The 68,083-nt window shown below is 39.3% G+C and overlaps 1 protein-coding gene across 7 annotated transcripts; it reads left to right on the top strand.

Annotated features, from left to right (window-relative positions):
- Positions 1-8,272: 8,272 nt before the first annotated feature.
- fsd (fates-shifted) lies at positions 8,273-56,954 on the top strand. Of its 7 annotated transcripts, none has more exons than XM_067109931.1 (9): positions 8,273-8,726; positions 17,504-17,587; positions 20,528-20,635; positions 21,569-21,653; positions 23,866-23,967; positions 26,784-26,982; positions 45,169-45,324; positions 50,678-50,854; positions 56,648-56,954. In XM_067109931.1, the coding sequence occupies exons 1-9, from the start codon at positions 8,648-8,650 to the stop codon at positions 56,756-56,758; spliced, it is 1,101 nt and encodes a 366-aa protein (XP_066966032.1). In that variant the 5' UTR covers positions 8,273-8,647; the 3' UTR covers positions 56,759-56,954. The 7 variants fall into 7 exon arrangements, with proteins under 7 accessions (XP_066966032.1, XP_066966035.1, XP_066966033.1 ...); XM_067109932.1 differs by having other exon boundaries at positions 8,373-8,726; positions 45,172-45,324; XM_067109930.1 differs by having other exon boundaries at positions 8,509-8,750.
- The last annotated feature ends 11,129 nt before the right edge of the window (positions 56,955-68,083 follow it).

The raw sequence follows: 68,083 nt of genomic DNA, 5'->3' as shown, positions 1-68,083 counted from the left end.
TTTAAGTGCGCCTTACATGAATCTACCTTTTTCAAAGGAGTAACTATCCTTTACTTATATCATTTATAAGATCATCATAATCAGTTAACAGGATAAGACAGGTTTTCCACCATGTAGGTAAGTATTTTTGCCTCAACTACCAGTCTTTGGCAGTTTGTCCCTGCCGCGCCCTGAAATTCTTTTCATTCCCCTTCTTTGTCATGTCTTTTCAGCCATGGGCGAGGCAAAGACACTGGGATACCCGTCTCATCCGCCTCCACATTTAGAAAATGTCATGCTCAGCCATTTACTGTATTCTGTTAATTTCTTTCTAAATAAGGCTATTTCATGTAAACAGCGTGACTAGTGGCTTGCATTTTTCTGCAAGATACATTCCCCTCATTACCGATAAACTTCTTTTTTCTAATACGCTTACAGAAGGCAATTGGCAATATACTTCATTTGAAACAGCTGCGCCTCTTTAAGCCGTGAAAAACTATACCTTACGGAAATTTTTCCTGACATGCTCCTGGGTAACCACCGGGATTACTATTTTTCACAAGACATCGGCTAAATTCCTCAAAGGACCTCCTATCGGAGATAATACTCGACTAGGCGCTTCCAAAGCGTCGCGGAAAAAGAAATAAGTAAATGAAAAATGTATGTTGAACCGGATCGTGAGACTGATATTAGAGTTATTTCTACGAGTAACACCAACAGAGTTCTTAGCAGGGGAATTGTGTGTTAACTGGTCTCAAAACATAAGGATTACAAAAATGGAATTGGCACGTAACAAATTTCAAATGAACACTATTGAAAATCCAAGTAAAAAAAAAAAAAAGAAACACAAAGTTAATAAAAATACGCGAGATTGAGTGTATTCAGCTGGCTGAACTAGAATGACTAGGAGATGATGATGTTTGTGACTGAGCTGGCTTTATCCCAGCACGGGCTCTTGCTCATAAAGCACCCTGTAAGTGTCATTCAGTGATTTGAAGTGAAAAACACTGTCATGTGTAAAACGTAAAAATAAGGGTATGGAAGTGAAAATATGATCATGAAATGAAAAGTTCAACCGGTAGGATTGCAAACCTCTTTAGATCCTCAGTTGCCCGTCGGCAGGAGAGAAAGAGCGATAGCAGCAAGTCCTTGCGAATCGCAGACGGTCAAAGAATAAAGGAAAATTATGCTTCGCATGCACAAATACGCATACATAATCTGTAAAGGACATGTTTATCAAGTACGTGTGAATTCGTAGTTTTCAAAATGTCCTCTCAGCTGTTCGATTTCGCCACACTGTTTAGATACGCCCGCCATTACGAGTCTAGCACCCAGATAAAGAAATAAATAAAAAAAATGCAACTCCTGTAGAAGGATTCGACTGACACACGCTAAAAAAATAGGGAAGGTTTTTTCAGGGAAGAATTTATTTACTTGGGTGGACTTTAAGCAAGAAATATGGATAAATGTTTTTAAAACACTGAAACTGAATGACTGCAAGCAAAAACTACAGAACGATTTTACCCAGGAAAAACCGAAAATGGGTGATTTTCAACAAGAAACAAGGAAGATTTTTTCAGGAAAACACTGAAACTGAGTGACTTTCAACAAGAAACAAGGAAAAATGTTTTCAGGAAAACTCTGAAACGGAGTGACTTTCAGGAAAAAACTGAAACTTTTTTTAAGCATGAGATAAGGCTGTGATCATTAAAAAATTCACCATCTCATTAATAGATCGCGGATCATATCTTTTGGTCAAAGAGAAAACATGACGCGTTGCTTATCTGAATCAGTCCGAACCTAATCTAATTCCTCTCATTGCCGCATTTAATAAAATTTGTAATTATATCTTTTATATCATAATCTTCTTCTTTTAACGTGCTTTTTCTCATTTGTATGGGGTAAGCACTATGCCTTCTTTTTGAGGGACTTTGATTTGGCTTCGGAGTAGACTTTGCAGTCTCGATCGGCTGCCCTGCCTGTCATCGCTTAGACCCCGGTAGCATATGTACAAGTATCGTACCAGTCACCAGCGCCCGTTCTCCCAGCAGCGAGGACTCATTGCGCGGTTAGGTCAACAGTCGAGACGTGTGAGGTGTCTGTTATGTTTTTAGAAGATGTTGGAGTGGCTATTCGTTGATTACATACATAATCCCGGGGTGTCTACACGGATAGCAAAGTGTCCGCCCCTGACCGGTCGGCTGCGGATTTGAACCCGTGCCACAGACCTCTAAGAAGTCCGAGGCTGCTGCTCTAACCGACTTGGCCATCGAGGCTCTATATCTTTTATATCATAATAGCAGACCGAAATGCAATAATACTCCTATTGAATCAAAAAGTATTACATTTTGTTACCTTCCACTGTTAACCGACTACTCTTTTTGTTCTGCTTTATTCATTCATACAATACAAAGGCGTCATGAAACTAGGTGATACCAACGTCGCCTGTTCGCTTTGGTAAAGAATTCACAGAGCTATTACTGATTTCACTGAAGAGCAAAACTGAGCTTACTTTACAAAAATTGTTTTGTTGCACCTGTTTTGAAAAACCTTCCCTCTTTTTCTTTTATTTGTAATTCTCGTCTGCTCTTAATATTTCGAGTCAGGAGGAAAATTCACCAAAGTAAATGCTACTAGTTTCATTTTCGTTGTTACACGGGTATTTCCGCAGGTAAGAATGTTTATGAATATACGTATATACACATCTGAGCGCTATTTCACAAGCATCATTCACGGCAAATGAATGTAACGAAATAAATTCGTCCTGTAAAGTTACAGTTTAAAAAAAATATATTATATAGACGCACTGTACACCTAAAGAAGAAAGAAGAGGAAAAATAGCATGCTTACTCGCGGAAACGGCGAAAATGACTGACAAATTGCCGGACGAACAAAAGCAATCCGGTGGTGTCCTTGATGACAAGTAATAGTTTCCGAACTGCCTGAAATTGTGAGAAGTGTTTGAACAGTAGCACATGCTGAGCAGGATAACATGTTCCTGGCGATAATGCGCACGCCATTATAAAGGAAGTTGAGGGCGTATTACATCTGAGAATGTATTGAGTTAAAAAAAAATTCGTTTTAGTCAGGTTTTTATTTCGTTTGTTTATAGGGCGGTCAATTGTCCTAATTAATCAGCAGTTTATTGATATGATCATTAATGTTGCTGCCTTTAGTATTATTCATACTTTCTAAACAGCAACAATAACAACAGCAACATATAATAATAATAATAATAATAATAATAATAATAATAATAATAATAATAATAAAAATAATAGTTAATAATAATAATAATAATAATAATAATAATAAAAGTAGTTGAAGCTTGGAGAAAATGGTATGTCATGTTGACTATGACTATTGATGCAGTAGATCTGCTTTTTTTATATATGGTCTGCGAAAAATGGTGCAGTCATATACAAAATCCTATTCTTGGGAATTATTCCTCATCATGGCAATGTGAGGAATCGACTGCTAAAGATAAATTTACCTCATGCTTTCTGAAGAACCACTGAGGAAATGGGCGTGCTGACGAAAAGTTATCTTCAAAAATACAAAGCATTTTGTCGCTTAGGGGAGATCCTTTGTGTCTCTCGGAAGGAAGTCAGTTTCCCATCTCAATTTTGCGAAACTGAATTGACAGTTGAACGTGTGCTTCAAATTTTCGTATGTTTTATTTTCTTAAGATTTTCAGTTTTAAGAGGAAAGGCAGCGCTATACAGCTATATCGCCTCAATTTCTTATACTTCTCAGTTTTCGAGTTATACTTTTATCAAGTGTTCACTTAGGCCTTATTTCTTATTAACCTCTTTACTTACTAGTTTTACTTTCATTTGCAGTTCTATGCTTCTCTTCTCTGCGCGCATACCAGTTCGAGAGGAGTTTCATTTGAATTTGTATCCACTACTACTACTACTGCTACTACTACTACTACTACTACTACTACTACTACTACTACTAACTAATAATAATAATAATAATAATAATAATAATAATAATACCTCAAAAAATCAAAGAAGCCCCCGAGTTTTGAGGTAACCAGGGTCGAAAATAATAATAATAATAATAATAATAATAATAATAATAATAATAATAATAATAATAATAATAATAATAATAATACCTCAAAAAATCTGAGAGGCCCGCGAGTTTTGAGGTAACCTTATTGCTAGTCCCTTCATGACTATTAGTCTCCCAGTAGGCCTACGTTTTAATTTGAAAATTGTAAAAGTAGATTATACACAGGTATATATATATATATATATATATATATATATATATATATATATATATATATATATATATATATATATATATATATATATATATATATATTTCATTTGAGTTTTGTGTTTTATTTAGCGGGAATCCATAACTGATATTATTTTATCAAGACCCTATTTGTATGCGACCATAGCTTCAAAATATACAGACAATATTTCGAAGCAAACTTTATTCCTCTGGAGATTAAACCTCGTTATTTTTCCTCTCCCATTTTCCTACTTTACTGAATTCATATTTGTTTTTATCCGGAAGGCTTTTGCAAACATGAATATCTGTGTGTGTTCATGTTTTAGGTTCTTATCGGCATGCCTTTGCCGGGCCACTTCACGAAGGAATTTCCACCACTTGATTCTTGTAAGGACCTTACTATGAGTACAGTTCTCATTACCTCTTGCCTACTGAGAGAATGAACGGAAAAAGAAAGGCATCATTTTTTAAATTCACTTGAAAACATATACTTTATAAAACGTTCTTCTAATGCTACTCTTTTAACGTTTGAAGGACTACCCTTCGCAGCTGTATTGATTAACAAGGGATGAAGCAAATTACAAATAATTAAGAAAAAATTCATGGAAACTTTTTCACTTACAACAGAAAGTTGGGGGTTATTGCCGAAAAAAAAAAAATTTAGATGGTCACCTTTCCCAGGGACAAGCATAAGCAGTTTCTAAGAGGAAAGATAAATGCGAGATTTATCGACTAGGCAGCAAAGACGCCACAGCATAGAATTTCGCATCCAAGAACTTGAATTTTGGACCACATAAATCTTTGGTGTACGTCTGTGATCATGTCATACTTCACTGTCAGTATAACGCTTGTGCTAGTTTTTTCTTGTCTCAAGAGTACAAGCAATTTCATGAGCAGCTATGTCGCTTGCGTGCATTGCCATACATTGTTATTAGAGTGTTGCATAAAATTGCATGGTTAACGTTTTGCAAAATGATCATTGCCTTACCGGTGGGTTCCTGTAACATCAGCAAACACTTCATTTAATAACGTATAATTTCACAGTGAATTTTGGCACCTACTGAAGTCGTTTATTAAATACACATATAAAGTGGGATTGCTGGTTTTATCCATAGTGAGTTGACGTGCATAGCATGACTTCGCCTGTATTTTTTGTTACAGTAACCGCTCTTTCAACGCCACGTGTGAAATTATAGTCCAGAGTGACTCCTGAGTTAGAGAATCATTTGTGAACGATTCTACGCAGAGCTCCGTGAACCATTAATTGCTTTACCAGAAAAAAAATTAATCATTTCTTTAGACCGTTCTTTTGTAAACCCTTTTGGTGTCCACGCATAAGATAAATTACAATTTGAAGAATGTTCTTAATTTTGAAAAAAAAATAAAAAAAAGCGTTCTAACGGAAATTCACGAAAACCGGCCCAGGGTTGTTCCTTTATAGCACAGCAACCCATTTATACCTAATGTAAAATTACGACCAGACACCATAAATCGACTGCAAATAAAACCTGAATCAATTCAAGGTCAAAGTGAGCATCTGCTTTTACTTGTGAATTAATTTTTTACGGTTACATCTGCTGGCTTACTGCTATTGTATGAGAACGTGTAAGATATTGGTAAACTATACCGTTGCGTTAACTTTGAAAATAATATTGCAGAATGAAAATATGAGAATGGAATAGAATATAAAATTTAGTCCCAAGGACAAAAGCTGGGACCTATGAGAGCATTTAACCTGAATGGGAATTGAGAGTAAAGAAGTTTTAAAGGAGTAACGGGAGGAAAACCTCGCAGTTGCACTATGACACAATATTGTTAGGAGAGGGTAGAAAGTAAGATGGAAGGAAGAGAATACGAACGAAGGTATAGTAAAAGGAATGACAGGGGTTCCAGCTAAGGGCCGAAGGGACGTTGCAGGAAACCTTCAGTAATGTCTACAGCGCACCGCACGAGGTGCACTGACGACGCTAATCCCCTACGGAAGTAAAAATAAGAGAAAAAACGCAAATGTCGGTAAATCCTTAATACATGTACGTATGTGTCTCCGATCGATTTTTTGTTTTTGTTTTTAAACAGATAATGAACACAAAGTGGGAGAGTGAACTGCAGGGTAGAGAATGAGGAAAGATCGAAAAAAGAAAACTGGACGTAGTTTCTGATGCTGAATTGTGATTCTCTTAAAGAAAATTGGCTCGGTTTATAGTCTGATTACTGCTTCATGGCCGGTTGAAGTACCGTACACAGTTGGATGGACAAGATGATCAAGCCGGACGAGAAGAGGTGCCTTCAACGTGGTGTGGCCGGGAAAATGTCTCAGAACGTGACAGCGATTGATGAGGCGTTCTTAGATACGGATGTGATCTGTTACATGATATTTCATCTTACTCATTGTGTGCTTACATAAAAGCGAAATGAATAGAAACAAATCAAACAAACGTCCACGTAACAGAAAAAGCTAAAAAACTATGAATTTATTTATTTTACAAGCAAAAAAAAAATCTACATGATAGAATAATTGTGACTGATGAGAGGAAACAATAAGTAAATAGAATTCTGGATAGGGTTGGTATGAAATGTGTCTGTAGTTTGATTTCCTTTAAACCATATAAATGACCAGCATAACTTCTACTCGAGGGAACAGCAGCGGCTAGGTTAGTTTGCGCACAGATAAACGAGTTTGCCCCAGGGATTTTAGATAAGGATCGTCTCTGTTGGTAGTAAAGTCCTGAGGTCCGCACCAGCCCTAGTTCTCCTTTTCATACCTTACCTCACTTACCCTAATCACCTTAGGATTAATCTAACCAGAGAGAACCATACCCAACCAAATAAAAATAAATATCAAGCGTTGGAAGACTCGGAGAAGCACAAGAATTGATCAGTGACACAACAATTATCTCATGTCGTCGAGTCCAGAGGGTCCACGCCAGGTCACTTATACCATATTATACCTTACCACACATATGAACCGCATTAAACCTTATCCTAAAACCGGCCAGTGGCTCTATATGACTGTGTATGTAGAATAAGCCTTAAATACGTTTCATAATTAAGACCTGTGTTGTATAAAATGGACTTAAATTATCGTTGACATCACCTTGTTCGTTCTGATCAAAACCAGTCACGTATTCTTCACTTGAGAGAGAGAGAGAGAGAGAGAGAGAGAGAGAGAGAGAGAGAGAGAGAGAGAGAGAGAGAGAGAGAGAGAGAGAGAGTTTAGTGAAAGAATTTACAATTTACATGCTTACGTGTACGGTAAGAAATACTACTTGATGATGGACAGCGTGAAGCAAATACAGGTAGGCTATTACACTCCTGATACTAATCATTATGAATGATGTTACGTCTATGGATAAAAGGCATCTGAAATTCCGTCGATAGTAGCGCAACTTTGACTTCTTCGTTTTAACGTGCTTTTTTCCCATTTTTATATGGGGTAAGCAGGATGCCTTCTTTTGAAGTACTTTGATTTGGCGGTGCGGTAGACCGTAGCCTTGATCGGCTGCCCTGCCTAACATCGCTTGGACCCCGGTAACGAATGTGTACATATAAACTAAAACAGACCTCAAGTTGTGTTCCCTTTTAAAGTTTTTTATGAACGTTTCTATACAGGAAAGCCAATGACTTTCGAAGGACGCAAGATCCAGCAAGGATTTAATTAAATCCTTCAAGAACTCGAACGGCAGAGCATACTATTCACTGCAACCTCTGCAAATGGCCCTCATTAGCAAAACCATCTTTTTTTTTCTTGAATTTATACAGGACCTCTTATTTACTTTACGGAGGTATTGCGGACGTTTCCAGTAGGTTTTGGTATGCTAACTTTTGAATGCTAGGCTAGGAAAAGTATAAGGATGGAAAATCAGTTAAGAATAAAACTTGTTTGCCATGTATTCTAGAAATAGTTATATACGATTATCTGTCTATCAAGCTTTCGAGACTATGGTTTTCACTGGTTGTCTTCCGTCAAGATTTTTTTAATGCGCTCATTTTTGCTAATATTAAAAAATGCATCTTTCCAAGTCGCGGGGCAAGATAAAACATTCGTGAAATGTAAAGTGGAAGAAAATAGATTTTTTTGTTATTGTCTTTATCTGTGAGCATTTACCATCTCGTATTAACACAGATATAATGATGGTCACGGGCACATTTACGAGCAAGAGCCCCTGCTATCATCATAAGACCACGTATATCCGTAATATGGTTCAATATCTATGGTGTCTCGTATTTAGTTCCGACTCGTGAAACTTCTAAGTTCGAACCACACCATATTGATGTTTCGGAACAGTTATCGAGTCTTTTGGGCAATGTTTACCAACCTGATGTAATACGAACTGTGAAAAAAAATAGACACCTGCAACAGGGTAACCTCCTAGCCTACGGTAGGCTACCTGAAGGTGGGATGACTTCGTGAGGGATGCCCAGGCGGAAGCATAAAAAGGAGCCCAGGCCTAGGGAAAAGGGGGGAAATGGTCACGTCCAACAGATACCAGCAGGTAGGCCCAGCCCGTGGATCTGTCGTAAGTTTTGTTGGGGTACGTCCCGCTTTATTGTACATATATCCTAGAACTGTCAAAGTATAATTATGTGGTTAATCCGATGTCCAAGCCTATTTTAATAGCCTGGGATGGATTTTTAGTAATTTCATTGACGTTGCCTATAACCTAATTTTAGGGTAGCTTGGGTGTTGGCTGACAGAAATGTTTGCCCGTAGTGACAGCTGATGTGAACGCTGTCTTATTTTTCTTATACAGTATACATTATATTCAACGAGCTACCATAAATGATACTAATGTAAGCTAGACTAGGCCCTCCCCCACAGATTTTTAAGGTGTGTAACAACCTAGGATAGGTTAGATTAGGTTAACTTGGCTCGTATGTTCTTTTTCACTGATGTAATTGTTAACATGCTATGCAAATTAGCCTAACACTATCAAGATGTGTGCTTATTCTGTTTTACACATTTTTGACTCCTATTGTTGACACAAACTACTTGGATTTGTGTTTTCCTCTCCTCCCTCCCTATCCAGCAATTCTTGGGAACCCCAGTGGGAAGTCAGATTTTTTGGGTGAAGGAAAACCAAAGTAGAACTGCACCTGTCAGAAAGGTAGGAATTGCATAAATCACAGCATATTCAGTAACATTCATATCCGCATATTTCAACAGTAATGGTCATCCAATAATTTATTAAGGGGAAAAATGTAGGAAGGACAGTTATGGAGATGCATCCTAAGCTAACTTTCCCAACATAACCTTACCCTCCCCAGGAGCCACTGGGCACAGTTAACCTAACTAAGAGTACAATAAGATTTGTGGAATAAAATACAGGAACGCATCATAACCTAATCTTGGTGCCTGGCCCTTACTTAATGGTGGGGCCATTGGAACCCCCCCTCCCCCAACTAACCTAACCTAGAGTGCAATAAAAGTCATACTGTAAAATACAGGGATACTTCCTAACCTAACCAAGGGTGCTAGGTCCTACTGAGTTTGTAGGGTTGGATTTGTTAAATCTCCCATTATGAGACTTCCCACCCAGCACAAACTTGAAAATGACTCAGATCATACTTCTGTCAGTAAATACTCACCCTCATAATCACTTACCCCCTGTATTCCTCAGGCAGCATCTGCCAAAATAACCTTCATTTGCCAATTTTTTTTTATGTTAAATTTGGTGTTGGGCAAAAATTAAAGTCTAACAATATTACCCCATAGAGTTGCATAACCAGATTCTCAAAGGGCTTGCATGAGGTATTCAAATTGTGGTGATCAAATAAGCTAGTGTCAAGGGTCAAATGGTTGATTTATAACCTAAATATTTTCTTGTTAGCTGACTAAGTGAATTTTGTAAAGGTAATACTAGGCCCTTTAGTGTCATTGGATGAATGATGATGGGTTTCATTTTGTTATCCTTAAATAGTGACAAGGGCATCTTGATAACAACTTACATGTTAACTAGGCTTTAAACTTATGAAACTTTTTACCTCTTCCATGCCAAATTCTGACATTACAAAGTCTTGGGGTCATACATCATACGGGACACAGAATATTGCTTATGTGATCTTTTCTTTTTCTTCTAACATTATAGCTATCTAATGTTTTTGGCAATTATAACTTATACAGTAATTCTCACAGTTAAGTTTTATAGTGTTTTTACAACTCTCAGTTTTCATCAGCCAGTATTCAGTTCCACAATGATTCCTAGAAATGGAGGAGGTAAAATGTAGTGAATGTGATTTTTCTGTGATCATGATGTCAACTTTTTTCTAAAAAGTCACAAGTGCTATGAACAGCTGCATTACTCTTTGGGGGGGAATATGCTGAACTCCACCCATGCCCAAATAGCATATTGGAAGGCTAGTAGACCCTTGTACTTATGGTAAGCAATGTGGCAACTTATGTAATGCCAACAAGATAGGATGCGGTATCTTAGGTTCAGTAAGGTTAGAATGGAGCCCTGACACTTCTTTCATCTAAGGTTGCAGAGGTCCAAAGGAAGCAAAGCACTTCCCATGACAGGTAAGACCTAGCATCCCAGGTTAAAGTGACATTGTAATTGTGTGAATGACCCACCCTCACAACTTGAATAGTTAGAGGTGTCCAGGAGGAGCAACTCTCATTCTTCTGATAATGAAGAAACTGGTGTCCAAGGTTAAATTAGGTTTGGATGCAATCCTATAAATATCATTATTATTTATTAAAACACATGGACCTTATATAGTACAAGTACCAATACTTTTGTAATGATTTTGTATTTATTTTATTATAAATTTTACCATTCCAGTGAGTGCAAATAACATTTTTTCCCCCAACTCAAAAATCCCAGTGCAATCATCTCCTAATTGGGACTTGACCCTGGTGCTTAGCAGTCTAACTCGTGCTCCATATGAACTCATACGGGATTCAGTGGACAGAAATTTAACCCTCAAAATGATTTTCTTACTGGCCTTAGCTTCATCAAAGAGAGTTGGTGCACTTCAGCAGACACTTGTTTAATATTAGACATACAAGGGTTGGGAAGGAGCTGATGCTAGACAATAGCCATGAGAGCATGGATTCGGGAACCAGTCATCATTGACATCACTAGCGATGATGAGGATGGGAATGATGACCTCTTCCTTGAGAGTGGCGATGAAGACATTTTGTAAATAAATTATGTATAGTGTTAGACGTTTTATTTGTATATCTAAAACATATTTATGAAAACACATTGATTCAAACTGACTTCAATATATTTTCCTTTCCATGCATATCAATATAAATCGTGTTACATTTGACTGATATTAAGTAGGTAAATAATAGCTTGCCCTCAAAATCTTGACTTACCATTACCGTTTATTTGCAGCAAGTAGACTATATGAGTGCTGTTTAGGGTATATAAATAAAAAAAAAAAGAAAAATAGCAATGGGTTACATTAACTGAAATAAAACAATGGCGTTGACCTTTACACCTCTAACAATTGAGGGAAATGAGGTATCATTGCTTTTCATTTGAATTCTACTTGTAGTAACCGCTCCTGACTTGCTGCAAATAGAAGGCTATAGTGTCGAAACCTGAGGTAAAAGAAAACGGAATGTCTTTTTGTATTCCCGCCCTGAACAGATGTAGAACTAACAAATGTGCTATAAACTGTTTCATTATGTGGATGAATTATTTGTAGAGCAGAAACAATACGAATATCAAGAAAATGGAAGAATTCCAAGCTAACAACTTAGTCCCAACAACTGCTGTGGAAGTTGCGATGAAACCTCAAATAATAATAATAATAATAAAATTATTGAGAATGCTTGCCATCATTGATATCACTGAAGCCTAGGATAGGTACTAATATTAATTAGTGAATATGTCATTGGCTAGTAGGCAGAGCCACAGTGAAGAGACGTTTTCCGATTATGTAAACTTCTCTTCACTGTGGTTGGAGCCTCATGACGTCATAGGTTAACGTCATTATTGTGTTCAAAACCCTTACCTGCGATTTTGATGGCTCTGGCATAGGAAACACACTTTTACTCTGATAAGTACCAGAAGTATTGAACTTAGGTACTAAATAATACTTGTAAAAATTAGGTAGGGGTATAAAATATAATTTTGCCAACTTTCACCTTTATCCAATGCTCTGATAAATAGGTATTGCCAAAAAACACATTTGCCAACTTTCACCTTTATCCAATGCTCTGATAAATAGGTATTGCTGAAAAACCATGTTTCATCAGCTCTGAATCCCTTAGGTAAGCTAAAGAAATTGAACAGCCACAGTGAAGAGACGTTTTCCGATTATGTAAACTTCTCTTCACTGTGGATGGAGCCTCATGACGTCATAGGTTAACGTCATTATTGTGTTCAAAACCCTTACCTGCGATTTTGATGGCTCTGGCATAGGAAACACACTTTTACTCTGATAAGTACCAGAAGTATTGAACTTAGGTACTAAACAATACTTGTAAAAATTAGGTAGGGGTATAAAATATAAATTTGCCAACTTTCACCTTTATCCAATGCTCTGATAAATAGGTATTGCCAAAAAACACATTTGCCAACTTTCACCTTTATCCAATGCTCTGATAAATAGGTATTGCCAAAAAACCATGTTTCATCAGCTCTGAATCCCTTAGTAGGTAAGCTAAAGAAATTGAACAGCTTGGTGGAAAGAGAACTGAGCAAATTGATGAATAGTAAAGGCAGGAACTGGGTGTACTGTACATACAATGGAAATACCTAGCAGTACTGCAACTGGTGGAGAGGTTCCGCATCTGTGTTTTTAGGTCTGTCAATGAAAGTGCCTCCCCATTTATGGAGAGTCACTTGTTAGGTTACACTAGGTTATTTTGATAGGTAATGCTAATATTCATTGATTCTCCATTGGTCACTTATCTCAGAAGCAGAAAGTAATTCAACTGGGGATACACTGCAAACAGTACCCTATATGGGGTTATTTTTACTAATCTGCATCATAGGACTAATTAGCAGGTTATAATAAGTGGCAAATGTATGACAAAAATTTCTTTTTAAGAGCATGAAACTTATATTATTCTAACTATCTATGCTATGACAATCTTATGACTTAATTTTCCTGCCGATACCATCTCTGATTATGTTGAGAAAACCACAAAGAAAACAGGTTCTGGGTGAGAAAAACATAGGTGATAGATTGCTTACCCAACAGTGATAGAAAAACAGGCTAGGTTCAGAAGTCAGAAGAACTAATTAGAGAAATGAGGAATGTGTTGTCTGATTTCTGTCTTCATGAGATGAAAAAGTTCATCTTAACAGAAATAAAATGACAAATCTATAGGATAGGCTACTTACTAGCTGTAGCAGGGTACCTGACTGGGACTTCGACTTCCTTCTCAGACTGAAAATTTTGAAGGGTATCTTGGGGAATGAACTAAAGTTTTGCCTTAACATTCTGTGAAGTTAACTTGAGCATGAAAGATGCAAAACTGTTTAAATGGGATCATCCTTCTAGTATAACAAAGAAGATAGACATTTATTCTAGTCTCACACTGAACTCATGGTTATCATCTTTGTGAATGGAAACTTCATGGATATGCAAAAATGTCAAAAAGGTCACAGAATTTTTGAATGGCACCTGCACAACCATTACTTTACTTGTGAATGTTCTGTTCAGCAGTTAATTGACAAGACTTGATTTGTCTACATCTTCAGTCTCTCCAGTGGAGGCTGAAAGAGTTTTGGTCCCCTGCAAGGGCTCTTCCTCATTTTCTAGTTCAGCTGTCACAGGAAATAAGAGGACCTGTCGTGGTGGTCAGATGACAGAAACTTGGCTGTAGGGGTTCCTCTTCATTCTCCTCCTCCAGAGCTCCTCCTGTTCTCAGACACCTCATGCGAGGGTTGGGGAGCACATTTGGAAGGTCTTAAAACATCTGGAGTGTGGACTCCACAAGAGAGGCAGCTTCACATCAATGTTCTGGAGCTCAAGGCTGCCTTCCTAGCTCTTCAGCAATGTCAGGAGAGGGTGTTGGGGCACTCCATGGTGCTAGTGTCAGACAGCACCACGGTGGTGGACTATGTAAACAAGCAGGAGGGGCTGGTGTCACGCCAACTACACTCCCTGAAGGTGCTTCTTCATTAATGGGCGATAGATTATTCAATGGATCTTTCTGCCGGGTATATCCCGGGCAGGAGGAACATAGTGGCGGACAATCTGAGTCGTCGGAGTCAGGTCATAGGGACAGAGTGGTCTCTGCACCAGGACATTGCAAACAGGCTCTTTCATCTGTGGGAAAGACCCTCAATAGTCTTGTTCGCACGAAGTTCAACAGAAAACTAGAGGTCTTCTGTTACATGGTTCCAGATACATTTGCAGTGGCGGAGGATGCCCTGCAACACTCTTGGGACAATCTGGAGGTCTATGCCTTCCCTCCATTTTGCCTAAGCTGTTAAGTTCTGAACAGGGTAATGACTTCTCAGAACCTCAGTATGACCCTTGTTGCTCCCATGTGGCCCCACGCGTAATGGTTCCCCAATCCCCTAACCCTGCTGTCAGAAGCTCTGAGAGAGATTCCTCCGTGGCACAACCTTCTGTGCCAACCTGATTCCATAGATTCCACCACTCAGTAGATTGCCTATCTTCACAGCTGGAGACTATCCAGTATCTCCTTCGAGCGAGAGGCTTTTCTCGCAAAGCAGTGTCAGAGATGTCTGGCTATCTCAGAAGATCTTCCTCAGCTGTGTACCAAGGTAAGTGGGCCATTTACTGTGGTTGGTGTCGTCAACGGTGTTTCTCTCCAATTGGACCTTCTGTTCAGCAGGTAGCAGACTTCCTCGTTTTTCTCCACAGAGAGAAACAACTTTCCATGTCTTCCATCAAGGCTACAGAGCTGCCTTGAGTGCAGTTTTACGAGTGAAGGATGTTGATCTTTCTTCTTCTTGGGAGAACTCAATGCTTCTCAAGAGCTTTCAGCAGTCTTGTCTTCCAAAAGAGCTTAGACCACCCAGTTGGGACATGACTTTGGTACTGGGCAGCCTCACCTGTGCCCTGTTTGAGCCTGTGTGTCGTGCGTCAGATAGGAACCTGACTCTCAAGATAGTTTTCCTGCTGGCTCTGGCCTTCTCAAAGCGAGTTGGTGAACTCCATGGCCCATCTTATGATGTCAAGCATACGAGGGTTTGGACATTTATAGCCTTCGAATTTATCCCAGAATTCGTGGTAAGACCCAAAACCCCTCGTCATGATGACAGATTTGGTTCCTTCTCAATTTCGTCTCTTAATGACTTTGTTGATAACGGTCCGGACGAATTACTCCTTTGCCCTGTCCGAGCACTATGCTGCTACCTGAAAGGGGCTTGCCATCTCCGACTGGGGTGCTGATGACTTTTCCTTAGCACTAGCCAGAACAAGAAAGAAGTGCCCAAGAATACGATCTCCTTTTGGCTGTGTGAGACTATAAGACAAGCCTATGGTTCGACTTAATGCTCCAATCCTAGCACAGTGCATGCAAGGGCACATGATGTTAGGGGGCTAGGCTCTTCTTTGGCATTTAGAAAGAACATGTCTGTTCAAAGGATTTTGAAGGCTGTATATGGCTTCGTCAGACCACCTTCACTTCTATCTGCGGGACGTTGCCCACAGGTCCTGGACACTTTATAACTCATCCAGTGCCCCTAGCGGGACAGTTTGTATCTTGCCTAAGATGATGGTATGAAAGTGAGAATGAATGGGATGGCTGGTCTCTTTCAGTTTCCTTTTCTTCTCTACCCAGTGGGCAAAGAAATTATTCCATCATTTGCTGGATCGGGTCTGATACAGGTGAGACTGCAGCCTTTTTGTTTAAGTTTTGCTTATTCCTACACGAATATAAAACTTTGCCAAAAGCAAGTCCCTCCTCTGTCTAGCAAGGTGAGAGAGGATTGATGACAAACTATTGGTGGCTACAAAGGTTTATCTGCAGATATAGTTCTTTAACTTCCTCCTATGTTGTCTCATTACATTGTGCAAAATTCCATAAGTTTGACTGTTAAATAATCACTTACTTATTATGTCAGAGGCTTTGGTTCCCTTCCATAGGCTTCTATAAGCCAGGAAGAGTTACCAGGTGTGCTGAACCTCCAGTCTGTTCAAGACTTTCTTTCCTCCCTCCAAAAGTGAGTCTTTCCATAAGTTAAGACCCAGGCTTGTTCTGCATATGAACAAATGATAGATTTATTAATCAATTTGTATTTTTCATAGCTAACAAACCTGCGGTCTTACCTTATATGGCCCACCTCTAGCCACCCCTCATTCAAGTTTCCTGAGATGGAAGAAACTGAGGCGTCATTCCTTCGATACGTGCGTAAAGGAACTTGAAGGTTGCCACCTAGGCCTATCGGCCTACCTCGTTGCCACCAGTTCCTTGTTTGTTACTTTTACCGGTTTCCAGCTGGCACTAGAAGAATTATCGATAAGTTAAGACCACAGGTTTTTTAGTTATGAAAAATACAAATTCATTAATAAATTTGTCATACTGCAAATTGCTGGCATTGTTCTATGATGAGAGGTTATCAAGATAGTTCAGTGTACCCCCTAGATCTATTGGTAAAAAGCAAAGTGTATTTTCAGGGCTTTGCATTGACATGAAAAATGTCTTAGCCTTACAGCCTTACTCCCTCTAATACTGTATTACTACATACTTCTTATGCAAGTGTTTTGTTAACACATATAAGCATATTGACATAAATGTTTGTAGCTCCATCCTGTACTGCTTGCTTCAGGTTGTCTTTAATTGCATTTTTGTAAATAGGTGGAATGTTATCATGGTGATTTACTGCAATAGCTATTGTTTCATTAAATTTATTCAGAACTAGTGGTAGCTCCATTGTTAATCTGCATCTGGAACTGGCAACTATATTGTTTATTTCTTGTTGTTTAACTAAACAAATCAAACACTTTATATTGTGTTAGATTTTCATTGAAATTTTATGCTTTGTTAGTTCAGAGTACTGGTGCAGTACTGTATATTTTTTGTTTGTGGCATTTTTATTATTTTAGTTCCCTATTTTTTTTCATATTTTATAATAATATGTTGAAAAATCCTATAAACCGGTGTATTGCAGCTGCTATGACCTATGCATATAGTGCAAAACTCATTGAATTGCGTGCTTCATCTTTTAGACTACCCGGAATGCAGTACAGTGTACTGTATTTAAGGAAAACTGCTGCCCCCACATAAGTACAGCAAAAAGTGCATTACCAGCTTTATAACAGTGAAGTCTTGCTTAGAACTAACATAGCCAAGTAATGCATTATCTCTACTCCTTTTTGCATGTTCCAGAAATAACTGTCAATGATTATGCCAACAGTCAGAAGCCAAAGATGGGACTTTCGAAGAGAACAAACATACGAACATTTGTAAAAGGTTTGTTGATGTGCCATTTTGATATTAAATTAATATGTAGTCTTGTGTATGTGCAGTAATATACTGTATTTGGTAGCTAATTTACGCAATTATAAGTAAGAAAATAAAAATTTTTCCAATATATAGTGTACTATTTTTTTTTTTAGATTTTCTGGTACTGTAGATCTTGTATTATGATCAAATAACCCTACTAGGTAATGAGTATTCACAAATATGTGGTGTAATATGTTTGCAGGACACTTTTACCTTAGTTACCTCATTATAAAGACATTTCCAGTATTTTAGATGTCCAAGTAATCTTATTCCTCTATAACTTCCACATTGTGGTATATCATTTTCTGTAAGGCTCTTTCTACATTCCTGTGGTCCTACTTCCTTTGCCAGGAATTTGTATGCTATATTTTGGGAAGCTCTGCAGTGATCTACTCTTTTGCTGCTTTCATTGAATTTCTTGTTATTCTGGATTGCCATATACTGTAGTTTGTTCTGTTTTTCATCTTCCAGTGGGTTCTTATAACCTCTATAAATTTTATATTCTTTATGGGTCCCTTTATCATACCAACATCCTCCAGTTCATGTATATTTTCTTCATTTAGACAATTTGAGTGCTGTATCTCTTCATTTTCAATATTCTTTTTCAGTTTTCATCTTTAGATACTTTTCCCCTTTCAAATTTTCTCCATCATTCTTCATCTTGCTTTAAATTTTTGCCGATTGACATTGAGATAAGTTCTAGTGCACCTGGAACAGGTGTAGTTTAGTGCTTGTTTTTTTACTGTGGTGTGAACACTGCTCAGAATTTTCTCAAATCAGAATGGGTGGATTAATTCTTGATGGAACAAATTTATGCAAAGATTAAGATCAAAGAAGTACAGGAAAGCATAAGCCTGCTATTTGCATCTCACTTTGATTGGTTTTGAGACTGTATAAGAATTGGGTGAATGTCAAGAAACTAGGAAATAATGCCCTTCAGAAATTACCCACAGATTTGCCTTTTCATAATATTCTGGTACAGCTTAAGATAATTAGGTAATTTCTTTCTTGAAGCAGCATCTCTTACATCACCATAAATCTCTTTGAATCCTGAGCAACTGCTGTAAAGATTTCCAGGGCTAGAGAATACATAGAGAATCTCGGCATATTGCACCTCCTATTAGTGGATATTACTGTATTACGTAATGGAGGCTTAGGTTTTGTATATTTCTGAATTATTGGGATGTTATGTGTCCTTGCTGATAAGTCTTTGTTGTGATCAGTCTGTGATTACTTATCATGTTCAACCATTGATTTTGTGCTGACAGTCAGTAGACTTGCCTTGTTTGTACAGTATAGCTTACTGTCAACCCACAGTATTTGCAGGGGATGCGTACCACACCCCCCCCCCCTCGAATAGCTTAAATCCGCAAATACTTGACACCCCTCTAAAAATGCCTATAACTGCATACTGTATTTTGATAGTTCAAAATACCAAAAAACCCTCTAAAAACTGCTTATACCTGAATATTTTAATAGTTTTATCACAAAAAGTGCATTTAGTCAGAAAAATGATATGGAAATACAGTAATTTGTGAATATTTCTCTATGAAAAATACTGCGAATAGGCGAATTTTCCATGAATAACATGTATACAGGCAGTCCCCGGTTTACAATGGGTCCGGCTTACGACGTTCCGAGGTTAAGACGCTTTTCAAATATATTCATCAAAAATTATTTCCCGGTTTATGACGCATGTTCCAGGGTTACGACACGTTGTACGCCGATCTGACGGAGGAAATATGGCTCCAAAACGGCAGAATAATCAAAATTTGGAGTTTTTTTTTATGAAAAACTCAATAAAAATGCAGTTTACATCGTTTTCAATACACCCAAAGCATTAAAAGTAAGGTTTTCTTAGGATTTTTGACAATTTTTGATGATTTTTTGGTTTACGCCGATTTTCGGTTTACGACACGGCGTAAAAACAAAACCCCGTCGTAAACCGGGTACTGCCTGTATATGTGCCACAGAGAAATCTGTGAACAGGTGAAGCTGGGAATCGAGAACCGCGAATAGGCATGGGTCCACTCTAAACAGTACAGAACCGCTTGATTTTATTCATTCTGATTGACTTCTTTGTATGCAGGCTTTTCTCTGATTGAGATTGTGCTTTGTTAGGTAGCTTGCACTAGGTTTCTTATAATCCTTTTGACTTTGCCATGTGTAATTCATGGGTTTTTCCACAAATGTATACAGTACTATCTTGGTATTTCCTGCTTCTATTTTTGAAACTGCATACCCAGACCTTTTGAAAATTTACTTGTGAAAACTGGTCCCAGCAAAATCCTATCCTGAAGCGGATCTAAAAACGCTTTCTGTAATTAACATTTTCTAGTAATGGACACCCTAAACCCCCAAAAGAATCTGATATTGACATATTCTTGCTTGTATCCTTGCAACTAACCATTTTATTGTAACCACTAACTTGGATGAAAAACATCTTTGTGAACATAACATTCAGTTGGCAAAATATCTGAGGAAGTTAGGGCCCTTGGTAACCAAGGATTGATGGTGTCCCTGTGTAAATAGCCTATACTTGTAGTGCCTGTTACTTAAATTTTTAAAAGCCTTGGATCAACCAAAATAAAGGAACTTGTAATTGAAGTGCTGGAATGTACATTCCATAATTTGGGTGAATAATGTAATAATAATGTCGTTTTTATTTTCAGTTTTTCATGTAACTGCTTTACAGGCAGTCCCCGGTTAATGGCGGGCTCGGTTAACGGCGATTGGTTAGCGCCAAAAATCGCTGAAAAAGCTCCGATAATCGCCGATTTTCAGTTAGCGGCGATTTTCGGTTATCATCACTCCCTCAGAAACGGAACCCCACCAATAACTGGGGACTGCCTGTACTGTAGTTTACTGAGGATGAGGCAAATATAAATGTTTTCCTGTTATTTTCAGAACATGCAGAAACATTAAAAGAGGATACCAGAGCCTGGGATGAAATAGATGATGACAGTGATGAAGAAAATTTTGTAATTTCTTATTCAGATGGAGTCAGTGCAAAAGGTAAGCATTGCAGGTAAATTAAGGTCTTTGTTATGGAATAAAAGATGGTAAGAAAAGGCTGCGATTATGAAGATTAATAAATGATAAGGGGAAATAATAGAGATGAGGATTGTATATTTAAGCTTCAGTGTAAGTTTAGGGAATCTGAATCAGTAAGTGAAATATGTCGTTAAGTTTGTTATGAAGCAACAAAATACAGTACGTACTACATATCAGTTTTCTGGAACTGTAGTTTGAGGCATTCTAAGTTTATTGTGAAATAATGGAAAAACCCAATATTCACATGGAAGTATTTAAATTTGTACTTTTAAAGGTGGAAATTATGTGTTGGTATTGCAAAGATGTAACTGGATATTAAATATGAAATTTTAAAATGATTATGAATACCTAAGATTGAATGTCATAACATGGAAAGTGACAATGAATAGTAGTCACTATTTTTATATAAGTTATTATTATCATTAATATAATTACTGAATGGTTTAACCAGAGCACAGGGTTAACATACTCAACTTTCATAGGGCTAACATGTAAGAAAATTTCATTAGTACCCATAGTATGGGAAGGACCCCACCACTGAAGGCAGTTTATTTTAGAATCTCAGTGTAGAGAAGATTAAGTGATAAACATTATTGTTCTCTGTATATTAGATGGTTAAGGGGTTCTTTTGGCAGGATTTTAGTGCTTTGTTAGTGCCCTCTGTCATGGTATACATATTTTGTATTCTGAAAATTCTTTTTATGTACAAAATGTGACGTACTCTTCTAAAATAATTTATAGTGTATAGAATTTTAAGTAACTAAATGAAATTAGTGAAGCATTAAAGAATACTACAGGTATATTATTCAAGTGGTGGTTAATTCATAATTCATTTATCAGTGCTGTGTGCTGTGTACAGTGATTGAAGTTAACTACCGTTTACTTTTTATTTAGTACAAAAGGAGAAGAAAGAGCAAAAGGACGAAGTGGACATCCCCCAGTTTACTGAATACCCAATAGACTTCTGGTTTCTTATCAGGTAATGCAATTTGAAGTTAAGAATTTTAGAAAATACTGTTAAGTACTTTGTGACCATATAACAAACAAATACCTTCTTGGCTAATGCCTTAATGTACAGCTAGAAAACTGTTTTGATTTTGCATTGACTAACAGGCAAAGAAGTAATTATACTGGATTTGATATATCTCTGGGTGAATCTCCCTATTCTCACCTGCTGTACTTTCACATACTATTTGATTGGGACAAGAAAGTGCAGTGGTTATTCTTCAATCTTTCTTATTTCACCACTTATGATCGTAAGATTCTTAGGTAAGCTTATTAAGAATTTAAAACTTATCCTCAATCTAAGCATTTTTATCACTTTTGGTTGGTGTACAGTAGTTGCCAACAAAATGCATACACATAAAAAAAGGCAGGTAATAATTATGGCGTTGACACAAAAGCTGTCTTCCATCCTGGTACAGATCACTGTAAACTTGGTAATTGGAAAAATAATCAGGTTCAAAGTTGTTACCTTGTATTGACCATGTGAGACTATTGCAGTGAGAGGGAGACTATGGCTTAGTGTACCATATCCTGTGGTTATATTTAAAAGTTTTTCTGCAGGGCTTATTGCTGGCAAATCAAGATGGGTGAAGCACTCCTTTGAGAAGTTTTCTATTTTAAGGGACCAGCTAAGCTAGCATCAGTGCCCTTCTTGATTAATTAGATCATCAACTGTTCCTGCAATATTCATATAAAAAATAGTATGAGAGCTTCATTAGTAATTGTAGCTCATTCATACACTGGGATATAGGTAGAAACCCTTACAGACTTGTGGAAAACATCTAGTATTGATGCCAGTGAGGTAATGAGGTAGAAACCTCCTCTACTAATGCCTTCAGCATTTGGGACTGAGCGACAGGTAATGCGAATTATGTACAAGCACTTTACTGTGCCCTGGAAGCTGAAACTGGATTTGTCAGCTAAGCATGAAACTTACATGGCTGGGGTCCCCAGTGTAAGGAAAGTGATACACAGGACTCTAGGCTTTATATTCTAGGGACTTGACTCATTCTGATACAACATGAGGATGCAAACATAGTTGCTGGTGGTTAACTGGGCATGAACTGAGTGTTAGGTAAAAGAGACAACGTAAAGCAAGTGGCTATGAGGGCGCTGTGTGATTGGCTGCCAAACCTGGCAGCTTAACTGGGTTCGGCAGCAAGTTATCTGTGAAACGTCATCATACCCTTTGCTCCTTGCAGTGTTGGTCTATAATTCTGCGGAGTATACCTCTGTTTCCTCACAGTCTGCATTTCTTAGCTTCACATTACAACAAAGCATATTGTAACTGACTACTGTATATGTTAAAAAAAATGAACACACCAAGCATGGCCTTCAACTACAGTAGTCATATCTATTGATACTAAACTTAGATTTCATGATTTTTGTTGCAAGTTATAGGTTTTTTACAATATAACATAAGCCTACTTCTTGGAACCATCTAATTTATTTGCACCCTTAAATTTCTTATGCTTTCTCTGTATGAATCGATTCATTCACACAATAAATCCTAGAAATATTGCAGATCCAATCCTTATCTGTTGGCCTCAATATTTCTGTCACCTTTTAAAAACTAAGTTGTGCTTGTTTTCCTGTCTCCACTGAAGTCTCAGTTTTCTTCATCATAGCAAGAATGCAACAGAACAGGTTTTGGGATAAAAATTTATGTGAAAGAATAATAAGAGTGATAAATAAAGGCTAATTGCAAATGAGAATATGGGAAGAGGCTTCACCAGCAGAGAGCATCACTGCTCTTGTGTCAACTCCTCCTTCATGCTTGTCAAGTATAAGACTGAGGCTCACTCGTGTATGCAGATATGTATGCAGTACCAACTAGTGGTTTTTCACTTAAGTTTTGAGCCTTTTAAAATGTATTTAGCCTGTGCAATCTTGGAACTGCATGAAATGAACATCATCATCATCAAAATATCTGTATGAGATGAGCAGTTTAGTTGAATATGCTGTTATTTAGTGTAAAAAGATGTAATAATTTTATATGGCAAATATTCTGCAAATTGTATTTTAACTGTCTGATGTATATCTTCCCATGGTTTTTAATACTGTATTATACAATGTGAAATACCTGTTTTGTCATAAAAATAAAGGCCTGAATCTTTTACGTACAAGACCTTTTATGACTGCACATGAACATAATTCTTACAGATCCTTTTTTTTTTTTTACTCAGTGAGAAAATACAGCCTGAAGATGTGGGAAGATTTGCTCTAATATGCCATGCTACATACTATGTTGTCTCAACTGCTCGATTTTGGTTTTCTTTATACCGAAGGTAAAGTATAGTCATCATTTGTCCACTTACTTGGCTCATTATTTGTGAATGTAAATTTTATGGCAACCTACTACATTTTTACTTGCTGAATTAAAGAGGTGGGAGATTTCTTGAATAGTGCATTGTAATTTCCTTGCATAGGAACTTTCAATGTTGGACGTTAAGAGAAAATTTTTGTACTCATTCCAATAATATGACTATTATTTTGGGTAGTGGTTAAGAGAAAATTTTTGTACTCATTCCAATAATTTTACTATTATTTTGGGTAGTGTTACGGATAGTTTTTATCATTAGTATATCAAAATGTTTTTCAGGAACTTCCTCCAAGAAATTTAATTGTTGGCTTTAGTTTTATCTCACTGGAATAAAGGAAATGGCACATTCATAGTTTATTGTATCATAATTTGATGTGGTTTGATTCATCCAGATGACTAATTCAGTATGTGTTGTTTCCATTTAAATTACAAATTTTCCTATATTTTTTGGCAGCTAAATTGCTGTAAGGGTGGATGAATCATGCTGAATAGCTGCTTGAATCAATAAAAGACATGATTAACATCGAGTGATATACCTACTTAGGTGGAATCCACTTGTGTCCCTTATGAAATTCCCTCATTCTTTAATATTGTTGTGTATGAACTGAACATATATATGATGTTTTCTTCTGTCCTTCCCTTCAAAGCCACTATTCCAGTCCTGTTGACTGTTTTGCATACCTGAGGGATATCAAGAATCACCCTCTTGGCTACCAAAGGTTAACATTCTGTCTTGTCTTCCATCTTGTTTCACTACACCTCTGACTTAAGAAAGGACAGGAGCATTTCTTACTTTTTCTGTTGCTTCAGTATATCATTTCCATGTGTTTTGGCAAAACCTTCAAGTTGGGACTGACTTGCTGCTATGCTGTCTAACTTGGGTTCCTCTTAAGTGTGTTGGCTGGTTTGTCATTCGCCCCATTCTAGAGCCACAACTTAGTCTTCTTCTAGCAAGGATGGTTCTCTTTTTTGGTCCATTTTCTATTCCCACCTTGCCTTCTTTTGCTCAAGATGACAATTTTCTATGTCCCGTGAGGGCTCTTGAGTATTTTCTCCAGCGTACAGTCATTTTATCCATCTCCTTCACACAAGTTGTCAGTCTTTCTTATTGGCTATGGCAAGTCATTTCTTATGCCTATTTTGCTGCATCCAAATAGGACCTTGCTACACTGGTTTATAGCTCATCAATTTTTGTTCCCTTTTGTTTTTTTTGGGGATTTAATTTCTGGCAGCTATGTCCTCCTTCCTAAATGGGGATTCAGATGGGTATCAAACTATGTTTTTTAAATGAAGCAAGTTTTTTATTCAGATGGAGATTGGCACAGAAGAATGAAAACTGACACTTCATGGACTGAGAGTTAACTGAGCATGAACACTGACATCTTTCCTTGAAATGCTTTGTGTTGTGCACCTGGATGCATTCCATACATTTAAAGGCTACTTTCTTTTTTTAACAGTGCTTAGCATAACTTCCTTTGAGAAATACTGTTATAGTTTTTAAATGCAGATCCTTCCTTGCATACAAGGGGACATGTTTTTGTATTTGCTATTTCAAAATAATACAGGCAGTCCCCAGTGTGTATGGTGGGGGTTCCGTTCCCGATGGGGCAATGTAACCTGGAAAACATTGTAAACTGCAACATCATAATACTAATGGGAATAAATGGGGCTTACGGCACTGTAAGCACAGTAAAACTAGGTTTCGGCGCCGTAAAACAACTCAAGCGCCATAAAGTTGGAATGCTGTAAACCCAGACCGCTGTAACTTGGGGACTGCCTGTAATGTGTTTTAGATCAACTCTTCTCTTTGTGGAGTTGGATTTGAAATGAGCTCTCCACTGTATTCTGTCTTAAGCATTTGTGGCTGGCCTGAATTCCCGTCTGGTGTTGGTCTTCATCTTTGCTCCAGTATCCACATACCTATTTTACTGACAATACAGTTTCCTTCTCCTTCATTTCAAGCACCCATAAGGTTTGATATTCAGTCCTCTCCTTTCTATTCTGCTCTTTGGTCTCTTAAACATTTCTGCAACTTTCCTCTAATACTGCTTTTAATACTAGGTCTTCTGCATATGGGGGTTCCCAATTATCCTTTTATGCATTCTTTCTTAGCTTCCTCCATTTTTATGATAAACATAGGGAAGACTTGAGAAAGGACAAAAGTGCATAATTTGTACTAAAGACAAGAAGGCCAAATGCTTTATGTATTGAAAGGAGAGCTATCCCCTTACCAAGGTCAGAGTCCAAGGGCTGAAGACATTATTATCCTTGTTCATGAGTTAGTTTTCCTTACAGTTAGATAAAACTTGTCATCCCTTGTGCCCCTCGTAGCTGAGTTATCGTTTAGTATATGTCGAAACATAAACACCGTAAATTAACGGGAGTTCCCTTCTAGCACAACTGATTAGTTTCTTGCAGGTGCAGCTGCTCAGTAAGGCAACAAATGTCAATTGTGACAGCTTGAGTAAGGAGCACCCTCTGGTGAGGGGGACTCATTTTAATAAGTAGAGTCATCATCTCTAGACGGTGTCTCTACTTATTAATTCATTTAAGGACTAAATTCTCAGCAAAGAATAACATAAGTCAAATAAGAGGGTTGCATTTCGGGAATATTAAACCTGTTTTGAATTGTGGGTTTTTTATTATAAAATAATTGACGTTGAAGTACTAATACTTTGAAAGTAATCTTAAAAAGATTGTATGTACATTTTTTTCCTTTCTTTCTGTAATATAAATCTCTTTATACCAGTATATTATGTCGTCCCCTTTTATCACTTTCAGAAATTACAAGTGGACTGCAAATCTCCCTGAATGTCTTACCTACCATAACATGGACAATGTAAGGGGCCTTAAACCTGCAGTCATTCGTTCATTATTCTACACATACTCTCCATTTTCCACACGTATAATAAAGGAGGAGCCACTTTCAGGGCATCCAGCAAAGCTAATTGGGGCTTTATGTGTATCACAGTGGTGTTCTGTAAGTGTGTTTCATATTTTGTATGTTACTGGAATATTGTATTGAACCAGGACTCGAAAGCTAGGAAAGTCATGCTATCTTGACCCTTATAAACCACCATATCCCATTGATTGAAAATTATGATTTTGTGCAGCATTATTAGGTTTTATCTTCCAATTTTGCTTCTTCAAATCATGATCATAGACCAGCAGGGACAGTTGGCTGTCTTGTTTCTTTACTTCAATGACTTTACTTATATTTCAAGGATTCAGACTTTCATGTCAGAATGGAGAAGTTTCAACATTATCTACAGTAATTCCTTAAGTTATGATGTAACCTACAGACCAGAACATTCTAATTTGAGAACTAAATTATTAGAACTCTGAAATAATTTTGGATAATGAATTATTTGAAAAAAAATGCAGCAATTTATCTGTCAAAATCATTTGCTGTGTAGTTTGGAAGAAAAGGAAACATACAGAATACTTGTCAAGTGCCAAACTATCCTTTAATGTTGAATCTATGTCTATTAACTGCAGTTTTGAGTTATTTTTAAATATGCAGAATATTATGACAAAAAATGTGTGTAGGGAATCTGTATTAATTTTGTTACTGAATACATGGAAGCCTATTCAGTGATTGTGGTAAACAATCACCAGTTTTTCATTGCAGTAACAGACTCATCTTTAGTGTAACTCCTTAGGTAATAGGCTGTGTCTGCCAGTGGCTGACAAATTTGGGTATGTAAAATACTTAAATGAAGAGATCTGAATTAGATAGCCAGGTGTGGTTTTTAGTGGTACATAGCCAAGTCAAACCAGGAAGCAATGCTGTTTAGTAGTGCATGAGATGAGTAGATAATTGGGTCTACTTAGTACTGTGTGTTTCTTTAGGTTCTTTGTGAAAGCTTTGTCTTAAGCATTCTTGTAGATCACTATTTACAGGCAGTTGCCGATTATCGGCGGGGTTCTGTTCCGACAGCATGACGATAACCAAAAATCGCCGCTAACCGAAAATCGGTGATAATAGCACTGATTCCTGGTTATTGGCGCCGATAACCGGTGATCAGCGCCGATAACCGGCGATCAGCGCCGATAACTGGCGATCAGCAATGATAACTGGGAATCGGTGTCGAAAATCCGGTTATCGTCATTGCTAGACAAGCGTCGTAAAACCGGATCGCTGATAACTGATGCTGCCGATAACCAGGGACTGCCTGTATCTTATGCATCTGTGGTGATTATGCTGTGTCAGTAAATCTGTTGTGTTTATTTTATACATTACTTTCCTTACAATCCCTGACAAGTTAGTTAGTTATATCCTTTTGCGGTTAATGTGTACACAATAATTTAGTAAATATATTGTGCATTCTTTGTTAAGACAGTTTTATTCTTTCTTATTTTTTATTACGTGACTTTTGTAACTGCTGTTTTATGACAAATCCATACCAGTAATTTCATTATTTACTTAATGTTTGAAAATTTATTGATGGAGTGTGTTGCCAGCAAATTATACCCCAGGGTAGACTAAGGAACATACTCAGTAACAAAGAAGTGTACGTAATAAGCTCGTCATTGTTTGCCTTGTGCCTCACTCCACATAAACCAGATAACTATATAAGACAGTAGATGGTCCTCTGCCTTAATCATGATGACTGCCTGGCATGAGGTTGGCTTAAGGTAACCATCAGGACATCTGGTCCAGGGGTCTTGAGCAGTTGTCACATTATCATGATCATAAGATATGGTTTTTTTGATGAGGGTTTCCTGATATTTGTGAGTAGAAGGAATGGGTCTGCCATAATGTAGAGGGAGGAATTGTTTTCACTTGGAATGCTTCTAGGATGCTGTCTAGTGTGCTGTTTTGCTGATGACTGTATTAGACATTAGGTCCTTATGGATCAGTCCATTATTATGTTCATCATGGTGCTGTCTGATGGCACCTTCTTGAACATGACATGAAATCCTCTTTGGGATATGCATCACAGTCATCCCATAGTCCGGGCATCCTTTAACATGGCACTGGTACTGGTAAACCATGTTTGTCTTCCTCAGGGGATCATGCATGAGTGTATCTGGGTTGTTTTTTATTAGGAGGCTAGACTCTATTAATGAAAATTATAAGATTTCTAGTTTTACTGCGGTTAGAGGGGTTGATATGTTTTTTGATAATTTCCCATTGGGCTTGTTCATCTTCCTGATAAGTACACCTCATATAGTATATGTTTTATTTTGGGTGAATCTTACCTACTGCTAAAGTTAGCTTATATCTCTGCGCCAATAGGCTAGTCAGCACTCAAACAACAGATCAAATGGCTACACAGATGACTGACTAGTTCACCTGTTCTCCATCAGGTGTGTTTCGAATGTTTTAGCTTTTGTCAGAATTCTCCTTTCCACCATTGTGTAAAGGGGCTTGTTGGTATTTTTCCATTGTGTAAAGGGGCTTATTGGTATTTTTCATGGCTGTTTGCTGCTATCACAATACTGTACATTTATTTTTCCTAGAATGCCTCCACTGGAATCAAGGTTAAGAACATTAGGTTCTGTAGGAATGATTACTGTGCCAGCAGGATGTTGATTAATTAGGAGATGAACACTGTACGCCTGCTACAATGGTTAAAGAGTGATCTTGAGAATAGATGCGAGGAAGTAGGGATTTTCGAAGGACTTTCTGCTCAAGTTCATTAGTATAGGAAGAGAAGGGAAGCAGATAGATTGCAAAAGCAATTAGTTAGGTCAGGTTATCAACTTGTTATTTCTCCCCCTTCTCCAGGTCCTTCATCTGTAGTTATTCATACTCAATGCTTTAGTTAGTACTGAGGCCTCCTCTTTAGCTCCACCTTCAGCTCCCCTTTCGGTTCAGGAAAAGCGTATTGAGAATTTAGAACAGGATGTAAACCTTATTTTGGTCAATACAAGGTTTGTCTGAATTGGTTAGAGAACCAGTCCAGGTCCCCCTATAGTGTGCAATCATTTTTGCGTTCCCTCATAAGAGGCAAGGTGTTAGTGCCCTCGCTTGTCCATAGCCCAAGCCTAGGACTGCCCTGTGACAGTTGGATTCTGAGGAAGAAGTCCGCTGCAGGGAACCGGGTCGGTTCTCAGGGCTATGTGGTTCTGTGCCCTTGGTCACTTGCCTCTCTGTTTTTCACGCTCATTGTCTTGTATAATGCCTTAGCTGAAAGATTGTTCGGTAAATATTAGTCTTCGCTAACTAGGCGACCTCTGCCGTCATTGGCACCTAGTATGAGGTGGTTAGCACCTATAGGACTAATCATATAGATATACAGTAGACAGTTTTATTAAAAATAATGTGTCTGTAGCGAGTTTTACTTAATTCTGATGTTATGTCGACTCGGTTGATTGTTTAACCAACCTCTCTATCTTTTGCTCATTCTAAATCCTTGTCTGCTAGCGTATTCCTCTTTCTCCATCGAAATACACTTGTTCATTCTCTGCATGCATTTCTTCGGCTATCAGCAAACTCTTGCTTCTGCCTTGATTAATGTTTCCCTTTCCAAATCTACCATGGTTACAGTATCTTCTGTTGTTTCCAAGCTAGATATTATTCTAGCTACATAGCTTTTAAAGGATGTGTCTTATGGGAATGCTCTCAAGCATGTTGACTCGCTTTCAGATGAGGCGGGAGAGTCGTTGTAACTCCTCTTCTCCCTGCCACCCAACATTTCCCATTTTCTTTTGTTGCCTCGTTTTCTTTCACTTAGCTGACTCATGAGGACTCAGCAAAGTTGCTTCAGACTGTCTCCCTTTCATCGAGTCATGGATGTGATGCAGTACTCAGCTGCTGTCGCTTCCTGTTGTCAGGTGTCACTTCTTGTCACCAGCTGTCTCCTCCTGTCGCCCTCTGGCAGAAGAAGAGTTTGAATTGGAGGATCTCCTTTGGTTTGATCGGTGTTTGCTGGAGTGTTGCACTTCGCTGTATTCTCATTTAGTTGAGGAAAGAGTCCACTTAGGGAATAGGTCTTGCTTGTCTTCGAGTATTTCGGTGCCCTTTAAGTATTTGGAGAAGAGAACCCAAGCTTTCTCCTTTAATTAGTGTGTGTTTCATAACTTTTCTCATACCAGGGTGCTCAAAGCTCCCTTTAGGTCTTCTGGTTTTTTATGTCTTCTGGTTTTTTATGAAGTCGCAGAGTCCTCCTCTTGGGATACAGCCGCTTAACCAGCGTTTAAACCATCTTCAGTAGAAGGCTCGGTTTCTTTTCTCTTTCCTGTAAAGAGACGAACTCAAGACTGACAAGTGCTTTGGACGTGCTGAACGGAGTCTCAGTGTAGATTGTTGAAGTTTCTGTTGTTTATTGAACTGTTGCTTAGTATATTGCCTCTTCTCTGTGTCAGCTTAGAGAGGTTGAGGCGCCAGCCTAGAGAGTTTGCATTTTTGGCTCCAGCCTAGGGCGTTTTTGGCGCCAGCGGGAGTTTAGCAAGGAAGAGTGTTAGTTTTTAACTTGTTTCTGATGCTGCAGGCTATTGTTCTCATGCTTATACTAACTCGGTTTGGAAGATGTGAGAACTACTAACTCGGTTTGGAAGATGTGAGAACACATGCTTGTATATGTTTACGCTGCACAGGTAAGGTGAAAAGGGAGGATATATTAGTACAAAGTCTTGTTTTTTATCTTTCAGGGATAAGTTCAGCCCTCAGGTTCTGGTAGATGGGCAGTTGCAAGCCTCCTGGTGCACTTGGAGACCTAGGAGCAGAACCTTACATGGTGGAGGCAGTGAAGGAGACCTATTATTCCTTTTTAGTTACCCTCCAGTGGTTTAATCTCCTATTGCTGTTCCTTTGTCTTCTCCAGCAGAAGTCTCATTCTTTAATAGGAGGTTGTAAAATAGAGAATGAAATGGACCAGGTGGTAATTCATGGGGGTTTTACCTCTGACTTTCCTAGCTCCATAAGCAACTGGAGATTGGCAGTCATTGTTGGACACACTGAGACTAAATAACTTGAAGTATTTATCCCCATACTTTCTGGTTTTTCCAGCATGGTTTTAATGATTTTCCAAAAGAACAATCAGATGTTTTGGTGGACGTGCAGAAGACAATTTTCTTATACTAGTACATCCTCAGTCACGCAAGTCTCTTCGAGGTGTATTTACGGAGGAGGTGTTGCTGTTCAAGGCGCTTCATTTGGGTTCATGTACAGCGCCTCTATAAGTATTCACAGGGAATTTGTTGCCCATAGGTAGACGATGTCAGTTTTTAGGAGCAAGGAGTCTTTTCTACTGAATCACTGGTTCAAGTTGGCCAACTCTGTTGACAGTTATTCCAAAGACCAAGGACCTGTTGCTTTGCCTGGCTCAGTCTCTGCACATTATGATTTTCAGTCGACTTCCCTAAATCCTCCTCATTCTTCTCTAGTGATGCTGGGATGATACTTGAAATTTGCAGGCTTGTCTGTCATATGACAAATAGGCACTTGTTTCTTGAAGAATTTTATCCCTGAAGGAAGCTTCCCAAGTGGTAAGGGCTTTCTTTGTTAGGAAACATGGCCTCAATGGGAATTTTATCAGAATAAACAGGCTCAATTACAGTACAGTTTCAGCATAAGAGATTATGACTTACAGCTAATGTTCATTAAATTTGTAAGTAATCAGGGGTCATCATTGTCACCAGGTTCTATAGGAAGGACTCTGTAACCAATAGCTGACCATTTTATTCTTAAACCTATGTCCAGGTTTTGTTTTTTCCCATTGTCTTGCAACATGAAACGAAGAATGTTAACTAGTGTCGTTACACTTTCTTACAACATAGAATGGTCAACACTACACCGGGTAAAATTTACTAGATGTCAGGGCAGTGGAAGTACCATCGAAGATGCCTAGCAGGTTTATCACTAGTCAGAAACAAAGCCATGGTGGAAAGTTTGCTTCTTTGAGTGAAGTGCACATGATATTGGTTTAATAATTCATTGAGGAAGGACAGTGTTTTTGGCGATTGGGGATTCAAAAAAGAAAAAGACTACTGTACCTACAGAGTGGCCATTACATACACAAGTTCAACAGTTGCTGTGGGATTAGAGGAGTGCTCAGTTGTAGACTTACTAGCATGCAGATGAACAGGAACAACCAGTCGATTACTAGTACTCCTTTGAGGGTCCTCAGGGTTGATCAGTGGAAGTGTTTCTTTTAGTTTGGCCTGATTCAGATGCATAGGCCTCCCCCTCTATCTATTCTAAGGAAGTATTAAGCAAATTTCAAGTTCAAGAATAGTTTTGTGACTCCTGTAAAGCCCTAGTAGCCTCAGAGCTACTAGCTCTCTCGGTATGTCTCTCTTATTCCTCCATTAAGGAGAAATGGACTCAAACTGCAGAATTCCATGCACTTCCACTAACTTCTGCATCTCACACTTAGCTGCTTGGAGATCATGGGATCTATCCATAATCAAGTGGAAAACAACTGTGGCCTTTTTGTCAGAAGTAGCAGTTTGTGTATTGCTCGGTGTCATTCTGGAGGAATTTTCAGCACCTGGAACCTTGTAGACATCAAAGTTTCACTGCTTTCATAGATATAGTAAGACTTTTTCGCTGTCAACTTTCAAGGTTATTGTTCCATACTTTCCTTGGTATTGCGTCATTTGCTATTAGATCTGGTTTGAGTCTCTGGAATGAGTTCCATTGAATTAATTACTATGAAACCTTCTTTTATTCAGCACTGTCAGCAGTTAAAAAAGTAAATTTATTGCAAGCACTCTCCTTAAAGCTGTTGTAAAGGGAATGCTAGTTTACCTTTTTGCCTTAGAGCTGAGAATGATGTTAAGGCTAAGTTTTTCAGAGAACTGTAAGAATTCTGATTTAACCTCTTTGGTGGGGAAGAAGAGGAAACACTTCTCTGTCCTGTTGGGGCAATTAAAGCTTACTTAGATAGGTTAAGCCTGGAAGAGGCGGTTATCCTTTTGTTTTGTAATTTTAGAAATCTAGAACTTCTTTGTCAAAGGTTAAGACTGGGGGAGGCAAAGTTAACCTTTTGTTTTGTGGTTTTAGAAAACCTAGATGTCTTTGTCAAAGGTTAACCCTGGAAGAGGCAAAGTTAACCTTTTGTTTTGTGGTTTTAGAAAACCTAGCTGTCTTTGTTGATGGTTAAGCCTGGAGGAAGTAAAGTTAACTTTTTGTTTTGTGGTTTTAGAGAACCTAGAATGTCTTTGGCATAGGTTAAGCCTGGACGAGGCAAAGTTAACCTTTTGTCTTTGTCTAAGAACACGAGGTTCTGTGTAATGCATTTGATTGGGCTAGTGCATGAGAACTGGCTCCATACCTTTTACCTTTATTGAAGGTAAACATTCATAATGTGAGAGCAGTTGCAACTTCCATTTAGTGTTATGACATTTTGTCGCTTGAGGATGGGATTAACACAGTGGAAGTGCAATTTGGTTTTGCTCACTCATTACCTTAAGTATGCAGAATTGTGTTTGAAAACAGTAAAGCCCTTAGTCCTCTGCTAGTAGCGGATCGTCTTTTCCTGAACTGAAGAAAGAGCAATCCTTGCTCTAAGTCCTGGGTTTTAATATTTTGGGGAGCATGAAGGTACATATTTTGTATAGGAGCATACCTTTATATCATGGAAGTGTGTATATATATATATATATATATATATATATATATATATATATATATATATATATATATATATATATATATATATATATATATATATATATATATATATATATATATTTTTATAAATATTACTGCTGTTCGCCCTCGATGTATTTAGGTGTAGGAATATTAGTCAGATTGACCTCGACAGAGAACATCTCTGCCCCGCCGGTAGGCTAGACAATTCAAAAATAACAATCACCGCAGTAGACAAATGGCGCCGCATAGGCTGGACAGTTTATAAACAAAATATGCTAGGGCATTAGGGACCTAAGCCTCAGAGAGGGTTTACGCTCAATGACCCCTAGTTATGGTGGCCCTTAAGCTTTATTCTGTGCATTCGGCGATGCCTTTGTCAAGGTCGGATTGCCCGGGCGGTATGTCAAGAGGCTGCCTCATCTGGCGGGAACGAGCGGGTCGGTCAGAGAGCGTCAGCGGTCACTGAACCAGGGTGATGCTGCGTGCGTGCCGAACGATATTCTTTGTTCTTTATTACTTTTACTCCTACGTCTATCTTAATTAGTGAATTGGGAAGACTGCCAGAATACGACTCCTGAGGTCCCTCGTTTTGCGCTGCGACTCGACATTCACGGTAAGTCCGATTCTTGTTGAAGCTTCGTCGATTGACTAGTACTTTTCTGTATTTCACATTTTTCTTTGTTTTCTTCCTTCAGCCACCACTTAGGGTATATGTGTTTACGAAGTCTAGATTAAGCCAAATTATTATATTGTTAGCTTCAACCCCGTTATTCCAGTAAAATACCTAGGATTTAGGGTAAGCAAAATCAGGTTAAATCTCGATGCTTTTGTATGCCTCGCGTCCGAATGTTTGGAAGAACCGTTGCGTTTAAAATCAAATTCATCTCAAATATTCTTGTTAAGGTTAATTACCCTTAACTGGCGACCTTTGGCTAATTAACGACTATCTTTGAGGTTAACTTTTGGCTTCAAGTGGCAGGTTACGTGTAATCTTGGTTTGCAGGGCCGAAAAAATTACGTAAATTGAATAATACATGATCAGCCAAGACCCTCACACGTAACATTGGCGACCTTGCCAGGATCTAAAGTACATTTTAGAGAAAGAATCTGGAGAAAAGGAAATTAAAATTACATTAATTCCAAAGATAAAAGTCAGATATTGAATTCCATTTCATTCTTCCAAACAAGGAACCAGGCATAATAATAAGCAGTAAAGAGAATAGTTATAATAACAAGTGTAGCGAGAATTAGCGTAGGTAAGGGTGTGCCGAGAGCAGAGCAGTCATAATTTGTAACGTTTAAGACAAAGGGCATTTTACCGTGTTCGGATCGTGAGTCAAGTTGTTCAAGTAACGAATTCAAAGGCCGAATCGCGGAGCCCGTTTCATGTACACAAAGTAATTTAGCAATCGCGTCGGCAGTTTCGATCGTTATTGTTTGCATATAGCGGGAATCATTCAAAACCGTGTCAGTGAAGTAGCAAACGAACTGAAATAGTAATTTTACAATAAAGGTACCGTTCAACAACGTAAATTTACGCAGGCAGGCTAGCATTTCTATTTTCATTCTTTTGTTTAATGTCCGGGTGAGAGTACGATAACAACAGACAAAGTTGTTTGGTAATTTAGTTTTCCATCCGTAACGTAAAACGCTATGCATGATTGGTATATTTGAAGTAAATCTGGATACCTGCATTTGTTTCGTGCGTTGTTTTGAATTTGGTGCTAAAAAGAAAATACCCGCCATTTTGGATTCCTCCGCCGTGTTCGCGCGGTTGTTTTGAAATTGTTCGAACTGTTTGTGAGAGAACGGCCATTTTGGTGTTCCTTCGCCGCCAGAGGTTGTTTTTGAAATTTAGGCCTAACGGGATTTTCCGCCATCTTAAGACCTTGTTATTGTCATCCGCTGTTGTGACCAGACTCTGCCCGAGCCACTCTTGGGTCATTTTCTTTTTTTTTCCTTTCGTAGCGAACCTACCTCGCAATATCTTAGCTAGACAAAACCAAAAGACAATTTAGGCAGGGAAAGATAGGCCTTAGTTAGGAGTAATACCATAACAAGTTCCTATACAAATACCTGCTATAAAAATCATATAAAGAGAATTTAAAATTTTACGATAAACTTTTGTGACGTCGGCTCCCAGGAAAATTAAGATAATAAAGCCATCCCTAAGGAAGCCAAGACGACGCATCTATCTGATTTTATTAAGATCCATGCCATTGTGCATTTATAAGATCTTTGCTTTACATGTTCTCTCTCTCTCTCTCTCTCTCTCTCTCTCTCTCTCTCTCTCTCTCTCTCTCTCTCTCTCTCTCTCTCTCTCTCTCTCTCGTCATTCAAGTAAGCATTCCTAACCTAAGTGTACGTGACCCTCTTCAAAGAAAGAACGGCCGACACTAGGCTAATTAATTCGAATACAATAAACCAAATAAAAGAAACACCTCTGTCCCACAATAGATGAGGACAAGTTAAGAGTAATTACAATACAGTGATAAACTGTCGGTCACGAGTGAGGCCTGCTATCCAGACCGAAGCAAACAGTAGTTTTCACCCTCTGAAAGAAGAAGGGGCCAGCACTGGGTTGGGTACTGGGACCAGCCACTCACGAGGATCTTTAAAGAAAAAAAAAAAAAAAACCCAAATTCACTTTATTCCACAGTGCCAATAATTTGCAGCACTGTCAACACTTGAATAGCTTTCTTCTCTCTCTCTCTTTTTACCTTCCCTTTCTCTCTCATTCGATTGTTGCACTCTGCAGGGGTGTAGAGTGCCTTTCCTCCCATATAGCCTAGTTGGACTCCAGTAGAGGGTCCCGAGGAACACATTGGCACCATAAGTGCCACCAAGCAAGCATCCAGAAAATAAATAAAACAAAAACAAAAGGGAACACAGAAGAGAAAGTTCTTCTGGGACCTAACCTGCACCAGTGCCTAGGGATACTGAGTGCCACCAGTGTGACCTGTACACGGCACACCCAAACTACAGTGCCACCTTTTGAAAGGGTGCCACGTCATTGAAGGGACACTTCCTCGCTGCCCAAGTACGCCCGTCGACCCGGTTAGACGCCCTTCCCCACCAGAACCATGGCAGCAGAGCATTATAAAACTTTCCTGGGGCTGGGGACGGCGGCAGGTCTCACCGGCTCGGAACTTACCACCTGGGTTAAGGAGCAAGTGGACGACTTGGCCAAGCGGGAGAAGGAAGAAAGACTCGAGCAGAGGAAGTATGAAGCCGAGCAGAGGATGTATGAAGCCGAGCAGAGGAAGTATGAAGAAGAACAAAGGGCGTATGAAGCCGAGCAAAGGCAATTAGAAGAGGAAAGAGAAGAAAGAAGGAGACGGCATGAGTTAGCCTGCAAGGAAAGTGAGCTAGCCTGCAAGGAGAAAGAGCTCGAGCTGGAAAGAGCCAAAATGGAGAATGCCGAAGCTATGGCTCGACAGCAAGCCTCCAGTCCTACACCTGCTGCATCAAACGCTCCAATTTGAGCATCAATTCCCTAGTCCCCAAGTGGACTGAGGATTTGAGCCAGAAGCATGGCTGGAGGAGATCGAGGCTCTTTTCGATAACTACAGCACCACGGAGACGGAGAGAGCCTTAATACTAGCCAAGCATATGGAGGGAAAAGCCAAGGCAGCGCCGCTCACTGGAGAAGAGCCAGAGAGGTAACATGGCGGAAGTTCGTAGAGTCATTACAAAGGCCTACGAGATAACCCCAGAAAAATGGAGACAACGGTTCCGAGGTCTTGCCAAGGAAGTCGGCTGGTCTTGGACGGAATGGGCATGTCACAAAACCCAGTCTGGTACGCGCTGGTTCGACTCCTTGGCCTGCACGACGTTTGAGGATCTTTTCAATCGGACCATGCTAGAAGACCTTTTCCAATGTGTGCCTGGGCCCCTTGCGGTATATCTTAACGATAAACAGCCCTCCACACTTATGGAAGCTTGTCGCATGGCTGATTCGTGGGAAACTTTCAATCAGTCTCATAGCACCTCTCAGAAGCGAATCATCCCTCCGGCCTACCTCTCGAACTCCACTCGCCCAAGAATGGACTGCCTAGCAAGACCCTGTGCAACTATTGCAAGAAGGGGGCCACGCTGAAGCTGAGTGCCGATACAAACTCGGCACTAATAAGCAGCCTAACCCTACCAGCCAGAACTCCGCTCCCGATTCATCCGCTCAGCCCTCTCCTCCAACAGTTACTGCAGGCCACCGAGCCCATCCAAAAGGCCCGTGCAAATCCTGTGGGGCTGCTAGCCACTACAATGCTGGATCTCCGGCCTGTCCACATCATGTCCCCACCACCAAATTTGTCAACCTAATCAGCACTTCATTTTCTGCTGCTGGTCCGCACCGATCCTTTACCCCCGAGACTGGAAACCCAGTTCATCTCGGTGGCCCCTCTTCAGAGCACTAGCCTGCCCGTGACCCTTCCGGTCACAGTAGACACTGCGGCAGATATTAGCCTGATCGCCAGGGCCCAACTGCCAGCCGGTGCTGTGGTTGACGAAGAAACGCGGTGGGAAATGAAGTGGATAGAGGGCCACACCATCACCGTTCCCACGGTCCAACTCCAGGTTACGACGCCTTGGGGTATGCTACCCCACCGCCTTGGCGTGGTAGGTGGAATTCGGCCCAGAGTGGTCTTCTTGTTGGGTCGGGATCTTCTCTGCGGAAGCCCGTTACCAATGCCACTCCGCAGCCACGTTACCTCCTCCACGGAGGCCCCAGTTGTAACTCCCAACAATGACAAACCTCCACCTTCCGCCCACCAAAGTGGTCTGCGGAAGGGGCGCCACCCAACCTGTTTCAGGCCTAGCCCTCTCCAATCGCGAAGGGCTGGCCCACCAAGAGGTCCTCCCCGCCCGCGAGAGATTCAGGAGGAGCAGTACCGCTGCAGGACGTGCAAGCGGGCAGACCACTCCACAAATTGGGAGGGCTGCCCAAGCAAGCAACGCCCAGCGGACGCCCCGAACAAAACTCTAGGAGAGGCTACGATCTCCTGCTGGGGCAGGAATCTCTGCCGCAGCCAAACCCAAGTCGTCCGAGAGGTATTGCACCTCCGGACCCCTTTGTCAGGCATGCCTGACCTCAACTGCTGCCAGTGCCACTTGCGAGCACTGAGCAGTGCCAGACTCCGTCCGCCACGGACGTTGAGCTACCAGTGGAAAAGGCCCCCATGCCGGGTCTAAATCATGAGGCGAATCCTCCTCCGGGAGATTTAGGATTCCCCATGCAGCTGATCATTGCGACTGGAGAACCTCCAGCACCCGAACCTTCTTCTTTGCAAAATTTGACTCCAGGGGATGAACCCCTGGAGGATCGAAATGGTACCCCTTCCTTGGAAGACCAGGAACTGGCATCCTCGGATGCCGAAGTCGAGATCGCTCTCGCTCCGGTTGTCGCAGCAGCCGGAGTAGGGCGTCCTCCCGCAGCTTTTGCAGTTGCCCCTGACTTCGCACCCGCTAGCCCTTCTGGCCTGTCCCCGGAGTCGGTGCTCTCATCACTTGCTGGGCCAGCTACTGATAGGCCTTGGAGGAACCCGAAGAAGAAGAAGAAGGGGCGGAAGAGAGCCCAGTAGTTGCCGAGCTATAAGCTCACCCTGGCACTAGTGCCCTCTCGGCACAGTGCCCTAACATCTAAGAGTGATCCTGGCCCCTTGCCCAGAGAAGGTAGCCAGTGTGATCTCTTCCTTTTATTTGTACCTAGCCTAGACAGCCTTAAAGTACGGTACATCAATTTAGTAACCTTGTTCCTTCCACTTACCACCGAGCCGCAGCAATCACGTAAGTAGCCTAACTAATTTCAATAATCTTAACTATTGTGAACTGAGCCACGATGCTCGTGACACGCATGGCCTAAGACCTCAGTGAGGCACCCATTTATCATATGAGGCAACCCTCATGAATTAACTAGTAAATTTTAATTGTATTAAACATAAACCATGTTGTAGTTTAGTTAGAATATTAACTCTTATGTTGGTGCTACGGTCGGGTTAGGATAGGTTAGGCTAGGGAATATCATAGAATGTACCACTAGGCTAGGTCTAAAACACATCATGATTGTAGGAGGTAGCCTATAATAACCGCGAGCACCTTCCAGTACTATTTGAATTAGGTAGAGTAGTGAATATAGCTCATATCCTATCTAGGGTTAGGTAGTTCTGTAGCTAGGTAGGCTAACCAGGACTAATCTGCTCAGGGGAAAAAGAGTAACCTACGAGAGGCGAACAGCTTGCTTAGTATAGACCTTCACGCCCGAAAAAGGAGTGAAGGCCCTCTTAAGGGGGGGAGCTTTTATAAATATTACTGCTGTTCGCCCTCGATGTATTTAGGTGTAGGAATATTAGTCAGATTGACCTCGACAGAGAACATCTCTGCCCCGCCGGTAGGCTAGACAATTCAAAAATAACAATCACCGCAGTAGACAAATGGCGCCGCATAGGCTGGACAGTTTATAAACAAAATATACTTGGGCATTAGGGACCTAAGCCTTAGAGAGGGTTTACGCTCAATGACCCCTAGTTATGGTGGCCCTTAAGCTTTATTCTGTGCATTCGGCGATGCCTTTGTCAAGGTCGGATTGCCCGGGGCGGTATGTCAAGAGGCTGCCTCATCTGGCGGGAACAAAGCGAGGTCGGTCAGAGAGCCACGCGTCACTGAACCAGGGTGACGCTGCGTCGTGCCGAACGATATTCTTTGTTCTTTATTACTTTTACTCCTACGTCTATCTTAATTAGTGAATTGGGAAGACTGCCAGAATACGACTCCTGAGGTCCCTCGTTTGCGCAGCGACTTAACATTCACGGTAAGTCCGATTCTTGTTGAAGCTTCATCGATTGACTAGTACTTTTCTGTATTTCACATTTTTCTTTGTTTTCTTCCTTCAGCCACCACTTAGGGTATATGTGTTTACTGAAGTCTAGATTAAGCCAAATTATTATATTGTTAGCTTCAACCCCGTTATTCCAGTAAAATACCTAGGATTTAGGTAAGCAAAATCAGGTTAAATCTCGATGCTTTTTGTATGCCTCAAGCGTCCGAATGTTTGGAAGAACCGTTGCGTTTAAAATCAAATTCATCTCAAATATTCTTGTTAAGGTTAATTACCCTTAACTGGCGACCTTTGGCTAATTAACGACTGTCTTTGAGGTTAACTTTTGGCTTCAAGTGGCAGGTTACGTGTAATCTTGGTTTGCAGGGCCGAAAAAATTACGTAAATTGAATAATACATGATCAGCCAAGACCCTCACACGTAACAATATATATATATAATATATTTGTAGTGACTGTCAAAATATAGGGCTTTTGGACCTAGGCACAGAGGTCCCCTCACGCTGCTTCTGTTTCATTCTGGCTGAATTGAAGCGGTTTCCCCACAAGGCTGCTCTTAGCTGCACACACATGAGAGCCTTGCTCCCTGAATGGAATCCAACTTCTGGTGGTAGTAAGATCCAGAAAGGGTTCCAGATCAGGTAAGAATATTTTGGGTTTCATGCAAGAAACTTTTAGCTCAATTGGCTCAGTGGATTTTTGTCTAGCTGCACTACCCACTGTCCTCTTCTCAATGCGGGAATCAGCTGACTTTAACAGTATGTAAGACTTATCCCAAATAATATAATTTTCATTATAAAATTTATTATTTGGATACTTACCTACTGTTAACCCTTAGTGGATGGATTGAGCTTCAGTGTGAAGTAAAACAGGTTTGGGGAGGTGGACGGATTGCGCTTCAGTGTGAAGCAGAATTACGTACCACTGTTATGGTAATAATGATTTGAAACAAAGGTGCCAATACTTCTATATGCTATAAATTCACTAATGGCAACTTTTATACAGACGTGAGGGTTAGGCCAGTATCAGTAATGCTTATGACTTCAAGGGAGAAGGTACTGCATCTCTCTCTCTCACGAGTCTTTTTGTAAATTTGCTTGTAAATATACGAAGGGGTTGCTGCTGTTTTTTGTTTTTGTCTTTTACGATAGTATATCAGTTGTAAATGTAATTTTACAAAGAAAATTGCAAAGAAATATTAGAAAAAGCATGTAAAAGTAAAAAAAAAGTTACTGAATCTTCCTTCTCGTAAACTTACGTGAATATTTTACAACAAATATGCAAAAAATTTGTTGCTGCTTTTATTTCTTATCTGTTTTGATATTGTGTGAGCAGTAATAATAATTTTACAAAATCCAAAAACCTTATTTATTAGAAAAAACATATATAAGTTGGTAAAATTTACGACTGTCTTGTAAATGAGGCCCCACAAGGGGTTGTAAATAGTCATTTTCAACTTCTCGCAGAAGGTACGGAAAATTTTTTAGAATTTTTTTATTTATACATTGTGAATGTACGTGTCATTCTCTTTCCATTGATGTGATTTTTTTTTTATTTTGCCGACCTCAAAGTTTCCCCGGTCTGGGGTGCTGCACATTGATAAATTATGCCGTCCCTTAAGGGTTAAAGTAGACCCCACCCAGTCTCCCTGCAACTTAGACGGCTGTCAAGGAGAATTCTGACAAAAGTTAAAACATTCAAAACACATCTGGTGGAGAGCAGGTGAACTAGACAGTCATCCGGGCAGCCATTCGATCCTTTGTTTGAATGCCAACTCGCCTATCGGTGCAGAGATATAGGCTAACTTTAACAGTAGGTAAGTAACCAAATAATAAATTTTATTATGAAAATTTATATTATCATGGTGTAGGGTGTCAGTGTATGGTTCCTGCACTTCTGCCAACAGTGCATCTTTGAGATGGATCAGTAAGATGCATGTTCTGATTTAGAAAGTCACTTGACAGAGGTTGGTTGTCAGTGGGATTGTCCTTTGATTCAGACCTCATAGGAAAGACACAAACAGCTTATAGCCAGGACCGCTTCATGGCACCTTTTGCCATTCCTTCCTTATTATCGGTCACTAGTAATGAAGAGGACCTTTTATTTTTTACAGTAAGGGCTATCAAACCTTACCTGCTGGATAAAACACTTCTAGGCTGAAGCAGACTGTTCCTGCCCACAAACAAAAGAAACATGTCAAAAAGTACAGTCTCCTGTTGGCTAAAGGAGGTGATTTTGAGATCTTAACTTAGTGTAGTGGAAGGGAAAGCAGAATAGGTAAGAGTGGAAGACCACAAAGTCAGAGAACTCTTTGCTTCGATTCCTTCATAGCATGTCTTACAATTGTTTCTACATGTATACAAACCCTTAGTCTTTATATAGGGGGTTTATTCTCAGCGCAAGCTGGAGCCGGCCATTTAACCTAAAACAAGGTGGCGCTTGGTAGTTGGCTACCAACAGAAGGGGAGGAATCCCCACCATCCAGTTGGTAAGCATTCTCTTTACTTTTTGGCTGCACCTGAGACAGACATGTCTCTTCTGCTGCTGCCGTTCAACTTAATTCCTTATTCTTTTCATTTTTCAATATAATTTTTATTTTGAGATATTTTGCGTATTTTGAAATAATGTAACAAGTACTATTCTGTTACCTTTTGTTATTTTTGCTCTTCCTTCTTAGTATATTTTATAATTATCTTTTATTTCACATGCAGATAGCTGGTTTTGCTAGTCTACTTTTGCCACTTTTTAATTGAAAGATGTTACCAGTACAGTACTGTAAATGGATGGACTTGTATTCATTTGAACCAGTATCCATTATAGGCGATATTTATCCTGCAGTGGAGGAGTTAATAATCATCCATTTTATCATTAAACAATCTCTCATTCATGGCCATATCTAGAAACTAGAAACTACACTTCATGGGTTATTAGATGTTAAGTCTCATGTTAATGGTGGGTGTACAGTATTACCTTCCTGTTCGAAAAGAGATTTACGTGATTCACGCATCCTGCTTTACACTTTATTAGATTTTGGTACATAAATATTACTGTACAAAATTAAAAGCTACTAGGGCCCTGGTTTCTGACTCATTGTAGGCACAAGTAAACTGCGGGCATTTAGCATATCAGCCTCCCACCTAGTGTTTATGGTATATGCAATAGCCCCTCTGGTTTTCATTTGCACAGAGGGTCTGGCCTTTTGATAAGTGGCAAAACCTGGTAAGAATCAATAACCTTATATTATAGCCTATGTTTGAACATCCACGATATCTCGCATCTGATAACAGAGCCATATAGTATAGCTTAAGCTGTAATTAACAGTTATGCACCTTAGGAAATTCTTCTGCAAAATATATAATTTGTAAGAAAGCATCATAACAAAAAATCATTATCATAATGTAGTTGGTATGTAAAGGTGTCTGTTAAACTGAGGTCTTGTAAGTTGAGGGGCTGTTGTGTAAGAGTATTGGAAATGGGATAAAACAAATTGGTTTCATAACATAAAACAAGTTTTTTCTCTGTAAACACATTATTCATATGAAGTGTCTTCCCAACTCCATGAATCTTGCTGTGTCAGATCAGTCTACACAAAAAATTTGGTTATTCGTTGACACAGTTGTAGCCTGATTATAGGAAGACTACCTTCTGTCTGAGCGATAAAATTATTGTTGAACCTGGAAACATTTATAAGCATACACTGTATATGATTTATGGCTATGTATTGAAAATATTATTTTGTAAAAACAGTTTATTATTCTTATCGAACTAAATATTTTTTGTGTATTTCAGCAGGCAAGCAGTAGTGAGAAGTTTCAAAAATATTTCTTCATTTTTGCCAAGCATATAAAAAAGAAACGGAAAGTTCACTGTACGCAAAATGTTCAAGATATGCCAGCTGATTCTTTAGTACATTTTAACAAAGATGACGGCTGTTATATACTAGAGGTAAGTTGTAAATATTTTTGATGAATGTTTTGTTACTCTGATTTTGTTTATATATTCATCTTACAGGTATTTCTTTGTATACAATATTTTACAGTTTTCACTTGTCTTGGGGAATTTCTGGAACAGGCTGAAAAAATATATTTTTTATTATTTTAGTGTGTAGAATTATTAATGAAAAATATCCATGGGTGAAAAGATAAACAGGAAAATACCTGTCAAAAAGAGGGATGGGTTAATATTAACACGAGGGGAGAAAGAAAGGTACCATTAAGCAAAGGTTTGTGCGAGGTTATGAGTAATAGAAATGGGGGAGCTGATGAAGACAGGAATATGGTCATGAATGAAATCACAGTTTTTGAAGGGGAATGAGAAAAAAGAAACTTATGTTATGGTAGAATTGCTACAGAGAGGATTTTAGCTGAAACTGAAATGACACCTCATATACTAACCACAAGGTTTTACAGGATATGGAATGAGGAAGAAAAACCAAATGATTGGGAATTGGAAATCATAGACAAGGTACCAGAGAAAGGTGACCTGACTAAATGTGGTAACTATAGAGGGTTGTAATGGGAATTGACTAAATGCTTAGAGGTTAATATGTTAGTTTTAAAAAGACTGGAGATGCATAGATGAATTATTTTTTTTTTTAATATAAAAGTCCCCTTCTGATGGCATTTTTTTTATTAAAAGAATGCATTTGACAGCATCCATAGACCAAAATTATGGAAGGTCTTACATCAGTATGGCAATCCCATAAAATATATAAAGTTAAATGAAATTATCTATGAACAAAGTAAGTGCATAATTAGTGTTGACAGGGTCATTTCCAGTAAATTTGGTGTAAATAGTGGGGTACTTCAAAGGAATGATTTTGCTCCTTTGCTGTTTGATGGAAAAAATGGTCAGAGATGAAGAGGTTTAGATTGGAGTAATGATAGAAGGTTAACAAACATAGTGAATGCAGATGATGCTCTTTTAATCAGTAAAACTATAAGTAAGATTTACAGTGCCTGCTAAATAGAATACTTCATATATCTAGGGAGATGGGACTCAAAATTGCATTTAAGAAAAGCAAAATTTACACAAGTCTAGTATGGTCTGAATTACATTATGGATATAAATGTTGGTATGACAGTGAAACTATCTAAAAGATTGTGTTGCTTGAGGGTAAAGCTTTAAGAACATTAGGACTCAGGTAACAGGATCGAGTTAGAAATTATACCCTAAGGGAAGTTATAGAAGTTACAGATGTAGATGAGATAATGATGAAAGGGAGTTTGAGATGGCTTGCAAATGCCTTTTGCTGAATTCCTGGGAGAATAGTACATTATATAATATGTCAACTGGGTTCCTATGTGGCATCAGGAAAAGAGATGGAAGACCCAGACCTACTTGGATAAGAACTGTGAGAAGGGAAGCTGAAGATTAGTGGAGATTTGTGAAAGATTAAGCACAGGAAAGACATGAGTGGAAGAATTTCACAGAGGCCCTTTCTGTTACATGCTATTGGAAGTGATGATAGTACGTGTTTTTGTGAACATTTACTTTTATCATTACCACCCTCAAATATGAACTTCAACAGCCTTTTGTCATTTAATTGATGTTTCATAGAGGAGGAAAGAATATATTGTAGATGTAACTATTGTCTTTTCTTTATGCATATCCCTTTTACAGGGTTATGTCCCCTTTACCTTGTTACTACCTACAGTGTGCTGTGCACAGTAGGCTGATTACAGTAATACTAAAGGTTGTTTTGAGCATTCCTTTGACCCTCTGCAGCATTTTGTTCTGCCTAAAAATTTTTATTCATTCTGTTTGGTTTCTTTCAGCTTTGCTGTTCAACTTCTTTAGTGTTTGTTTGCCCCAGTTATTGCCAGTTATTTAAAAACACATTTTTGAACCAAACATACAAGAGTATAGAAATGTGATCGAGTAGTCTGGTTAAATCACTTTGTTGTGATTATGATAACCTACAGTCCATAGTTTACCCAGTTAGTCACATTTAGAGAAAGGTTTCACCAAGAATATGGGATGGGCAAAATCTTGTATGTGTTCATCTCTTCTTGTTAAAGTGGACACCACAACTGGAGTTTTCAATAGATACAGAAGATACAGAATGAACTTCACTCTATACCTTCTAGAACTAGTTGGTAGTCAATGAATATATCCATCAAGAGGTTAATATCCATGGGTCGCACAATGATGATCTATAGTGGTTGAGTGTGGAGGCAGATTTTTCCATTGATGTTGGACTCCCTACATTAAAGACAGTTGAAGGCTGGGAAGCTCATGCTGATGACAGGACCATTGGTAACATGGACAAAGAAAGATGCTTTCTTTTTGTCTCTGCAGAGAAGTCTGCACTGGTAGCTTGCCTCAGTGACTATTCCAGCCCAAGAAGAACCCTAAAAGGGTTCAGAGGTCTGGTTAAACAAATTTATAACTAACTAACCAACCTCAGTAACTAGGAGGGTATGGAATTAAAATTCTGTTTGAGGTTTGTTACTATCTGAAATGTAAAACTGCTTCAGAAAACCAGTAGACTTTTCAGTGGACCTCTTTTCACCTTCATTTAATAACATTGCTGCTACTCATGTTGTGCAGTCTTCTTAATCAGTCTCACTTTGCCATGTTCCATCAAAAATTTTATAAACTGTACCCTTTATATCTGGCTAATTCAGCAGTATTTCAGACAAGTTTTTCATATTGCATGAAAAATCTCCAAACCTCTCTAGTCATAGACAGTTGACTTGTAGTACTGATAAGACAACTCAGGCTAAGAAACCAGCATTATATATTGGCATTGCTGAGTATAAGAAGAAGGGAATTAACCTAACCAGTGCAGTGGAATCTCTTTATCTTTTTAGAAGGAAGAAGACACCCATATTAACAATTAAACCTCCTGGTCTACAAAATTTTACTGGAGAATCAACAAAATCCAAGATTCATTTATCATCTAAGGATCTATCTCTTAGCATTTGCCTCTTCCACAGGGTGAGTGAGGGGTACAACTTATTGGCTGAGGTTATGCTTACCAAGTTCTGTTCACTGGTTTCTTTCCATACCTACTTTAGATCAAGGAAGTCCCTGTCATATCACAGCTCCTTTATCTATCTCAGCCTTGGGGGCCTTCGTAGGAGAATGGTAGCTAAATGGAATTTTATGATTCAAGCAAGTGATGAAATAAGTCTGTGAAGAGGACTATCCAAGCAAGCAATGAAAGAGTTTGCGAAGAGGATAAAGTATTTAGACCAGATTAAAGGAGATTTTTTCTGCTTGTAGACGTGTTTTGTTAAGGTTTCTAGAAACTTCACTGGAAGTGCCATTGGAAATGCCATTCCTCCTTGCTAAGGGAAGTTGTTGTGAGCTTGTTACTTAATTGCACACATCCAGGGCCCACATGAAAGATCAGTTAAGTATATCTTAGTTTAAGTAGACCACTGAGCTGATTAACAGCTCTCCTAGGGCTGGCCCAAAGGATTAGATTTATTTTACGTGGCTAAGAACCAACTGGTTACCTAGCAACGGGACCTACAGCTTATTGTGGAATCCGAACCACATTATGACGAGAAATTAATTTCTATTACCTGAAATAAATTCCTCTTATTCTTCACTGGCTGGTCGGAGAGTCATGAAAAGTCAGTATTTGTGAGGTTAATGCTCTATCTTTATTTTTAGATGTATTATTTCTGTAGTTCTTAGAAAGTAAATGGTTATTGTGGGATATATTTTATTAAAATTTGTTTGTTTTATCTATTATATACCAATGACACTTTCTTGTGGGATATATTTTATTAAAATTTGTTTGTTTTATCTATTATATACTCATGACACTTTCTCAACGTTGATTTTGGGGAAGTTGGTGAATAGCTGGCTCCATCACACCTATGTACTTTCCATGTGTCTATGTACTCATTGCTCACTGGGTAGTGTATCTTGTCTTGTTATAAGAGCACATTTTATTTTCAATTCATGTAATAAATATTAATTGTAACATACTTTGTTTTCATGTGTTGTTAACACCAACCTTGGACATGATTTGGACCTATTTGGCAAGCTTGAAAATGCTAAGAGACCAAGGGAAAGCCTAGGTTTAAAAAAAACAAGTTACCATATATTTCCGTGTGCAGTATAAGACAATCTTTAAATAAGACATGGTAAAAAATTATGGCAAATTTTCATGAATTTATCTCATATCTGTAGTATAAGACAACTGCTAAATTAAAAAAACCATCTAGCCTTTGCTTATGTAAAGATGATGTTATTACAAATGCTGTTTTACTTATTGTATCCTTAGAAGTTCAAAATAAACGAAATAATAAAGCCGATTCTATATCATGGTTTTCCTACACACATCGCCTAAAATGGAAACCATTGTTTTGTTTACGTTTCATTGCCAATCACAAACAACCCCTAAAAACAATATGATAATTATCATACATAATTATCGTTGGTATGACAATTGTTCTAAACAGTTGTATGTAATCCAAAATTATGTTTACCACCAAAATAATTCATTTTTAATGAAAAATTATTATCATGTTATCCTAAATGTTATTACCACCGTAAGCACACTGCCTTTAAAATTTCTGAAAGGTTACTGAAAGATAAAGGTTGCTGTGAGCGCAACCATAACTCAATGTTTGCATTATCTCAGCTGGGCTCTCATAGATAAAAGTTGATTTCATTGATATGGAATTATTCCTCAAATATGCCAATAATATATAATGTAAAAATGGGTTTATTACCTTATTATCAGGTTATTTCATAATGTGAATCTTTTCATGTATATCCATGGTTATCGCACAGAGGCCAAGGCTAGCCTACGATAAACATCACTTAGAATTCAAGGTTTGATTTTTAAAATGGTAGTATAAGACGACCCCCAATTTTTAGGGGTGAATTTTAGGATTTAAAGGTTGTCTTATACACAGAAATATATGGTATATAACAACGGGGTCAACATCAGAGGTAGAGACACCAGTCTGAGTAGAACCAAGACTGCAGTATTGGGAGCACAAAGTCTTAGGAGAAGAAACACTCCAAAGCAACCAGACTTCGATTTACCAACTGGGCTTCCCTCAGTGGCTGAATATTTAATGAATCAGCATTTTTTTTTACTTATAATAATAACTTACATGTATATACACTCCTTGGTTTGTGTTTATGGAACATATTTATTTTCCTCTCATCTTATTTAGGAAGGCAACCAGTTCTTAAGGAGCTATCACTAAAAGTTTTGGAAAAACTTGTCTTTTAAATTATTTCAGCTTTCATTTCATTTATTTGTGTAAAGAAAGGTAGCTGTGTTATTTCATATCTGCTAAATTCCATATTTTTTTATGTTCAGACTGTTCTTAGTGGAGTTTGCCATATACCGATGGTGATGGGGAGTTATTTGCACAATGGACATCTAGGTTTATCTTCTGGTTTCTGTGCTCATCGTCTTCAACTCACCTTTGGCCCAGCCTACTTGCTTTCTAAGAATAACTCAGGAGTACATCATAAGTATTTACCAAGTACAGAGGTAAGTTTTGAAGTCAAGTTTTGAAGTCCAGTACATTAGTACTACAAGTAATATGGGCAACCCTAGTGTACCATAGGCTTTATGAAAGTGGAAAATTATTTTCAAAAATAAAGTACATACAGTTAAAAGTTCAAAATATTTTTGGAAAATCAGGAAAATTGTCAAATGAAAAAATCTTAAATACTTTGTTAATGCTGCTGATGTTTAACTGTCATGCACATTCAGTGTTTTCAGTAATTAGGGTCTTCAGAATTTCCTCTAACTCGTTTACTTCCTTTACTTTTTGTAAAGGAGAAATATATGGAACATTATAAAATGTGAGAGAAAGAAGCAAAAAATTATAAAAAATTACACTCTTATATGCACCGTACATATCAGTGATATATAAAACCACTGTACACCATTGAATTACACATGCTTATATGTAGAAGGATTCAGGTAGATAACATATCAATGATGCATAAAACCACTGTACACCATTGAATTACATGTGCTTTATATGTAGAAGGATTCAGGTAGATAAGTGCTTCAACTGCTATAAAAAAAAAAAATCCTGAATCATTCTTTTACCTAAGTTCTCCCCATCTACCAGAAGGAGCCCTTTGAATGGCTTTGTGCAGAAGGAATTTCTTTCATGGCTGCTACAGCAGGAGCCATGGCTTCATTGCAAGATTCATTATCAAATGAACAACCATTTGCTCATCACTCCTAATCTTTGGATTACTCTGGTGGTGCCTCGTTGACCACAAGCTGAGTGTTATATGATGTGTCAAGAGAGGTACCCCTATGGCCCACACTGCTTTAGCAGTTGCTACATATGCTGAGGATGACCAGGCAACTTGCATCTGCAAGAGAGGGACTTTCTCTCACAACTGCATGGGAGATGTCAGGTATTGTGAGGAAGTCCCCCTTAGATATCTGCTTAGTAAAGTTGGCGGTCTTCTTTGTTTGGTGTCATCAGAGGGCACTCTCTGGTCGAAGCCAGTGTACAGCAGATTGCACTTTGTATTCCCCTGTGTTTCTGGTTGGCCCTTTCCTAGGTCTTCTGGCTTAAGGCTCTCTGCCTTAGTTGAAGTCTCCATGCTCTTGAGGAGGTTGAGCTGTCTTACCCATCCCACAAACTCAGGCCTTTGGAGTAGGCTGTGACTTGTTCTCGCTGGTCTTAATTGCTAACCTTAACATCACAAGGGGTTAAGTGGGCTGTGTGGTCTCTCTTGGTTAACTGTAGTGATAAAGCTCCCTTTCATTCCTATTTAGTTTTGAGTTTGTGGTGGAGAAACAGAACCATTCAGCCCCAATAAGATATTGGATACTTTTTTACCCCTCACTTCAAGACTTTGTGATGGTCGCAAAAAGAGTTGTACAGTAATATGTGCACAAGACTTGACAAGACTTAGGTAGATGTGGTAATACTCATAGCTAGCATGTGATTGGCTGAAATCAATGTTTCCGACATTATAGTCTGTGATAAAATATGCAAACTATTTGGTAAGTAATTAATCTAAATGCTAATATATACAAAGAACCCTCACGCTTTCTAATATAGATCATAAACCTGCCAATTTATGTTGATTATATAACAATACAAGGAAAAGAAGACAAACTTGTACAGTATCAAATAGTGTGCGCAGATCAAACACAAATGAACGATGGGCATTCAGTAATTATGTTCTATCTCATTGTAGGTAAATAAAAAGACATCTGGCTTTGTGAGTGTAAATTAAAGGTATCTTAATAATTTCCTGCATGTAAATTACATGAGTAGGCAAATATTTAAAATTGCTTGAAATATTGTTTTCTATGGAGCTGTCTGGAGTTTTTTAACTTTGTCTGGAGTAGGTGAAAAGAACATCTACTATAACATTGGCTGGAAGGCAGGAAATTTCAGTTAATACATGGCAATGGTGTTGCGGTTTTCTTTTCAGAATACTTGGATGGCAATGGTATTGTGGTTTTCTTTGCAGAATACTTTGCATATTTATATAATTTTTTCTTGAGCATACAAATCATCTTAATACCAAGTGACTGGGCAATATCAGGAGTATTTTTCCAAATATTAACATATTGAGGAAGAGTTTAAAATCTCATTGAATTCCCCTAATCCTTTGTGTGTTAGTGACATATACGGCATAAAAGGTTAGCCTAGGCTATTTTTTTTAAAGGCACTGGAACAATACATAGATAGAATGAATAAAGATAGAATGAATAAATAAAGATTACAATAAGAAAGTAATTTTGACTGATATGAAATGAAAGTGTAATTAAAAGTAGACCTGTAAAATCAAATACTGTGTCTGGCATATCTATAGCATGGGTCTATTGTTTGCCTGTCAGTGCTTCATGATCTAGTGGTTAATATCATTAACCCTTAAACGCCTGTTGGACGTTTTAAACGTCGTCAAAAATTGTCTGTCGAATGCCAAGTGGACGTTGCAAACGTCGACTGAAAATGCTTTTTTTAAATATTCGCGGAAAAATAATTATAGGCCTAGTTTGCGGAAGATTTCAAATCACGCGCCTTGGCGGATGCTGGGAGTTCACGGATCCAGGTGTTGTGTTGTTTTTGAGCGTCACTCAGACGCGCATGCGCGAATTCCCTCCTACTCACACCAGATAGCATCAGCGTCGGACCTTGCGGGAGCGATATTTTGACGCAGACGTGTTTTGCAGAACTTTGGCGAGTGTTTGCGTATTCATGCTGCAACAGGACGTTTGTAGATATGTCACAAAGGCGTCAGGACCGTGAAAGGCGCATACTGCCTGTCGGAAGTGAGCGTGTGAGGCGAGTTTTAGACTGGGATGCTGGAGAAGGACCCAGCAACCAAAGTGAATTTTAACATTCGGTCAACTTTGACTCGACCGAAATGATCGAAAAATGCATCCGTAAGCCATAATTATTACATTCGAGTAACAATCAATCATTTACCTTCATTTTGCAACAAACAGAAAGTCTCTAGCACAATATTTAGAATTTTGGTGAATTTTGAAAAAAATTTTCCTCCGCTCCACGCCGCGAACTCCGCTGAAAATCCTGTCATTTCTTGCGTCAGCTTGCCGTAATTTTTTCGCCGTTTCATATTATTCGTTACATAAAGTGTTATACATCAAAATGTGCGCAATTTCATGTAGAATACAACAAAAAATATATCATTCCTTTAGCTCTTCACAGTGTTTTAATATTTACATCAAAATCACGATAACTGACAAAATTTTAACATTCGGTCAACTTTGACTCGACTGAAATGATCGAAAAACGCATCCGTAAGCCATAATTATTACATTCGAGTAACAATCAATCATTTACCTTCATTTTGCAACAAACGGAAAGTCTCTAGCACAATATTTAGAATTTTAGTGAATTTTTGAAAAAAAAAATTCCTCCGCTCATGTGCGAACTCCGCTGAAAATCCTGTCATTTCTTGCGTCAGCTTGCCGTAATTTTTTCGCCGTTTCATATTATTCATTACATAAAGTGTTATACATCAAAATGTGCGCAATTTCATGTAGAATACAACTAAAAATATATCATTCCTTTAGCTCTTCACAGTTTTTTTATATTTACATCGAAATAACGATAAATAGAAAAAAATCAACCTTCGGTCAACTTTAACTCGATCGAAATGGTTCAAAAATGCAATTGTAACCTAAAAAACTTACAGCCTAGTAATATTCAATCAATATCCTTCATTTTGGCACAATTGGAAAGTCTCTAGCACAATATTTTGATTTTTGGTGAATTTTTGAAAAAACTTTTTTACGTCCATGGCGTTACGAATTCATGCATCATTTTGTGATAATATTTTCTCTGTGTTGCTTTAATCGTTTTACAATCTGTTATATACCAAAATCATCGCAATTTAGTGTACAATACAACTAAAAAAAATTAACTCATTAGCTTCAACCGTTTTCCTTACAGCGCGATTTGTATACAATTATATACGAGTTTTTTTTTTTCGCTGTCATATATTCCAATATTTATATATGATAATGATATTTTTTTTTATTTCTGATGGTTGCATACTAAACTTCAGGCAATGAGAAAAAAAGGAGCCAAAAATGAACTCTTAATCTTTAAAACTAAGAGCGCTGTGATTTAAAAAAAAAAACTTTATTTCCTCTTTGGCGCTACCTCTCGGAGGCTGCCGGCTATACGGGAGACGTTTTTGAAAATAGGGCTTCGGCGTTAAAGGGTTAAGGGTTATTTTGCCATTTTACAGACATGGACATAACTCTAGTATCATAAAGTTATTTTTATATTCATGCATTTATATTATTCATAGAGTAAAGTTTGAATGATAAGGATATTCTGTGATCTGAACAGTGTGTAGGTTTGGGTCTATTTGTAGCCTAAGCTATACTAGTGAGGAAAAAGTATAATTATTGAAAGCCCAACGCTCGTTAATGTTTGAGGTGAACAGACTGTTTGATACAAGCTCTTCTTTCTTGTGCTTGTATAGGTGCATTATTGATACAAATTGATATATTTATGATATATATGAGAAATTGTGAGGGCTCTTGTGCCTATAAACATTCAAATATGTTTCTGAAGAAAATTTTAATATTTATCACAATAAGCCAGCGACATTGAAAACTATTTTCAGCAAATCACGAGTTACACGTGCATGTGCCACATCTTCACCCAGGGGTGGACATAGGAGATGAAACCGTTCATAGTAAAGGTAAAACAATACTAACCTTAGGGACACATTGAACTGAAATAATTGTTTAAAGGAAGGGGAAGGAAAGGAAAGGAAAGGAAGAAAAAATTTAATAACAGCAGCCTGATTGTAGAGTATCACATTAGTAAACAGAAAAAAATGTATGGTGTACATATCAAGCACGTGAAGAAAAAAATGTATGATGCACATATCAAGCATGTGAGGCAGACATGGGCACTTACACAGTAAATTGAGGAGATTTTGAAGAGATATGAATGCAAAATTCAACAGAAATGTGGTGTTCAGCTAGTGTCAGTAGACTATGTTTATAAACATTGAGGTGGATGGACATTATATGAGATGAGGTGAATCATTAGAAAAGTAGAAGTTTATACAGTATGTAGCAGGGTGAAGACCAGTAGGAAGGTCCAGAAAATCATTGGGAAGGGCCGGAAATTAAGGTCATTAGCACATAACACAGAAGACATTGGCTAGAGACATTTTTACATTTAACCCAATAGATGGAAAATTAAGATACAAACGTTAATGATTTGATACAACTTGCACAAATACATTTTAATTTTTTTTAGTTTATACTGTTTTGTTGGTACAGACCATAACCTAATGTCCAGATCACTTTTCCTTCCTTGCTTATTTGGTGTAAGGGTAAGATGCATTACTTCAAGACTGAAGTTTCCTATGTGGGACTATTTTGGAAAATTGGGGTTATGCCCAACCTGCAAGAATCTTTCACTTCCTAGAAAATCAGGATTATTTTTCAAAGCTTGTCATTCAAAGTATCCAAGAAAAGAAGTATATATATACATACAAAAGTAGATGTTCCATTACTTTTGTTCATTGGCTGTGTTTTTCTCCCTTCTCTTCTGCTTAGTTGATGAACAACAGCATCAACTTGCTAAAACATCAAATGGAACTATAAACTTAGTAAGATTCCCCTACTTCCAATGGAATGGATGACTTAAGAGCTTTCTTGTATATTAAGAGTATTTTGCTAACCACATTTTTCTGGGTATTGTTAAGCATAGATTAAACAAGAGTTATTTATGGAACATGAAAATTTTTCAATTGTTCAATACTTTAGTTTACTTTACATTACAAAATGTTTATTCTTTAGATGTCGCAGATTGTTTTAGAGCCTGTGCGAGACGTACGGATTTATCCATGGTGGCATCCGAAGTATGAAAAATGTCTCCCTCGACTTAATGGTGATAAGGGTAATTTTTGAATTGTCTTTCACATGGAATGTTGTTTTCTTGTAGTTATGGGTCTTTTTTTTTTATAAAGGAGTAAACTTGTTGTAAACATGTTGTAGTCATCTGAAAGTACAGTATAATTTTACCATTTTAAGTTGCATTTTGCATATTGGGTGAATAAATGGCACTGGAGAGTATATTTTTCTAAAATAAAATGTTTCCAAAACACTTGAAGTTTTATTGAATCTGTTGTTTGTGCAGTTTACTTTTAAAGTTTTATTGAATCTGTTGTTTGTGCAGTTTACTTTTAAATATAAATACAGTGTTGAGTAGATATATTCTTCTTAGGACATATACAGAAGAGTTTTGATACCCAACATAGTATGCACAGATGAAATGTATAGCTAGCTTAATAGTTTTCCTGTAACAAAATTATCACATTTTCAGTGTGTTAGATATTTGGCTTTCTAGAATTCTGTTTTCACCATATTTCAAGCCTTATAGATTATAGCACTAATTATTCTCCCGAAATACTACATAGAATATTATAATGCTACTTCTAGATCCCAAAATTTAATAGAGAACCTTCGAGGTTGGCTTTGGGTAGTGTTTGCAAAAGTACAGTATGTAGCATGGTGTATGCACATTTATTTTTTAAAATGAATTAGCTTATCTGAATGATAAAGCCCAAAGCATGAAAAGGTTGCAGAGGGCTTTATAACTTTAGGATTTGTAGCACATGTATACCATAAAACTAACTGCATTTTTAGGAATTCGATTATACTGTAGTTAAAAGTCAGTTGAAGAAAAGTATTCAGTGAAAAAATGCTTTACTACTCTTTGGCTTGTACGATACCTGAACCAAACTAAGTACTGTATTGTAATTTTGTTAAACATCAGAATCACCATGTGCAATTTTTCCCATTCTTAGTTTTGTATTCCCCACAAATACAAAACTAATTGTTTCAAGTAAAGTTAATTGCATCTCTTGTCTGTGAGGTGATGGGTCAAGCTCAAGTGATTGTTAATTTCCAGCAACCATGGTGAATACTGTGGCCTTTTTTGAAGGAATCACCAGCCTCTCCCTTAATTTACTTTTGTCCCTCCCTTGGTACTGCTCACTTTTGTCCTACAGAGCTTTGAGAAGTCTAGATCATTACTGTAATAGTTTGAATGATCACTTTGGATGTGTTTCTTGGCTTGATTTTCAATGAATTTTGAGTTGCCCAAATGATGAGATCTTCCATAATTAGTGAGCTTTGGTCTCACTTGGCAAAATCTCTCTCTTAATTTGATCTTAATATGGGTAGATTTCTATTTCATTATTTTCTTTATTTATCATTGATAATCATCTATTTATGTTTGTATTTGGGTATGCATTTTTCATCCATACTATTGCTATAGAAACAAAACATGCATATCTAATCACTTATAGTATTGCAATATGGGCATTGATAACTGGGAAAAATCTGATGGAACGGGCTACATGCCTGACCCCTAGCATATGCTATTCAGTTAAAACTTAACCTAACCTCACAGTTATGGAAATGTGCACCAGGACAACAAACCCACAAAACCCCAGAAACTGTTAATTATACAGTTCAGTAACCTCTATTTTTCCTCGTTGGGCGGGTGGGTTCCGTTCTCAGCTAGCACTCTGCTGGCCGCGAGTTCGAATCTCTTGACGGGCCAATGAAGAATAAGAGGAATTTATTTCTGGTGATAGAAATTAATTTCTTGCTACAATGTGGTTCGGATTCCACAATAAGCTGTAGTTCCCGTTGCTAGGTAACCAATTGGCTCTTAGCCACGTAAAATAAATCTAATCCTTTGGGCCAGCCCTAGAAAAGCGGTTAATCAGCTTAGTGGTCTGGTTAAACTAAGGTATACTTAACTTTAACTTTACTTAAAATACAGAAAGAAGTACTTTAAGATGCTTTATTGAACAAAATGCCTCGGGGTTATCATCACATCTATGCTCTGGGTTGAGTATGGTCAACTTCAGTATGCACCACCAGTTAATAAAGATGGCATTCTAAAATCAATATACAGTGTATGAGCAGAAGAAAAAGATGATATAGTGCATCAACATGATAAACTGTCACATCCTGGCCCAATCTTACCAAGGTAAGAATTATTGTTTACAGATACTGTACACACTTAAGCCCCTGAAACCCATGAACAAAGAAACAATCTTTGTATACTATGTTAAATACAGCACAAAGAATGTTTTTCCTTAAAATCCCTCTTGTAGTAATGTTGTAGAAATGCAGCAGGCAAAACAAAGTTGTAACAATCATTACGTTGAATGAAATGTGGCCATGGTATACAGATAAATAGTAGGTGGCAGATTAGGTGCACTGATAATAAACAAAAATTCAAAAGTACAATAAAATGATTATGTACTGCAAATGTGTACTGTACTTACAGATGACCCTTAGTGTAGTGTACTTGACTTCAAGTTTCTTGGCATGGATTGTGCAGGCAGCATATTCAAATACTTTGATTATGCATGCTGATCAACAACAGTAACAAAAAGAAACACAGGCAAGAATCATTTGAAATTCCACGAATATGTTTCTGTATGGTACTTATCAAAGTATTTTACAGTAAACTACAGCACGTTTTGTATTGTACAATAATGTACTAAAAGAAAAAAAAACCTTTATACATAACCACCAATGTTTTGGCTTCCATAGATTTTTTAAGTCTACTTTTTTCCTACCATCATCAGCTATATTTACTACTAAATACCTATACTGGTCACCTAGTTCCATTCTACCAGTATCCATATTGACAATCATTGCACCACCTTCCTGGTTTCCATGTACATTCATAATCTTATTCTTGTTCCTTTTTAATTTTAAACTTTTCTTCTTGCAAACACTTTCCCCAATCAGCTCTATCATTTGCATCATCATCCATTCCACATGTTATTCAAACTTTATTTCTGTATCCCACCACTTTCATCACTACTCTCTTTAATTTCTCACATTACTCCACCATAAGGAAACTGAACAGTCATTGGAGACAACACACTTTTGGCCCAGACCCAATTTTATGCCAAATCAGTCACTCTTCCATCCACATATTCTAAAATGGTTCTGTTTAATTATAAAATTTAATTCCTTACAGCAGCTTTTCTTCTATAATAAAATTCTGAACACTCCTCACATTATCCTTCAGTCACTCATATTTTTGTATAAATTTTTTCTAGTTTCATATATACCACAGATTTTTCTTCTTTCAAAATTCTCTTAATACAGTATTTTATCAACATGCCATAATTCCTCCTGTAAAACCTGTGTTTTTTCTTTACCAATGCCTCTAGCATCTTTTCTGGATCGGGGTCCCGTGTCACCTGGTGAAATAGTCCATTCAGCACTTATTTCTAGGTAATTCCGTTGCTAGATACCAGAGAAAGCTAAATGAAATGCTGGAGTTACCACCCCCAGAGCGAGCTCCACTAGATGGAGTCGTGTATGGAAAAGGGTGAACTACAAAAACACGGAACCTTATCCTATAGAGATTCCCAATGTCAAAAGTCCCAACGAGAGAGGTGCCGATACAAGCCCATGCACTACTCGCGGACTGTATACAAGGCAACATTCCATTTTAGCACGTTTTTTCGTTCACACGTAATTTCGTTGTGATCCTTATTTTGTGCTCTATTTTGGATTTTTTATGGCATCCTCGCAAGGTTCTTCTTCAATTACTTGAGTACCAGTGTTTTGTTGTTTTTTAGGCGATTGAGGCTTCTTATTTTCCTTTAGTTTAATAATTAAAGGAATTTATAACGCCCGTCTCGATCTCCTCTCACGTCGTCTCTTGACCTCTCTTGGTCTTGGATCGGCATATTTGTTTTGTGTTTTTTATTTGTATCCCTTTTTATTTGGGATGTTTTACCATTAATGATCCCTAACTTTAGTGGGTTTGATTAATTTTTGTTTGTTCTGTACCCATTTACTACGAGAAGTGCTGTTTAACGTTTAGGCTACGAGCTACCCCCTCGGGCCCATTCGCTTTTTATCATGACTTCATTACGAGAGTGATTTTTATTATGGTAGTGATGTTTAGCGTTTAGGCTACGAGCTACCCACTCGGGCCCATTCGCCTTTTATCATGGCTTCATTACGGGAGTGATGTTTAGCGTTTAGGCTACGAGCTACCCCCTCGGGCCCATTCGCTTTTTATCGTGGCTTCATTACGAGAAATGTTGTTGAGCGTTTAGGCTACGAGCTTCCCCCTCGAGCCCATTCGCTTATTATCATGGCCTCATTATGCTTTATTTTTGTCACTCACTTCTCTTAGCCTTTGGGGATCTTATTTTCATTGGTACTGTTACGGTTTTTACTTTGTTTTCATATTTTGTGAATTTTGTGTTCCCTTCCTGGTCAAGTGCTGTCTTGCTGTTTAGGCTACGTGGTTCCCCCTCGGGCCTATTCGCTTCTTATTTTGGCTTTATTTTGCCTTGTTTTAGACTCACTTCTCTAAGTGTATGGGAACATGATTTTCATTGTTACATTTAATTTTTGACCTTGTGCTTGGATGCTTTTGAATTTTGTTAATTTTGGGCTACTTTCATTTAACTGGAGGTCGGTCATGTCCCTTCACGTCCATGTTGTGTTGGGCCTGCCTATCCTCCTACATGTACCTTATAGACAATTTTTGTTTTATTATGATTTTTTTTTTATTTATTTGTTAGCCTTTACCCCTCTCCTAGGCTTCCTTCCTTTACATCGCCTCAGTTAGGTTAGCCTAGGGGTTGGCTGTAACTTTTTCCCTTCGGGGAAAAATTCGTTTAGGAGGGGACGATCTCGATCCGTACATATGAGTTTCATGTCGGTGATCTCGTTCTGTACATGTGTGTTTTATGTCTGGTGCTTTCCTTTGTTTGGTTTTGACTTGGATATATTGCCTACGTCCACCCTCTCCCTGTTTCGGCTTTTCACTTAGGCTAATGTTCCTAATAAGTTAAGCTGGAATAGCGAGGGTTTACCTGCGTAGCCTATCCTAGTTCAATCCTTCTTTGGGTTGCTTACCAATGGTGACCGGGAGTGCTCTCCCCACTCCTGTTCACACTTCTTTTACCGACTATATATATGTTATTTTGTGGTTTCGAGAGTCCCCTTCTCTCCCTTTTATCCTTTGCTCTCTCTCTCTCCCCTTGGTTTGTTTTCAAAGTTTGTTAACTTTCCAAGGCTTGAGAGCAATTATCCTTATTTTATGTCGTAGCCTAAATCCCCTCCTCTGCATTGATTGATTGTCCTTCGGTGTGTCTGAGTCGGCACTCCACCTGGACCTGGGGTGACCAGGAGTGCTCTCCCCACTCCTGTTCACACTCCTTTTATCTTTCATTGCTCTCCTGGCCGTAGAGGTTTTTTGCCCTTCCCTCTCTTTTCTCTCGCTCTTGTCGTGCGACACAGCTTACATAGCGAGGGGATCTATGAGAATCTCTGGGCGCCCGGGGAGTGCTGTCCCACCCCTGGTCGCTGCTTTGGGTTACCAACCTCCTGGCCTATCCTTCCCCCTTCCTTTTACGTCGACTATTTCCCTTCGTGGTGCTTCCTACATGTTCGCACCTCACTGTTGGGATCTCATACGAGGCCAGTTAGCGTTCTCCACCTAACTGTCTTCTGCTTTATTTACTTTCGGCGTTCCCCCTCCTTTTTGCTACTACCTGTTCGGTGTTTCGTTATCTTGTTGGGTGCTCTCCTTGCTTACTGCTACGGCGGTTTTAGTGTTTAGCGGTCGGCGTTTATTCCCCCACCGCTATCACTTCGTTCAGGATATCCTCCTCCGGGGGTTTTCCTCTCTTGGCTCGGAGTGCGCCCACTTCCGAACAGTTCATAACCTTCCCACATTTTGTTCAAACATGATTGCTTCGGAATGTTCCGTTGACTCTGTTTTTATGTCTATGAGTTTTGTCCTGTTAGCCCGGTTTTCTCTCCGGTTTTCTCCGGGGGTTTTCCTGGTCTGACTAGGCTATGGCTGCTACGGTACTCTGCTCCGGCATCCGTTCCAGCATGCCCTTTTCTCATACGTTTTCGGCTGGTTTTGTCAAGTGCAGGAAGGCTCCGCTATCCTACAACAAACCAGCGGTCACGGAGTCTATAGCTCCCATTCGGTGCGCAGTCTGTTTTGGATTTATAGTTTGGCACGGAAGGTTATGAAGTACGCTATGCTCTCCTCAAGCAGGCTTCTTGATGAACCCGTAGGTTTTATATATACCTGTCGGTTTCGTCTCCGCCAAACTCCGCCTCATGTGACTTATTCTTGACTCGGAAGGTTGTAAAACGCTATGCTCTCTCTCGAGCAGGCTACTTGATGAATCCGTGGGTTTTATTTACACCAGTCGGTTTTATCGCCGCCAAACGCCGCCTCCTTTGGCTTATTATTAGTCGTTTGGCACCCGGCAGGTTGCGTTATGCGCTATGCTCTCCCAAGCACGCTACCTGATGAATCCGTAGGTTTCATATATACCTGTCGGTTTTACCTCCGTCAAGCTCCGCCTCATGTGGCTTATTAATAGTCGCTCTTTCGAACTCCGTCTCCGGGCGGGATTCTCGTTAATTCGGTAGGTTTCATATAAACCTATCGGTTCTCCGCCTCTTGTGGCTTATTAATAGTTAATCTTTCGGTGTTTGGGCTCTCTCCGGGCGAGATTCTCGGTGGATCGGTAGGTTTCATATACGCCTATCGATTTCCTCCGCCAAACTCCGTTTCCGGGCGAGATTCTCGGTAAATTGATAGGTTTCATATACACCTATCGGTTTTTCCTTCGCCAAACTCCGTCTTATATAAATTATTGATAGTTGTTCCTCCGGTGTCTGGGGTCCTAGTTTCCCCCTCCTGGAGGCCGGCCGCAAGTCTCGTAACTCTTCGCTTCAAGTTAATTGTTTACGGAGAGTTTTCTGAAGACGTTGCGGCCTTCTGTCTCGTTCTCGGACCTGTGAACATCGTCCCGGAGCGATAAGTAGGTGCGGGAATAATTGAGACAAGCCTTTTCCGCTTAGCTCGGAATTAGGTGAGGCAAACTTTTCCTTTAGGGGATTCGTTACCTTCTCATCCCTTTTCGACGGTTCCTGGTCTACCGTCCCTAAGGTGAAGTCAGTAAAAAAAAAAAAAAAAGAAAAAGAAGAAAAGAAAAGAAGAGAAAAGAAAAAAGACCACCCCTTTTTTAAACCAAGAAGACCCGCTCCGGGGCCCCCTCAAGGACGTCTCGGATCTCTAATCCGGTGCCATCTACGAGTTTGGCCTCGTCTTCTGGAAAGGGACACGGCCCAAGCAAAGCAAGGCGGTTACCCCCTCCTTCCTTTGTTGAAAACTCTTTTACGGGTCTCCTTATAAGGAGCTCGTTATGAGGGTCATTGTCAACCTATTAAACTAACTATCTACGTCATGGTCCATGCCTTCCCTTTCCCAGGAGCTTAAATCCCAAGAGATTAATCTCAAGACTCATTGTCAATGGATCACCTGTTAAGTCCTGCTCCGTTCGGAATTCTATCGTTCGGACATCTCCACCTCTTTTTCCCCTCCAGTCTGGGGAATCTTGGTGCCTTCCCTTTATGCTTCCCAGCATGAAGGCACCCTCCTGTCGGGGGTGTGGGCACACGGAGGTTGGTGGAAGGGCATTTCTCCCCTTCCGGTCTGGTATCCTCTTATCCGGGTTTTACCAGACTGTCAGAACGAGCATGGCATCTGTCTGGCAGGATCCATAAGTGAGCCCTCAGCTAGGAGCTGGACACATCGTCTCCCTGAGGACTCTAACGGAGTGGCAGGCGGAGAATTCCAAGTTCACGCCAGCTGTGGGGTCTTACCATGCTCTCTTTGAGAGCCCTGTTTCTTACCCCTTGTGCTCCGAATGTAGCCCCTCTTATCAACAGGCTTGTTTTGAAAATGTATCGCTGAGGCATTTCCGGGAGACAGATATCACAGATACATTCACAGTGAATCTTCTAACCCCGGACTACGCTTCTAATTTATTCAGCGTACAGCTCCCTAAGCTTCCGGAGTCAATTTTCGGAAGCTGAAACAGGGTGTAAGTCAGGCTTGCCCGTTCCGCCTTGAGCTGAAAAATCTTATGAACAGTTTCACCTGGAGAATTAATCTTTTCCCCAGGTGGGCGTTGTTACGGCCCATCTGGGGCTACTATTGTTACCCAGAGCCTCCATTCTCATGGGTGTCTACCCTACGAGCTGAAACGGTCTGATCTTGCCGGGACCTGTCCCAAGTCCGGCAAGAAGTTCATGTAGTTCAAGAGCCCCCCTGCTCAGGCGGTGGTGCAGGCTCTTCAGGTCTCTGCCCCTAGACAGCCGTCAGCTCTCACTCCCAGCCTCCACCTCGATGTGTGCGGGTTCAGCCAACACATCAGCCCCTTGTAACGCCCCCGTGTGTCTCTGCCTCCCCCACGGGAAAGAGATAGCAATGCCCGCCGGAGTTTTCTTTGCTTCATACGAAAACCTAAGGAAAGAATTTTCACTAGACATTTGGCAAGAGGCTCTGACCCTCGAGGTTATCATAGGAGCAGGGATGCATCCTACTCCTCTCCGAGAAATTGGGAAGGCTTTCGCTTCACGGGAGGCAATCAAGCCTCCTCCCTGTAGTATTTCTCATATGGGTGGGAGGCTGTGCCATTTTCGGGGCCACTGGAACTTCAGTTCCTGGGCCCAGAGTATAGTTATCAGGGCCCGGGTGGAGCTGGACTGTTGTTCCCCAATCAGGTTCAATCAGCCTCCGGCCAGAGTTCTGGGGTCTTTGCGAATGGCCTGTCACGCTTTTCAGTCTGCCAAGGAAGTTCCCTTCCACTGGAAAATTTTTCCGGGCGTGTCCCGTTTGTTTTCCTTATTCATGCGGCAAGTCTCGGTTGCTTACAGTCTTGTGGGTTCGGATCCTACTGCGCCGTGGAGTCGTAACCACCTCTATAGACCTTTCCGACGCTTCCTTTCACATCTTGGTTGCAGAAAGGTCCTATCCCTTCTTGGGATTCAGACTCGGGGAGCAGGCGTACCCCTTCAGGTTCATGCCCTCCTCAATGCGGCTCCAGAGTCTTTGCCAGTTTGAACAATACCGTAGTTCAACAGCTCCGGTATTAGGAGGCTATGCTAGCTGCATATCTAGTTGCCTGGCTCATTTGGGCACACAGCGTCGGGAATTGCCTGAGGGCGCCGGTCATTATAATCGGTTTCTAGAGTCTTTGGGCTTCTAAGTAAACAGGAAGGAATCCCACCTGATTCAGGAGGGTGGCCTTCCGTAGTTATGAATCCAGTGGAAGTGGAAAGAGATAGCAAGGGCATTTTATCATTTCATCATCTCAAGCATACCTCTCCCCGTGCCCAAGAAAGGTCCTGGGTTTTCTCCAGTTTGCTTCAGTGACGGTTCTCCTTCTGAAGTCAAAGCTGGAGTTTATGACCGGGGTATGGTGGAGTCAGGGACGTGTCTCCTTGATTCCTCCTGCTTGATTAGTGGCCTCCGGCCTTGCACAACTGTCAAGTGCTTACCGAAGTCAGTTCCTCTCCAGCTTTCCCCTCCGGCCTCAGTATTCCACACCGTCACCTCTCTGGCGGGTGAGGTGGATATTTTTTGGCCCAATGGAGTACATGGTACTTAGTCGGTCACGTTCCGGCAGTTCCATATCAACGCTTTGGAGGGCGGTGACAGTCTTCCTGTCCTTGGAAACTTCTTCCCCCCCAAGAGGTTTCCTTTTAGGCTGGTTCTGAACAAAACAGCAATAGTGCGCTGCGTAAACAAATGGTTTTGGACTCGAATTGCTTCGTTCAGGTTATGGTTCATTCTTCTCCATAACCAACAGACGCAGGTGCCTCTGTCTACCACCCTTCTCGTAGGGGTCCAAAAGGTCACTGCTTTTTCCCTATCCAGGGCCTCCCCCCTGGTGTCGGAATAGTCCTTAGGCGGAGCGTCATTCAGGTAGTCTTGTGACCTTTTCCTGGGCCTGGAAGTAGGTCTGTTTGCAACCCAATTCAGCCACAAACTATCAAGCTGTCCCGTCTGGTATAAACTCAGCCTGCATCAGCCCCCTCAAACTCTGATGTCCTGGCTTTGTGGTCTTTGTGAATCTTACAGTTTAGGAGGAAACTGATATTGGTCCTGTTATTACTGTTTTCCTGAAATCAGTTAAGGGATCCTTCTCTACTGCAGTATGGTTCTGCAGTTAAGTAACTAGCACTCTTCACATAGTTTTCGGCTACAGTACTGATGCGACCGCATTGGCCTCGAGGAAAGTGTTTTGTTGGAACCAGACTCACAGGCCCTTAACTTTCATCCCTAAGGTCTGTGTTCGTCTAAGAACAGTACTCCGTCCACATTCGGTTTCCTGGTCTTTGAGTAATGTATCGGAGTTAGCTTCGGTAACCAACAATCATCTTGTTCTTATCTTTCCTTGTTAAGGAAGTCCCAAAAATTTTTAATCAGCTTAGCTTCTAGTGTTAATTTTCCTGTACTGTCTGCCCTGTCTGTCGGAACCAATCAGTTTGGTTTGTCTGGCAGAACCAATCAGTTTGGTTTCCCCTCATCAGGGGTAGTGTTGTGAATTCCTCACCCTAACTTTCTATCTACAATTGAAGGTCCTCATTTTCGGTGGTCACCTTGGAAAGTACTCCCCTTTTACAAGGTCTGTTTCTGTGTCCAGTTTCCTCCTTGCAGGCTTTTTTAGACAGGACCTCGCAATTTTGTCAGGTCCTCTCCTTTAAAAAGGGGGGGCACTGTCATTGGGTCTGCTATTAGGCAGGAAGTATTTTCTTAATACAAGCCTATTCAGGTGCTATTCTAAGCTCATGATCTTAGACGGTGACCACTTACATTATTTTCATTACATGAACTTAGAGGACCTTACTTATGTTCAGGGTAGAATTCTCCTAGTTTTCAACGTTTCTATTTAAGTCTTTAATAGCATAAGAATGATGTTTATTTCTCTGTTACTATTTCACCGGGTGACACGGGACCCCGATCCAGAAAAAGGATTTCGACAAAGGAAAATCTATTTCTGGAGAGGGGCCCGTGTCACCCGTGACCCACCCCTGTTTTTCATTCTCTCCTCCCTTGATAAACTTCATTCTAGTGAGGTGGGTGCTAACATGGAATGCGGCTAGTGTTGCCTTGTATACAGTCCGCGAGTAGTGCATGGGCTTGTATCGGCACCTCTCTTGTTGGGACTTTTGACACTGGGAATCTCTATAGGATAAGGTTCCGTGTTTTTGTAGTTCACCCTTTTCCATACACGACTCCATCTAGTGGAGCTCGCTCTGGGGGTAGTAACTCCAGCATTTCATTTAGCTTTCTCTGGTATCTAGCAACGGAATTACCTAGAAATAAGTGCTGAATGGACTATTTCACCGGGT

Source organism: Macrobrachium rosenbergii, chromosome 10, assembly GCF_040412425.1.
Source record: "Macrobrachium rosenbergii isolate ZJJX-2024 chromosome 10, ASM4041242v1, whole genome shotgun sequence".
Classification (NCBI taxonomy): domain Eukaryota; kingdom Metazoa; phylum Arthropoda; class Malacostraca; order Decapoda; family Palaemonidae; genus Macrobrachium; species Macrobrachium rosenbergii.
Note: the sequence above shows the minus strand (reverse complement) of the source record. Positions and strands in the feature narration are given on the sequence as shown.

Bases quoted from the DNA above. Each gene is read 5' to 3' on its own strand.
- fsd (XM_067109928.1), top strand. From the start codon at position 8,648: ATGCCCAGGCGGAAGCATAAAAAGGAGCCCAGGCCTAGGGAAAAGGGG. The intron at 8,766-17,503 runs GTACGTCCCGCT...TGCATGTTCCAG, and splicing joins CTGTCGTAAGTTTTGTTGGG to AAATAACTGTCAATGATTAT. The intron at 26,983-45,168 runs GTAAGTGTGTTT...TGTGTATTTCAG, and splicing joins GTGTATCACAGTGGTGTTCT to CAGGCAAGCAGTAGTGAGAA.